The 72089-nt window shown below is 36.3% G+C and overlaps 4 protein-coding genes and 2 long non-coding RNA genes across 7 annotated transcripts in view; 3 read left to right on the forward strand and 3 right to left on the reverse strand.

The window, feature by feature from the left end:
* Positions 1-285: 285 nt before the first annotated feature.
* On the reverse strand, positions 286-12756 carry gins4 (GINS complex subunit 4 (Sld5 homolog)). Its single transcript, XM_082188819.1, has 7 exons — positions 12442-12756; positions 8831-8917; positions 7540-7653; positions 4559-4656; positions 4300-4388; positions 2064-2154; positions 286-565 (listed from the first exon to the last, which is right to left on the reverse strand). Exons 1-7 carry the CDS (start codon positions 12529-12531, stop codon positions 469-471), a joined length of 666 nt encoding a protein of 221 aa, XP_082044945.1. The 5' UTR covers positions 12532-12756; the 3' UTR covers positions 286-468.
* Positions 12757-14238: 1482 nt separating this feature from the next.
* On the forward strand, positions 14239-20002 carry cox5bb (cytochrome c oxidase subunit 5Bb). The gene is made up of 4 exons (XM_082188842.1): positions 14239-14376; positions 15193-15263; positions 15347-15446; positions 19375-20002. Exons 1-4 carry the CDS (start codon positions 14277-14279, stop codon positions 19485-19487), a joined length of 384 nt encoding a protein of 127 aa, XP_082044968.1. The 5' UTR covers positions 14239-14276; the 3' UTR covers positions 19488-20002.
* A 63-nt stretch (positions 20003-20065) lies between these two features.
* arid5a (AT-rich interactive domain 5A) lies at positions 20066-41096 on the reverse strand. Its single transcript, XM_082188739.1, has 7 exons — positions 40965-41096; positions 37085-37173; positions 28319-28484; positions 26162-26214; positions 24103-24200; positions 23584-23737; positions 20066-22584 (listed from the first exon to the last, which is right to left on the reverse strand). Exons 1-7 carry the CDS (start codon positions 40966-40968, stop codon positions 21373-21375), a joined length of 1776 nt encoding a protein of 591 aa, XP_082044865.1. The 5' UTR covers positions 40969-41096; the 3' UTR covers positions 20066-21372.
* A 7389-nt stretch (positions 41097-48485) lies between these two features.
* LOC309513112 lies at positions 48486-55277 on the forward strand. Its single transcript, XR_014211312.1, has 2 exons — positions 48486-49521; positions 50512-55277. It is a non-coding gene; the product is annotated as an uncharacterized lncRNA (long non-coding RNA).
* The window catches only part of dbnlb (drebrin-like b), a 31118-nt gene continuing 13438 nt past the window's right edge, over positions 54410-72089 (reverse strand). The window contains exons 7-15 of one of the 2 annotated variants that reach the window (XM_082188754.1): positions 71061-71212; positions 70561-70615; positions 65879-65947; positions 65144-65258; positions 63745-63837; positions 60047-60118; positions 59669-59772; positions 57684-57762; positions 54410-55614 (exon numbers count right to left, since the gene is read on the reverse strand). In XM_082188754.1, coding sequence (XP_082044880.1) covers positions 55478-55614; positions 57684-57762; positions 59669-59772; positions 60047-60118; positions 63745-63837; positions 65144-65258; positions 65879-65947; positions 70561-70615; positions 71061-71212 — 876 coding nt within the window. In that variant the 3' untranslated portion in view covers positions 54410-55477. The remainder of the gene's footprint in view (positions 55615-57683; positions 57763-59668; positions 59773-60046; positions 60119-63744; positions 63838-65143; positions 65259-65878; positions 65948-70560; positions 70616-71060; positions 71213-72089) is intronic. The other variant, XM_082188755.1, reaches the window with a different exon arrangement.
* LOC309513076 lies at positions 57769-59675 on the forward strand. Its single transcript, XR_014211276.1, has 3 exons — positions 57769-59387; positions 59423-59490; positions 59551-59675. It is a non-coding gene; the product is annotated as an uncharacterized lncRNA (long non-coding RNA).

Consider the following 72089-nt stretch of genomic DNA (forward strand, 5'->3'; position numbering starts at 1 on the left):
CAATAACCCAAGTTCATTCAGAGTGTCTTTGGCCAAGAGTATATGAAGAGTTCAGATGCAAAAGCCTCTAAGTGCCATCTGAAATTTTCTTCTAGAATGATCATTTTTATCAAGCTCGTATATTTAAGTTCAGTAATTTCACTTACATGACAATTAATAGGTAATTTTCTTTGTCATTTAAGTGAAATTACTGAATTTAAATATACGAGCTTGATAAAAATGATCATTCTATAAGAAAAATTCAGATGGCTCTTAGAGGCTTTTGCATCTGAACTCTTCATATATATACAGTACTGTGTTTTAAACAAAAAGCATTTGTCAGAATACATTGAAGAATGTTTGTTTTTATAGATACTAATAATCCATATTGCTTTTACATCCGTTTCATGATGTGAATTAGCCATTTTAAACTATAAATGCTTTTAGGTTCACCGATGATCTTCCTTCTGTTCTTTAGGCTCTCCGGGTTTAAATAAGTTGCACTGCACCGCTGGCCACTAGAGGCGCTATAATACGGTAACGCATCAGGTGCTGCGAACCTTCATCCAAGTCCACAACGTACTCCCTGAAAGAGACAATAGCAAAGAAATACTATTCACTTATATTGCTTTATGAACTCAACCAGCTCATTAAAACAAAAGAAATGCTGCCCCCTATAGGAGACTATGCAATGTTGATAAGAAAACACATCATTTTATCATGAACTAAAAGGGTTTCAATGGATGGATTCCTAAAATTTTATCTTCGCCCCAATTTTACCTTTGTCATTTGGCCAAAATCTCAAGTTAAAAGGACGAAGTGCTTCACACAGGCTATTTAAGACAGTATTGGCTTTGACTCGATGACAAATGCTAGACTAAGACGCCTTTAGTCTGTCTATTAGCCTTTATAGACATGTTGTGTCTTGAGTAGAGAAAACGCTGTACTTCTTCAAACAAACAGGTCTTTATTTACTCTTGCTCTGCAAACAAGCAGAGACAGTCTTCAAAATATGTGCAGCACTGCATTCAGATAGAGGTGGGCGGAGTTATGAGGTTTGACTGACAGTTTGAGGAGCCAATGGAGATACGAGGTTTAGTCACAAGCTCTTTGTAATGTTTTATTGGTTAAATATTTGCAACACCCACAGACAGGGGTAAAAGGTGACCAATAGTAAAGTTTTCAGTCTGATGACATTTGGGTTAAACCCTTGTTACAAACGGAAATGAAACGTCATGGACTCATTTGGCAAGATCGCGGTTAGCAGCAACCACACAAAATATACCAAACTCATGTAAAGACTTGCATGAATACAGAAGAGGTTTGATCTGTAATCTTCCTACAAATATAAACAACTTCCATTGCTGCAGAAGTCAGTATGTGCACTGCAGGAGCAATCACAGGGGGATTTAAAGAGGACCTTTTATGCCCTTTTACAAAGTCTTCGATTGTTTTCAGGCTCTACTAGAACAGGTTTTCCTGCTTGAATGTTGATTCTTTTCCTCATATTCTCCATTGTTGCGGCTCCTCTCTTCCCAGTCTGTCAGTAACGCTGTTTAGTTCCTGTCTCTATGAAGCCCCTCCTTCTGAAAAGCACACTGTGCTCTGATTGGTCGGCTGGAGCAGTGTGTTGTGATTGGTCGAGCGCTTCGAGTGTGTTTGGGAAATGTCCCACCCCTTACCATAACCACCAGTTTCAACACACTATTAACTCACTCAACCAGGCCCCGCCCCTTTATTCTGCGTATGAATTATTTAAATGAGGAATATTGTGACGTGTTCCCGGAGAAACTCAAGACTACAATGTAGGCGTTTCAGGGAGTTCAGAAACACTGACACTGATATAGAGAATAACTCCCTTTTTCATGCTCAAACAGCAACATTACACACTAAAGAAAGATGAACATGGGGAAAAGCAGAACAGGTCGTCTTTAATGCTTATTCACTGATCCTTATGAGAGAAACACTGAGGCTGCTTTTAAATTTGGCCAAAATGAAGCATCTTAAAAGCATAATTGTGTTGTCTTTTTTGGAACAGCCTTTTGCAGTAAAAGAGTGTGTAATATAAATGATGGTGTTAATACCTCTGCTCATCTGTCTCCGGCTCCACCAGGATATTCTCCTGCTTCTCTTTCACTCTCAGGAACACGAACGAGTCGAGACACGGCTCAGGAACTTCACACACAAACATACAGAAGCACCAATGAATCAATCACTGCCACTGACAAACATCTGGATATTACTCCAATACATCACACAGATCACCATCACAGCTTCCACTATTACCCAACTCCAGCAGTGGAGATTACAGCAATACATTTAGGTCTCGCTTGAATAATATACACTGCTGTTCAAAAGTTTGCGATCAGTACATTTTTTAAATATTTTTTAAAAAGACGTCTTTTCTGCTCACCAAGGCTGCATTTATTTGGTCAAACTACAGTAAAAACACTAATACTGTGAAATATTACGATTTAAAAATCACATATGCTGATTTGCTGCTCAAGAATATAGTCCTGATTATTATCAGTGTTGAAAACAGTTGAGCTGCTTCATATTTTGTGATTTTTCCAGGACTATTTGATGAATAGAAAACTCAAAAGAACAGCATTTATTTGAAATAAAAATTTTTTTTAACAACTTAAAAGTATGCACTTTCACTTTTAATCAATTCAATTTGTCCTTGCTGAAGATAAATATTAATTACTTTAAAAAAAAAAATTCTTACTGATCCCAAACATCTGAACAATATTGCTTATGCTTTTCTGATAATTTTTTTATATATAAATACTTTTTTTTTTTATATATATACATACATAAAAAAATTAAATAAAATTAAGTTAACTGCGTAAATATGTGCACACCTTCAACATACTCTGGGCTGTTAAATTGACTTATAGGCTAAATTGACTAAATTGACAGGGGTGGTAGTGGCGCAGTGGATAAGACACATGCCTTTGGTGTGAGAGACCCGGGTTCGAATCCACTGTGAGACACCAATGTGTCCCTGAGCAAGACACTTAACCCCTAGTTGCTCCAGAGGCGTGCGACCTCTGACATATATAGCAATTGTAAGTCGCTTTGTATAAAAGCGTCAGCTAAATGAATAAATGTAAATGTAAATGTTATACCATGGTCTGGGTGAATACTCGATTCTGATTGGCTGCAGGGTGTCGAGGACACCTAGTAAAGGAGTTCTGGTGAAACTGACTGTTTACCGTTCGAAATTAATAAATAAATGCGCTGGCTACATCAGCTGTGAGTAACCATAGCAACAGGCAGTCAAAGTATCTATACGGACTATAAATCGAGCGGACTATAAATATCTCCGGTTGCTAAATAAACCGTCAGGCGTAACCAGGGAAACCAACTTTAGATTTCGATTGTAAAACTAATTAAAATATAAACTAATGTTTTAAAAATGTGTTATTTGGCAAGTGACCATGGTATAAGCGGGTTAATGCCCTTCGAGGTGTCGTCCATTAATACCTGACAATGGACACCTCGTCGGGCATTAACCCTTACTCAATTTAGATCATCATCATCATCATTCAGGAGTTATAAAATTTATAAATGTTATATAACTGACTTGGTCGAGGAAACTTGATTTTTCACAGTAAAACATAATTCAAATAATTTACTCCAAATTAGCGCTGCTCGATTATGACAAAAATCATTATTGTCGATTATTCCCTTGAAATTGTAATTGCAATCATTAACTACGATTATCATAATTTACATTGAATGGTGTTTTGAATAGCTTTATGCCATTGTTTGAAGCGACTGCATGCCATTTTGTTTTATGAAAATACAAGCTGAAAACACTCTTCCTGAAAAACTCTTTTTTTCCCGCTTTTCTATCGCATGAAGCTTCAAATTTCAAATATATTTATTTATTTAAAGAAACCAAAGTTAAAAAAAACAACTTAAGATAAGCTGTAGAAAGAAAAACACACATCTTAAGCACACAGAATATTGTAAGTGAACTTGTTTTTTGTAATTGCGCCTTTAAACGATTACATAATTGTGGCATCCGTCATTTTAATCGCGATTACAAATTCGATTAATTGTGCAGCCGTACTCCAAATGAATGGCAATTACAATATCAAGTGAAATTATTTAAAAAAATATGATTTCTACCGTAATTGTCCAGTATTTTCTGGCTGCAAAATACAGTATTAAATTTACATTTTAAAACATTAACTCTTTCCCCACCAGTGTTTTTAAATCAAATAAGAAGTTTCCCAGGACACGCATGAAGTGTCCGGGTGTAAACGGCCCCTTTGATGAACCCATTTAAAACAGTGAGCGGGTTCTCACCGGCCTTCAGCATGTCAATGCTCTGCAGGTTTGGAGGCATGTGTTTCAGAGCCACGGCTTGCAGATAGACCTCGGTGTTGGCCAGATACCTACACAAACAACACACAACTTCTGTGAATTATAGGACAAACATCACACACAACATGCTGCCCAAAACAGCCATTATAATCTGTCTTCAAGACCAGTTAAACTCCATCGACAGCTTCTGTTTGTGCTAAACCACAGGTTGATATGGAAGATAGATTCAGAATGAACTCACTCTTTAGCGAAGGCAAACTCCTCAGGAGAGAGAAACGAAGGATCTCCATCCGCACGCGACTTTTCTTTCTCCAAAACATGAGGGAAAAACTTCTCTATCTGCAGACGAGACAACAACCATAGCAGAATCCAGTCATTAAAACAATACATTTACTGCATATTGTGGAATGTCACAGATTTGGGCAAATTTTGGATGAGTGGATCAAGTCTGAGAGTTTCACCATTTCTTTGAGAAACACTACGGTCATTTCATACACACACACACACACACACACACACACACACACACACTTTTACGAATGATTATAATTTTTCCATGTTTTAATTTTAACAGTAAACCTCTGTTGTGCAGAACTTTGTTTGACTAAATATAAAGGATTTGTTTTCATTTGATTACATTTTAAAAGATTAATTAAACTGTTAATGTTTCAGGCCTTCATTTGATTACCAACGTTTATGTCTAGGAAATTTTAAAACACAGAATTTCTGAAAAATATAACATTTCAAAGTTCCCTGTTATTGTAAAAGAAGTTAATAAATGTAAGTTTTATTAATTTAATAGATTCATTGTTTTTTAGTTTTTTTTATCTTATTTAACCATTAAAACGAAGTGCTGGAAAAAAAAACCCAGAAAAATTTAAATGAAAAAAAAAAATCAAACAGAATATGGGGGGGAAAAAAACATAAAACCGACTTAAAAAGGCCCTATAAACTGTGCAAATTCATGTCCACATGATGCTAAAGATCCTTCTGGAGTAGAAATGCATCCATTGCAAAGTCCCTTCAAGGCAAGTCATTTCACTCGGCGGCCATCTTTGAAACGCCAATGCAAGTGCAGCTCTCATCTCTCTGAATGGGGAAACATCATCGAATTCTCCAAAGCTGTTCAGCAAGCTTACAATTACATTTCATACTTGAATTCACCAATGAAATTTGACAACTGTCTCATAAATTTTGTTTCTAAACACCCATTCATAAATAAAAAAAATGAATTTTTCAGGCTGGACCAGCCAATGCACACATGCAGTCATAAGCGCACATCTCAACCATTGACTGTAGAAAAAGATGGACAGCTCGTATAAGCTCCTGTAGACTCATTCGCAAGCACAGCTGTCAATCAATCAAGCCGTTTTATAGCATCAAATATCTAACTTTAAACCAAACTTACAGGAGAAAACAAACACTTGAAGGTATTTTTCATACCTAAAATGCTTTGGAAAAAAATTATTTGAAGTGTAATTGAATTTTTTTAGTTTGGCTCACGTCCAATTCAAATACATGGAGAGGCGGGGTTTATGACCTATACTGCAACCATCCAGCAGGGGGCGATGGAAATGCGATGGCTTCACTTGGAAGGACTTGTGCGGCGCACTATCCCTGCATCCCAATGTCCATTCTATCCATCCCAAATAGTATGTGCGATTAGAATAAGTGTGTCCCAAATAGGGTTGGGTATCATATGAATTTTAACGATTCCGATTTCGATTCTGCTTATCGATTCCGATTCGATTCCAATAAGGTAAAAAAACAAAACAAAAACAGTTTTCATTCACATTTAGTCTTATTGCAAAACATTTAATTGTAGCTGAATATCATGAACAAAAATCAACAGGCTAAAGAACACTTACACAAGGAACTTTTTCCTGTGGTTTAAAAATACCATAGAAAAACAACTAGCCTAACTTAGCCTATATAAATTTCAAGCATTATTAAAGACTCAGTAATTAAAAAAGAACAAATCAAAAATTAGCAATCGGCAACAAATATATACAACTGAACAAAAGATACGATTAAAATAAAGTGATTTTCAGGTATTCAGGTACAGAAACTAATTAAATGTAAAATAACTGCACTTTATAAATAAAATATACATTACAAATACAGTGACAAAAGTTATTCAGTCAAGACCGAGTGAATTTTCTCTTGGTCTTTTGTTGTTTGATTCGTGTTATTATAGAGTGTGGTAATAAAAACATAACTTTAAGAGTTGCCCAATATAGTTACTCACGCCTGCAGCACATCTCGCGCTTGAATGTTTTAAAATCACGTTAAAATCACTTTTTCTGTGAGTGAGCTTTGGATGTGAGCGCAGTCCAGAAAACACGCTTTAATAGTTTAAAGTCATATTGAAATGCTCGGATAATAAGGAATCGATAAGAGGAATCGAAATTTTAATTTGATAACAAGTATCCGATTCCTGACCTGAAGTATTTTCGTGTTATATTTCATCTGCAACAACAATGTGGGCTTTTATAAAGACCCATTTGACCATTAACTTTTAAATGCATTATTATGCATGAATATGAGGAGAGTCTCCGCATGAAAGACCAGCGACAGCAGATTTCTCTACGATACAGTAGGAAATTAAATTTAATTAAAAGTGGAAGATTTTATCTTTGACAAGATGATTGACAGGTCAGTTTACTGTGACAGGACACGTGTAACTAAGCGACAGAGAGCAACCGTTCAAGACGTTATTGTAAGACTTGATAGTATGTCCCAAAGCTTGTGTACTCTTCTGCTACACTCTCAGAAGTATCTACATTACATTAAGAGTATATACATTAAGGGCGTAGTATAAGTAGGTGAATTGGGACGCAGCATCGTTCTCAACACTGACTGTTTCTAAAGCAACGAGTGCTTCTAACCGCAGCTACAGTGACACGATGACTTTATCTATCAGCGATTGGTTCTCTTTTACATAGAAGGCGGGACTTATTTCACAATATTGCGAGTTGCACTTTGTCTCATTCATAGTGATACGAGTGCACCATCTGTTTCTATCTAAAGTCTTTGTTTCTGGCCTGGTAACTGAAAGGTTCTAGGCTCAAACCCTTCAGCTCTTTTACTATCACTTCTGTGTGCTTGAGCAAGACACGTGTTCTCAGGTTACTCCTGAGATATATGTATAATATGTTTGCTGTAAGTCATTTAGAATAATTGCAACAGCTAATCGACTGACTCTGAAGTCATTTCCATTACCTTCTGGAGCCTTGAGCGCAGAAAGCTGCTCAGAACGAAGCGGATGCGATCGATCTCCATGCGATGGACACTGGCTTTCACATCACCTTTCCTCACCCTCTGGAGATTTTCCTCCTGCATACACAAATATAAAGGCTACATTTCATGCTATACTTCATCTAAAGCAATTTTAAAGGTGCAGTAAGTGATTTCTGAGAAGCACTGTTGATATGTGAAATCAACTCAAACAAACAAACATAACCCTTCTTTCATAACTCCGCCCCCAAAATGCACAAACAAACAATGCAAGAGTGAAAGAGCTTCAAGTGCAAGAGCTTCAGTCTCTCCAGCACTGGAAAGCTTTTCTAATATTAACACGGGTGCTAAAGCTCTTGCCTGATCATAACTCTTCTTTTTTCAGTGTTAACTGAAAGTCCTCTGAACTTTTCTCTTTTGTAATGTCTCTCAGCCATCTCTCTTTCTAGTCTTGCTTCAGATCTCCCTCTTGGTCACTCTCCTCCCCCATCATGAGTGAACACGCCCCCTACTGCTGATTGGCCCACTCTCCTCCCCCATCATGAGTGAACACGCCCCCTACTGCTGATCGGCCCACTCTCCTCCCCTATCATGAGTGAACACGCCCCCTACTGCTGATCGGCCCACTCTCCTCCCCTATCATGAGTGAACACGCCCCCTACTGCTGATTGGCCCACTCTCCTCCCTCATCATGAGTGAACACGCCCCCTACTGCTGATTGGCCCACTCTCCTCCCTCATCATGAGTGAACACGCCCCCTACAGCTGATTGGCCCACTCTCCTCCCCCATCATGAGTGAACACGCCCCCTACTGCTGATCGGCCCACTCTCCTCCCCTATCATGAGTGAACACGCCCCCTACTGCTGATTGGCCCACTCTCCTCCCCCATCATGAGTGAACACGCCCCCTACTGCTGATTGGCTCACTCTCCTCCCCTATCATGAGTGAACACACCTCCTACTGCTGATTGGCTCACTCTCCTCCCTCATCATGAGTGAACGCCCCCTACTGCTGATTGGCCCACTCTCCTCCCTCATCATGAGTAAACACACACCCTACTGCTGATTGGCTCACTCTCCTCCCCCATCATGAGTAAACACACCTCCTTACTGCTGATTGGCTCACTCTCACACATATTCCTTCCCCTTTAATCTAAAAGCTTAATGTTAAAAATATAATGTAAAAAAAAAATCTAATAGAAAATAAGTCAATGTTATTTGTCAACTACCTAAATATAACAGAATCTTTCACCAAACACTGAACACAGATCAGTACCATGTGTGAGAGCTGCTCCATCACACACTCCACCAACTCGGACTTGTTTTCCAACAGTTCTGGAGAAAACTTCTCATTCAGCCAAGCCTGAAACACAGGAGAATGATTGACACGCATTAGAAAACACTATTCCAGATCGCATGCGTCTAATAGAGCTGCACGGTTAATCGTTAAAAGATTGCGATCTCGATTCAAACACCTGCGTGATCTCATTCCTAAACGATTCGGGTTGAAAACTTTTAGAATTTGAAGATCAGGGTAAATTGTACTTAATTTGTCTTCCGGGAAACACGTATCTTCTGTTGCTTCCGGAGGGCAGTACTAAATGAAAATAATATTATTCAAAATATTTAAACAAAATAAGAAAAATTTGGACATCTTCATCGTGTTCAAAAGTTTTCACCCCCGACTCTTAATGCATCGTGTTTTCTTCTAGAGCATCAGTGAATGTTTGAACCTTTTTTTAATAGTTGTTTCTCATATTATTATTTTTTAATAGTACTTTTTTAATAGTTTGTTTTATAAATTCAGCAATTTTTTTGTCTTGTGGACTATCTATATGGAAACATATTTTATTTAAAATATCTTATTCAGGAGTCAGGACAGTATATAAAATAAAATAAAACATGCATTTTGTATGATCCTTCTAATTTAGTTAAAATTATTCACATTTTCACAGATTCTGCAAGGGGTGTGTAAAATATTTAGCGCACTGTATGAAACAGCTTCACAAAAATGCCTTTTCACCCACACAGTATCATTATTTCCGGTACAAATATTCATATTATCAGAGAAGAACTGGGAAAATAGCTTAAAGTTCATATATAAACACTGATGTCTACGGAAGCAATAGAGCAAATCACCTTTTGAAAGTAACGAGATGGTTCAAATGAAAATTTTATGAATTACATTGTTACACCAGTAGATGGCGACATGTGACTGTTAAAAATGTATTTGTCATTGAATCATTCAATTCATTTTTTTTTTAAATAATTAATTGTAAATAATTACATATTTTTAAAATAGACTGCAGCTATTAACATTTTGCCAGAACCTTTAGTTATTTATAACATGGCTATTCAGAAAAGTTAGTTAATCCAGAAATATACTCTGCAATAATAAATTAAAATAGCCATCATTTATTTTTCAAATTTCTGATTCCCATAATGTGCAGCACTTTTTAAACAATGTGTTTTATTTTTAAATTTAAGCACACCGAAATTAATCCATGTTTCTCGTGATATTAAAAAACTTCCGGTGTTTTTAATTCCTAAATTATTAAAATAATTTTTGTAGACAAAAAAAAATTACTTCTACTTATAAATTATTGTTTACACAAATATGTGTCAACATTAGAATTTCTTCAATTACATTCTACAGGTTTTTCCTCCACCAAGTGGCCAGCATACATGTGAACTCCTTCAATATTGCTCAAAATAATCCCAGCATGCACCTCATACAATTTTTGGTCACTAAATAGCCTAACTAATTTCCTTTTGTGTCAGTCTCAAATGTGTTTGATGTGTAATAGACGTCTCAGTATTTTTCTTTTCTTATTTTCCACTACATATATGTAAATATCTTTAGATTTTTATTATTTTATTACAAACTTATATCAATATCTAAACGTTCTTAAATCAAGACACATTTACTTACGCTTAAAGGTGAAATTTCTGAGAAACGCTGTTGAAAATCGATCAGACAGAGCACCAAAACATACTTATATCCAATCAGCAGGAAGGGGCGTGTCCACAATTGAGGGGGAGGTGCGTGTTCTGCACAAGCGGCAACATTCTGATCTGAAAAATGAAGCCTACCCGGAAGTGCGAAAAACTGCAATACATCGAAAATCCGCTAGGGGAAGGTCCCAAAATGGAGCAAATGTCCATAGCCCCCATGTTAAAATGTCCGTTTTCACAGCATAAATTGATGTTTTTACAGGTTGGTCCCATGGACTCTTATTGTATTTTTCGATAGGTTCCGAGTGCCTGACAACCATGAGGGCTGTGAATTTTTTTTCTAACTCGTTTAGTTTAGATCGTATTTAGATATAAAATGTATGACAATAAGGCCGTGGTTAACTTTGATTGACAGCTTGATTGACAGCTGACAAGGCAGCGCCACGGAGAATGACAACATAAGAAGCGCCATTTTTTAATACAGTTGACATATAATACTACTGTTTCTGTATCATGAAATGTAGTTTTAAGAGTTTTTCAGGCGAGAATGTAGTTGTTTAAAGCTCAAATCTGTGGTTTATTTATAAAGATTTATGAAAATTGTATCCAGTTGTGAGATCCAGCGATGACCGGGCGCTCGGCGTTCATGTACCCCGCCTGGTAAAGCCTTTCCTCGGCTAGTCGTTCGGACGTTTGCCGCTGACTCTGGCGTCTCTGTAGTGGTTAAACATGAGATATAATTTGTCTTGTGTAACGTTATATCTAACGGGCGATTTGTGGTCTTGTAAATCTATAATTTGTTCCCTGGCCAATCGGTTTGGCTGAGGGGAAGTTTCATAAGTTTATAAGCTATTTAACTTTACCATTGTATGGTTAGACTAGATCGAGCGCTGACTTTGTATGTTTGACAGAATTGTTTGCTTTATTTGTATAGCTTCTTGTACCTTTTACTTATACTTTTATAAATAGCTAATATTGATAAAACTGAAATTTAACAAAAAGAGACTGGGTTGAGTTTTGTCATTTTAAATTTTAATACAACGAAGATGATCTGTAATGTTGTTTAGTGCAACATCTGTTGTTTAGTACAAATGCACATATTGCCTGGACCATATTAAAATGTTTAATATTTTTATATTATATTTAAAACGAAAAGAGGCAGGTTTGTGTTTTATATTTTGTTTGTTTTTTTATAAATAGGCAAACGTTATGTGCAGTGAATATAATCAATACGCGTTGCCTGAACCACATTTGTGTGGCTATAATGTTTAAGATTTCTTTAAATGAAAACGAAAAGAGTTAGTATGGTGTTTTATAACATATTTCGTTGCCTAAATATACACAGAGATAACCGAAGTAGCAGAGCGAGCGAGTGACGTGCGCTGCGTCAGAAGGTGGGCGGGGTTAGGATTTCCCAAGATGGCGCCGCCCATACCCCCCATAAACGGCTTCAAACCCGTTCTTCAGAAAGTCTATGGGTGACGTCACAGACGCTTTGTCCATATTTTTTAGTCTATGGTTCTGCATAGCATGTTCGTGAATTTGGGGGCGGAGCTATCAAGGAGCTATTGGGTAGGGGCGTGTTTGTTTTTGTGATTTCAAATATCAACAGCGTTTCTCAGAAATCGCTCACTGCACCTTTAAATATGAAATAAATCTGCAAGTGGGGTTAGAAAAGTAAAAGTGGACTATTTTGTTTTTTTTTACTATTTATCTTATTTTAAGTATAAATTTTTCAGAGCTATACAAGACTTAATTGAATCGTTCTGCTTCTGAAGTTAATGTATCTTGATTTAAGAAAGTTTAAATATTTGTACTGGAAAACAAGACAAAAATACAGAGTAAGAACATGATTGTTTTGCCGTGTGAGCTTGCATGAAAGCACATCTCACGGTGTGTGTTATTGTTCGAGCAGGCTTAAAGCTGTCTGACCTCCTCCAGTTTGGTGATGAGCTCTGCTGGGGTCAACACGTCCTCCTCCTGGCTCTCCTCTCCTCCACTGAGATCACTGGCGTCTGACATGGTGACTGTACCACTGTAACAATCCAACAACAACACGCCTCAATCTAAAGTGCAGGAGTTTCAGCCAGAGCACGTTTAGTTCTGTCGTCAGAGAATCAGCTCGGCTACTAAACTATCCGGAAAATCAAACTTCAGTGCAAAATACATCGAAATGAAATCCCAAACTTTCAGCTGTTTACATCCTCACGCGCGATCACTCACTGCGGAAACCTTCTGATAGGGAATTTCGCGCCAAAAACCGACCAAATGACGCGGCGATGATGTCACCGCGTCCTCAAGCTGGTTGAAGTGGCGCAAGTCTGCGCATTGCGCACCAAAAATAAAGCTCAAGTGCCTGTCGTTTCGTTTTGTGTCAAATGTTTGTGTCTATATGTTTTATAGTAAACAATATATAATTATAGTTCTCAATCGAAGAGATTGAGAAAATTCAGATTTTGAGAAATCATCATTAAGGTGCATTACTACTATAAGAGACTGTTTTCCATTTCTTTGTGACAGTATAGTGTTAGTGTATATAGTGTATATTGTATATAGTGTACAGTATGTTCATATCCTGACATTTTTCTCCAGTGCCACATGCTGTTATATTATACTGGTATTTTATTAGGAAAATAATAATCAATCATATTCCACAATTCTGTAATGTGGACACTTTATTTGAGTACACTGCGCATAATTTGTATACTATGTGTATATATGATCACTGGCCCCTATATTTATGTTTAATTTTTTACATTTTATATATTGTTTAATAGGGTACTGTCTCCACATGACTGTAGCTTTCAGTTAGTTTTTAGCGCTTTTCGTCGGTTGCTTATGTTATTGTTATCTAAATAATAATAAAAAAAAATTTTTTTTAAATATGTTCTTTTTCTGAATGAACAAATTTCGAGCATTTCTGATCACATAAAATATATTTTCCTTTTCCCCAGCACGCTAGTCGTCCAGAGCGCTAGATGTCAGCATTGCGCTTTTATTTGCGTGCCCTTTAAATCAAACGCGCAGCAGCTGTGGCGCATGCGCAGTGCTTCAGTCTGTGAGCGCGCAGCCACAGGCACAGACTGAAAGATGCTGAAGCTAAAGATGAAGACCAAAAACTTCATAAATAATCTCAACTAATCCAATGCAAACACTAGGAATGTCAGGCTTTACATAAGCATTTCCTGATCTCATCAGCTTCTCTAGATAACAGCACTTTTCAGAAGCATACTGTGTACTGTAACTGTGATCATGTCAACACAGCTCAATGAAACTGTAGTCTGATCTAGGATCAGTCTTAGACTGAACTCTATTGTGAAAACTATGATTAATGCACCTTTGTTTTTTACTAATAACTTTAAAGTGTCAGTTAAAGGGCCTTTATAGACAGAGTTCTTTCTTTTTTTTATCTAGCCTATAAACGTTTTTTCTTTTTTTTTTTTTTACTAATGGTCTATTGTGCATTACATAATGTACATACTTTTCATGAATAAAATGATTATTAATTAAGTTATTAATTAATTAGTGTAATTAGCTAATGTAGCTGTTAATGCTGATGAAAATTGTGTCTAATGCAATTCTCAATGGTAAAAATAAAAATACACTTTTAGAAACTTGAAAAGACTGTCAGCGGCAGGATATCTAATAAAGTTTTGGGCTTTAAATAAAAAATAAATAAAAAAGCTGTGACGCATGCGCAGTGTTTCAGTCAGTGAGAGCGCATCAGCAGCGGCGCATGCGCATTGTGCATTGTTGTTTCTGTGAGAATGGCGGCCAGACTCTTCTTGAGATCAGCGACCCGTGCTGCTGTTTACAGCCGTCGGCCTGTCCCACCTCAAGCTGTCATCAGGGGACTGGCTTCTGGAGGTACTGGTCCATCAATGGCTTTGTTTTGTGTGAGTGTTTGGACGGTTTGCGCTGGAAAATAGAGCTTAGATCGACAGTAAATCGGCCTGTTTGAGTAGTAGTGCGTCACTGTCCCACCGCCTCAAATAAACATTCATTTTCTTTACACACACACGAGCTACAACTGTTTTTGGTTTCAAATGGTCGCAACAACTTTCGTTATTTCCTATACAGAGTTGTCAGTGAATTCCTATTAACGTCTAATCCTGTTAATCGCTTTCATCCTGTTTAGACTCAGTCGCCTTTGCAGGACATAGATTAAGTTAGTTTGTTGCATAATAACAATAATGGCAGGGGAAAATATATATATGTGTGTGTGTGTGTGTGTGTGTGTGTGTGTGTGTGTGTGTGTGTGTGTGTGTGTGTGTGTGTGTGTATGAAGAGTTCAGATGCAAAAGCCTCTAAGTGCCATCTGAAATTTTCTTCTAGAATGATCATTTTTATCAAGCTCGTATATTTAAGTTCAATAATTTCACTTAAAAGGCAATGCAAATTACCTATTAATTGTCATTTAAGTGAAATTACTGAACTTAAATATACAAGCTTTATAAAAATGATCATTCTAGAAGAAAATTGCAGATGGCACTTAGAGGCTTTTGCATCTGAACTCTCCATATATATATATATAGTCTTTGTGTGGCTGAAATGGGCTTCTAATAGTACCTTAACTAGCCAAATGAATTGCAGAAAAATACATAAATAACTGTATGAGGAGCATCGATACACCTTGCAGTCGCTGTCTGTAATAGTAATAGTATGTGATCTTGTGTTGTTCAGGCATTCCCACAGATGATGAGCAGGCCACCGGTCTGGAGAAGATCGTGTTGAAAGCTTCCAAGGAAGGAATGGCAAGTATCTTGTATTGTGTTCAGTGGTAAAGTAAAGAGGCCTGTATGAGTTCAGAAGAATCAATGCTGCTCTTCTCCACCAGGATCCATATAACATTTTAAAACCGAAGGAGTACGCAGGCTCCAAACAAGACCCTCATATCGTCCCCTCCATAACCAACAAGAGGATTGTCGGCTGTGTTTGTAAGTGATATTATAATATTGATTTCATTTTTCTAGTCAAGTTCATCCTTATCTCTCACTAATCAGTATTGAAACATTAAACATTTAGGATGCTTGCTTAAAACAGTCTTCAAGTATCATTGATGAACAATGCCAGTGCTGACTTTCAGACTCCTCCAAATATATATCATTGCTAGATAGTCTCGTCATTCATTATGTTTCCATCCAAAGTTGTGAATTTGACTTTTGCGCAAAATTGGAATATTGCATAAAACATTTGTGAATTAAAGGGCTTTTCTGTCCCATGTGTACAAGAGAACAAATATCGTCACTTCCTGGAAAATTGGCACAAAATATCAGTAATAAAAATGGAAGTTTCTGCAATACTTCTGGAGGGAATTAAACCAAATCATTCTGATGACAGACTTTGACTCCGGCGTTTCAGAAACACCAAACCAACATTTGAGATGCTGTGATGCCATTGGTCCGCTGGTTAGTCCAGTTATCCAATCACAGCCTCTGCTGAGGCAAAGTCATCTGAGTTCTTTGATGCACATTGAGGGCTTTAGTCAGTTAATGTGTTTCAGGGTTCGTACGGTCATGAAAAACCTGGAAAAGTCATGGAATTTTAAAATGGCAATTTCCAGGCCTGGAAAAGTTTTGGAAAATGAATAAACTCAGAAAGTTTTGGAAAAGTCATGGAAATTTGTTTTTCAAAATATCCGTGTACTTGAATTTGTTTAATTAATAATATTGGTGAAACAAATTGCAATACTTTTTTCGTTAGGGTGATCAGTCGAATCACGTGACTCACTTGCGGCGGATTTTGATTGTAGGCCTCCAGAAAACTAGATGGGCCAAAAGAAATGGGTTCCCCTTTCATGTCCGTTTCAGCGCTTTTCTGCGGCACTGAGGACAGCGACACATACCTGTGTGGCTCTTGTGTCGCTGTCCTCAGCTCAGTGCTTCAAATGAAAATAAGCTGCTTTGCGTTTTCATATATGCTATATAGCTACCGTCTGTATGCGCCTTTCCATTACAGATTTGAGCAAAACTTTTTTTTTTCTCCTAAATATCGCTAAATAACTATTGCAAAATGACGGCGTTTCCATTAACCGATGTTAAGCGACTAAAACTTTTTTTTTTTCTCTCGCGATCAGTCATTCCAAAAATCATGGCAATGGAGGACGTTAGTAGGTTTATATCTCAGCCACCGCCCTACAAATTATTATTATTAATAATATAATATATCAAAAAGAAAAAATATCGACGAATTTTCAGATTTTTTTTGACTTTTTGCCTCTTTGTTAAACATTTAAAATATATACAAATTAATATGGATGATTTATCCTTTTAAAAAATGTCTTTTGTCTTTTATTTTCCGTGTTCGCATTTATGAGGAAAAAACAACATTACATGACATTCAATTATGGTAATGAGTCCTCTGAAAGCGGCACTAAAAGACTTTAAAACTTACACAGAGACCTCAAACAGAAAGCACAAAGCCTTTCTAAACGAATTTCGTTTTGTATTAATTGTATCTTGATTTTAAAATATGTTTCATTAACCAATTGCTTAATAAATAAATAAAAAGTAAATAGCAGAAAATAGATAATCACGACACAGAGGCGCAGGAGTGAACTTCATCATCCATGAACCGAAACTCAGCGTAAAAGGTAGCCTACTCGCCTCACAGACCTAAACAAAACTGAAATAGGCCTATATCTATTATCTACAGAAATCTCTACTTTTAAACAGAACCATTCAAAACAAAATAAAACGATGTAGCCTAATCAGGGTCCGAAATTAACACCCGCCAAGCGCCAAATGCGGGTGGATTTTCCGTTTGGCGAGTATATCTCAAAAGGCTATCAAAAGGCTAAGGTGAATGTTCATACCAAAATAATAAAATTGTCAGCGCGCACGCGCTCTTCTGCCTCTTAAGAACGAGCAGAGAGAGAGCGAGTGAGCGAGCGAGCCCCGGCCGCGCGCGCGCACTCACTATTCAGAGCGGACAAGCATCAAGCTTCCCTGTACTTTTTGACAAGCGTTCTTGACAGGGCGGCCAGAGCTTCTTTGCAGCTCAAGTCGGCGGCGGTGTGTACGTACAGTTAACGTTCTATCTGTTGACGGCGCTAAGAAAAAAGGATATGTGAAGCTCCCGCCACTGGAAGAAGCGGTCGCCGCCCATTTGTGTCCTGCTCATCAAAGCCGTGCAGAGCGTCTTCAGCACTCGCGGATCGTGCATACTCTGCCGCTGGCCAGGCTGCTTCTGCTTTACACACCATGGCCGTTCTTTTCTCGATAAAATTAGTTTTCTCATAGCGTTTGCAACGCAATACTCGTTCCCTTATCTTTCAGGGAACCGAAGTTACGTAAGTAACTTACCGAGTACGTTCTGCCTTCCCTTCCACATGAGTCAGGAAACAAAACTGACAAAAATATATATATATATATATTTCACCCCAATGATAGTAATATTTCATATATTTCTCTCATTTTGATCAATATATATATATATATATATATATATATATATATATATATATATATATATATATATATATATATATATACATATATATATATATATATATATATATATATATATATATATATATATATTATTATATATTATTATTATTATTATTATTATTATTATTATTATTATTAGTTTTTTTATTATTATACATTTCAAATTTTGCTCTGGACAATTTTTTTTATGTTTGTATTCAACATAATATGCCTACCTTATTATCTCAATTAAAAGTACTGAAATGAATGTAGGCTATATGTGACCAAAAAAAAGGCTGTTTATTATTTTGGCCGGTAAAAAATATGCTTGTGGATTTTTTCATCTACCAGTCCCCGTGGCAGGTGAGCCAAAAAGTTAATTTCGGACCCTGAGCCTAATCCGTATGAAATGTGCATTTCTCTCCGGCGTGTTCACTACTAAGAAGATCGCGAGTCAGTCAACTTCGTCTTTGTAGTCGACACAGAACACACTTGTTTATTAATAAACAATTAAAATTGAGAGAGAGAATATAAGATTAGTTTGACTCATTTTGAGGACTTATAATGATCTGTTAAGATAGAACGTTCACCTAATTCTGATTAGTCGAGAGGCTAAAAATTTTAGGCTAAAAATAGGGTCGGCGATTTGGAAAGAAATTGCATCTTGCAGTGGCCTACATTTTAAACAAGGAAATATAGCTATTTGGCATGAAACATTGATGGAGCAGTGAATAGGGACAATCTCGTTTTTTTTGTTTTGTTTTTTTAATGGCGTTTATCGTGTTTTGGAAAAGAGCTCTTCAAGCACATTTTCCATCCGCTACTAACGTTACCCGCCCGAAAGGAGTTAATTATCCACCCGCATCTCCGCCCGTGAATTTTAGGAATTTATTTTGTATTAAAACATTGCTTGTTCATTTATTTTATTCAAGATATGGGGTGGTAAATTTGAACATGGATTTTTATTCTTATTTTACATGTATACACAGACGTTTTATTGAACATTGTCATGAATATTTACCTTTAAGTCATGGAAAAGTCATGGAAAAGTCATGGAAAAGTCATGGAAAAGTCATGGAAAAGTCATGGAAATTTAATGGTAAAAATGTGTACGAACCCTGGTGTTTCCATCATAGTTGATGCACGTCGTCTTATCGAATATAAAACATATAATATTGAGTGCATAGAGTTTTTTTAATGCACTTTTTTTTTACTTCAATGCATTTTTTATTTATTTATGTGCATCTTGGTGTTTTAATCCAGTTTTCTTTTTTACAAAATGCAATATCCCAAAATGTGCATAAAAATAGGTGGATGGAAAGTGTATAGCTATTGTCAATTATGTGTATATTATTAGCATGAGCCATAATGATGATCTTTGGACAAGCCTTAATAGGCCTGTCTGATTGATACATTTTTTTCTTTGCATTTGAAGGTGAAGAAGACAACACTGCAGTGGTTTGGTTTTGGTTGCATGAGGGTGAAGCCCAGCGCTGTCCCTCCTGTGGCGCTCACTACAAACTCGTCCCACACGAGTTACCCCACTGAAACATGCACTACACACTCCCACACTGACTCAAACACTATAGATGTGTGACTTACCGCTCTTCTTAAGAATAGAATTGCACTTTTTATAGGGACCTAGTTCTTTTTCATTGGTTGCAGATTTAACATCAAGTAAACTGGCTTTCCGCAAATCTGAAATATACAATTCTGCATTGTTTTCCTATTTGTGAATGTATGTTTCATTGTATTATGAGAAAGTTTACGTACCCTATTGTTCGCTGTGGCTCAGCTACTTCCAAATTTTCCTCAAAAGTACAATGCATAACCTGTTCTGTTACATGAATGAGCTGTTACTTAAAATCGGCGACTAAAACGCAAGTTTGCACATTTCTGCAAGGGTGATAATGTCTACATATGTCTTTGCTTTTCAATGTGTAGACAAAGAAATTACATTCCCTACTGTGTGGTACTCGAACTACATTCCATCTATTTTTATAGTCTTAAATGAATTTTCTCCGTGTTTATATATCTAAAATAAAATAAATGTGGTGTTTCAACATGTGTAATGTGTCTTCTCTTTGCTAGAATCTTTTCACTGACATCATAGGGAAGACCTGACATGATCTTGACAAATTTATTTTATACAAAAATATTTTTTACATTCAGTATACAATTGTACATTGCAGACATTTTTCACATTATTGGTGCATTTTTCAAACACATGGATCTTGTGCTTAAGTACCTTGAGACTGTGATATAAAGATAAAACAAAAGGAAGGATTTTCCCTTATATGAAAATTCTAATTTGAGCCAGACCTAGCCTTGGTAATGATTCATAAAAAATAAATATTGATTATTTACTCTGGACCCTGAATCGTACACAAGTAATTTGTATTCATTAGATGAAAGGCTTGAAAGATTGTGTACACTTATTTTACTTCAGCTAAGAAGCTATTCTCTTCAGCAGATACAGCTACGTGGATAAACTTGTCGACATATGTAACATTTACATTTTAACAGCATTTGGTCATCCAAAGCGATTTACAGTGCGTGCATTGTGCGTTGGGAATCGACTCCATGAATATGGTGCTGCAAGTGACGCTCTACCAGTCACAGGACATCATATCTTTCATTTTCATCTCTTTCATTTCAGTCTTTCAGTTGGCATTAGTCTTTAAAATCAACATGAAACAATTCACAACCCATTTTACTTCTTGTAAAATGATCCTGAAACTTGATTATGAAAATGGACTTGACCGTTCCACATCAGAGTTTGTAGTTATTTGTGAAGGAAATGAAACAGCCAGCACATGTTGGTTTAATTTAAAGTCCCCCTGTAGTCAATCATTCATCCCTTAAAACTCATCTTTGATCACCAAATGGCATATTTGAAAGTTTTTTCTTTGAAAAAAAATCATTATGCCTTAAAATTGCTTTAATGTAACTCGACACCATTGCCTCATTTAGTATACCCATATTCTATGAATATGCAAATGAGCCCCGCCTCCACTCACTCACTCACTCACAGCAGCTCAGAGATCCACTCGTTGACGATCACACGTTGATCTGATTGGTTACAAGTAAACACCAGCGATTTCAAACCGCGTTTTCGAGACTGTCTTTGGTTCACTGCAGTTTGAAGGAGAAAATACTCTGAATTTGAATGAATTAAATGAATTTACACATGTTTTGTCTTAAAGCATATTAAAAACACCACATACACATATAAACAACAATTAAAAACTTGATTTTCACCACAGGAGGACTTTCTCTGAGCATGTTTTTACATTTTAAGAGATTGTTTTCTTTGAATCACATGGCTAAAATTTGTATCAAAAAAAAAAAACAGGTTCAGTTTTGATTTCATGTTGACTCACAATAGCACAATAGAAGTCTAGACCATAAGAACCAGTAGTTTCAGAACAGTTCAGTATGGCTGCAGGCCAGTCATGTTGTACCCAGCCGGTGAATGCCAGATTGGAAACGGGTAAGGATAGGAGGGCAAAGAAGCCTCATAAGACCCAGGGAAGGGGGTGCCCACTGGTGGACAATGCATAGAGTGGGTCTGAGCATTAGGTATTGTTAGATGTGTTGGAAAAAGTACAGGTTGAAGAGGTTGAAGAGCCTTCAACTGTTCCGGTAAGTCTCCCCGGGATCTCTCTAAGGTTGGTATGTAGGGCATTGGTAAACCGGCATGGGGGTGGAAGAGGTACTGCTGGGTAGGAAGAGGCTTCGGCAACATAGTTTTTCCTTTCTCTTTTCTGTCCGTCGTCATGCGATGCTGAGAGGGCACTTGGATCTTCTTCAAATAGGCTTCATCGGCGGTAGGCCTCTTTAGGAGGTGCTGGTGATAGGACATGTGTGGCTTAAAAGTGGGTTGTAGCCTACAGGGATCACGTGGTAAGACTTTCGAGAAGCTTGAGGTGTGAGGAACCCAACAGGCTTTGGTGTAGACAGGCGAGGGAAGCCTTTGAGATGCAAGTCTGGTGGCGGATTTACCATCCGAGGTCCATAAAAGACTCCTTTGAGTCTTTTCTTGATGGGTTTGGCTAGCTTGCAGGAATTCCCGGTATTGGTAGTGGTGATAGTTGGCGAGTTCTTTGCTGTTGGGGTAACAACCAAGAGGCTTGCAAACTCCGGCGCTACTGGCCTTGGATGTGGGAAGAGTTGGCAAACGAGAAGGTGTTTTACTTTCGGTCTCTTTGACGGGAGACTTTTGGGTCGTCACGGCTATACAGTCCTCGGATGAGACCGAGTAAGGAGATGGGCTTCGGGACAAGGAGCCGGACGGAGAGGAGACGGGAAGCGGCGAGCCTTCGGAAGAGTGTCGGGTGCGTGTAGAGGAAGGGTTAGCGGGAGACTGGGAAGAGTGGGATAGCTGGATAACGGAGGGTCTCTCCAGTTCGGAACCATCTTCCACGGAGCCAGAAGCAGAGATAATGAGGCTAGCCTGAGCCATACGCTTCTTCTTCTCCAAGGGAGAGATCACCTCAGCCGGGATGGGAGTCTGAAGGAGTGGGATCTCTCTGGGACCGTGGACGGGAACCGTGGACGGCTGATCAGAGTCGGAGGATGGCATCCATGAACTGGGATGGGAACACATGCCTCTCTCACAGTGATGATCTGATCCCAGTTTCTCCTGAGAACGAAAGTGAGATGCGTCAGGACAAGGAGCAAGGATACATCGTCACACAGGACGTTTGGAGATGCACTAAAGGTCGCTGTTTTGGATTTAAATAGGCAAATGCTTAAGAGTCTGTGATTGGATCATTAGTGCAGTGATTATTATGTTTCTAGCATGTTATATGAGTGGCAACAGCTAACTGATGTAGCTTTTCATTTCTTAAACAACCATGTATGAAGACTCATCATGGCCATTTTCCAGGATGACAATGTCAAGATTCATCCGGCTCAGATTGTGAAAGAAAGGTTGTGAGGAGCTTGAACAATCATTTTCTCCTCTGAGTCCAGAGCTTAAACTCAGTGAGAGTGTTTGGGATGTGCTGGAGGAGACTCTACAGAGTGCTGGACTCTTGCTTTGGCAAGACTCTTGCTTTTGACATGTTGTGCTGTTATTTCCATCAAGAGGTGCATACATTTTTGGTTGTTATCCTAGAATATGGCCATGATGAGTCTTCCTACATGGTTGTTTAAGAAATGAAAAACTACACACTCCATCAATTAGGGTTAGAAGAACTGTTTCCATCTATCTATCTATCATCTGACTATTTCTATCTATCTATCTATCTATCTATCTATCTATCTATCTATCTATCTATCTATCTATCTATCTATCTATCTATCTATCTATCTATCAAACTTTAAACTACTTTAAACTACTTTAAACTTCAAACTACTTCAAACAAACGATCTCTCTGGTCCGGCTTTCTCAGGTCAACTTAAAGTCAGTCTCGTCAAACTTTTTTATCTAAGTTTCCTAAAGACTTGTCTTGTGATCCCTCCTTGTCTCAAGACTAGTAAAGAAGCACGAACATCCTTAGATTCATTTCCATTAACTGCTTCAGACAGTCCCCCTCAACGAATCAATTCAACAATCTGTTTGTGTCATCACATTGTTCTCACTAGTTCTCATTTGACAAAGAGTTTCTTTGATCGAAGTGCATTTCTTGCCGCTCACCTCGCACTCTTCTCTCTCCATCTTCCTCTTCTTCTTGCTCTCTGGCTTACTTCCCCTGTTCTCAGGGCTCCTCTTGTACTGTTTGCGAGGTTTGGAGGGTGGCAGTGGTTTGTCTTCCTCCCCTTTCAGTTGCCTCTCAAAGGGCAACACCAATCTGCACAAAGAAAGAGATGTATTGTTGGAGTAATGGCCTAGCGGTCAACGCACATGCTCGGAATCTTATGAGTTAGAGTCTTTCTTCTAAGAGTTTTCATTGCAACTTCTCGTTCTGCACTGTAGCCAAGTCAAGCCAAGTCAAGTCAACTTCATTTGCATAGCGCTTTTAACAATATAGATTGTTTTAAAGCAGCTTTACAGTGATAATAGGAAAGATTGTTTTGGCTTTACAACAGCTCTAGAATAAAGTTATTGACCAGCTAAAGTTAGTTTTGATTGATTCACTTCCGTTGCAAAGATCATTGGTTATGTCCTACACACCTCAAATCATGAGTGTGTTTTTAAGATTGCGAGTGTGTTTACCTTTCGTAGTGTCTGCGTGTGCATGTGGCGGCACTGGTGCTGCCCGGACTCCCACCCAGCTCGTCGTACACATTCTTCCATAGCCTCCGCGCTGTTACCTGTGAGCAAACACAACGTTATCATACACCCTCAGCAGAAAACAGACCTGAATTTAACTGCCTAATCTTGAGTGATACTTCTTTCACATTGATTCAACTACAAGACAGATGCTAACGACAAGGCCACAACACACACCACATAATAAAAGTGATTTCGACGTTCTTTCTAGGGATGCACGAAATATCGGCCACTATATCGGTATCGGCCGATATATGTTCATTTTTTAATGTTATCGTTATGTGCCCAATAAGAATATATCTTAAAGCTTATGAATAATGGATTATTTCCTTCAGCTGAGACACTTCAGATGTGCACTGTTCAACATGAAGGATTTTAATTGCTTGATTTATGATTTAAATCACTTCAATAAAGGAAAATACAGTTCAGTGCATATATCTGTCATATATGCTACATAAAATTATAATGAGAACATAATAATTGTGTATTTGGGACATTGCTTTTAATGGTGAGACTTTTGTTTTTTGTTTTTCTCAAAATTTATATAAAAATTTGGATTTAGATTTATCGGCCAATATATCGGCTATCGGCTTTCAAATATGAAGAATTATCGGTATCGGCCAAAATGTTCATATCGGTGCATCCCTGCTTCTTTCTACTGGTGCGTTCACATTTACTTTGTACAATGAAATTCTGCAGGCAAATTCTCAATGGGAAGTTGGTAAACCCGACCCGTTATCAGACAGCAGAACTAACTTTATTACGTACCTGACCCGATTAAGACCGCGACCCAAACAACACCCAAATTATATCTACTACATCCGGTAGATAAATAATTATTATCTCATGTGACACAAGCAATCAAACCAACAACATAAAGTTTGATGCATTTCAGAAAAATAGACAATGTAATAATTAACAGAACAAAAGGATGAGAATGTGCATCCGGCATGTAAACAATACAAAGCTTTCGCCTGCATCATGTGAACAATCTGCCCCATACAGGCTATTTTCAACTGTGCATAATTACAATTCAAATTACACCATACAGACGCTTAGAGGTCTCCATAAATTAAAAGAACATATAGCCAAATATGAGCCTTTACACCTTTAATTTCAGGGAAATTTCATTTTATATTTCTTGCATGTTGTTTCACAGTTTGTGTACTGCATGCATTGCATTATCAGCCCGATCACGATCAGCTCTTGTCATAGTGGAACTTCATGATTACTCACTGCTTAGTTTCAGAGGTTGCCTCATATGTGTCTAAGTACATACCCCAAATTTATTTTCACAGGCTGATAAAGGTTTCAGCTTTACACTGCGAATACCACTCTTACTGCCTGACACATTGCTAAATCAGTTAATGACCGAGGTACTTTTTATAGGCAGGTGTGAGTCCTCTGAAGTGTCTGTTTAGAGGCAGCAAACACATTCATTTTAGATGTGTTACTGGAATAAAGTTTGTCTGATGCAATAATGGCATTTTTTTCTTTTACTTTGCATGACAACTTTTGAGAGTGCAAGGTCAAACTTTCCACTCCCAGACCCCATTCACACAAAGAAAACAAGACCCCCTTTGACCAAGGCTAAAATTATATACAGACAGACATCGGTTTTACTGACCACACGCACACTTATTAAAATACAAACACTTTAGCACCTTAGAGTGAGTGGAAACTTCAGGGTGAGAACAAAGCTTTGTAGAAGCATGTTTGGACGTAAAGAGCAAGGTGGCGGATGGACCCCTATTCTCATTGTGGTCATAACGGTCACTTGCTGTACGTATGGTGTGACCTAAAGCCATCATAGTTTCCACTGTGCAAGAGCTAGAGGCGATGCATGACCTGCTTCTCAACTTCCTCGTTTGGTGCGGATACCAGTTGGCATACTTGCACAATATATCGACGAGATAATGCTATCAGTGGCATGAATGAGAGATGGGGGAGATAGACCAGCAGCAACAGGTTGTGAAAGGTTTGCTAGCTTGAGGACACCTACCGCATCATATCCTCCAAGAGTCTCCACAGCTTTGTAGATTTTCCACAGGTTGACTGGAAAAAAGAAACAATCTTTAAAAATCAAAGGTGATATGTAGATGCACTTCCCACAAAGAGGAAAAATGCAAAAATGCACACGTCATTTTAGTGTTTTCGACAAAAGTTCAGTAAAAGGAGGCGCTTTTTATTATCTATTATCTATTAATTTTATATAGGTATGAAACCCTGTTACCAATATAGAAATAAAAACAAAATTTAGAAGGATTGCAAATGTAGCCTAAATGCAGTTTCACTCAGTTCTGGGCTTGCTATTATGGAACCAAATTAATAAACAAATATTTTTACAATAAAATTGTTACATGTTTGAGCTCGACAAATGCAGTCAACAGAACCATTTTTGTACAAATTCAGAGGTTACACTTTATTTTAATTTAAGGTGACGTTGTTACTCAGTAATATTACTGTGTAATATTAATTAACCACATGTTCTTACTATAGAGTTGTGGTTAGGGTTTGGTTAAGGAATAGTTGCTTGTAATTATGCATAATTTACTGTTATTACTTTAGTAAGTACATGTGGTAACGTGTAACTATGTCACATTAAAATAAAGTGTTACTAATTCCGAAAATGGAATGAGATTTCATGCAAGATGTGGGATTTCAATGATTTCAATGATTTCAATGGCTGGATACAAGTTGAGAAGATCAAGACTAATTTAATATTTTTTAATATTTAAGAGTTTTCACAACAAAAATCATGTAGTTTGTGTCTCTAATGCTTAAAAATGTCCTGGTACACCGTATTCGTGGAAAGTGACAGTTTTTTATATTAGTGGTTCTCAGCTGGTGCTAAATGTTAATAATAAAATGCAATCTAGTTTTAAACATGGTTTATGAAGACAACAAATGTGTTTTGTGAGGTGAATTATGGCTGCTGAGAGCATCAACCCATTTAGAAACTAAATTATCAGTGATTTTGAATATCATTGGGCCAAAGCAGCTCTTCGTAATATATATATATATATATATATATATATATATATATATATATATATATATATATATATATATATACATATATACAGTACAGGCCAAAAGTTTGGAAACATTACTATTTTTAATGTTTTTGAAAGAAGTTTCTTCTGCTCATCAAGCCTGCATTTATTTGATCAAAAATACAGAAAAAAAAGTAATATTGTGATATATTATTACAATTTAAAATAATTGGTTTTCAATTTATTATACTTTAAATTATCATTTATTTCTGTGATGCAAAGCTGAATTGTCAGGATCATTACTCCAGTCTATCACATGATCCTTTAGAAATCATTCTAATATGATGATTCATTATCAAAGTTGGAAACAGTTCCACTGCTTAATATTTTTTCATAACCTGTGATACTTTTTTAGGATACTTTGATGAATAAAAAGTAAACAAAAAAAACAAAAAAACAAAAAAAAAGAAGCAAATGTTTTAAAAATAGAAATCTTTTGTAACAACAATATACAGTAATTTGGGGTCAGTAATTTTTTTTGTTTTAAAAAAAAAAAAAAATCAATACTTTTATTCAGCGAGGATGTGTTAAATTAATCAAAAGTGATAGTAAAGAAGATTTATATTATTAGAAAATATTTTTTTATTTTGAATAAATGCAGTTCTTTTTAACCTTTTATTCATCAAATATATTAGGCAGCAGAACTGTGTCCAACACTCATAATAAATCAGAATATTAGAATGATTTCTAAAGGATCATGTGATAGACTGGAGTAATGATGCTGAAAATTCAGCTTTACATCACAGAAATAAATGATAATTTGAAGTATAATAAATTGAAAACCAATTATTTTAAATTGTAATAATATATCACAATATTACTTTTTTTTTCTGTATTTTTGATCAAATAAATGCAGGCTTGATGAGCAGAAGAAACTTCTTTCAAAAACATTAAAAATAGTAATGTTTCCAAACTTTTAGCCTGTACTATATATATATAGAAAAATACATTTACATTTATTCAATTACATTTGCATGATTTTGAGAGTCGAGAGTTGAGGTTTTGGTGTAGGGTTACCACATGATGTTCAATGCCAAAAGCAAAAGCAGATGAAAAGCACTGATTTAAATAATATTATGAGATGCAACAGTTTCCAGACTCACTTTGTTTAAAGCCAAGGTGGGGAATTCTCTCTATCGGCGTTCCTCTTTCCTTCATAAAACAGTAGAGATTGGTCACAAATGTCCTCTCTTCACTCTCCGATTGGTCGGTTCTGGAAGCCTCGTCACTGCTATTGGTGGATGCCAAGTTCTCCGTCTCCATGCTGGTCTAGTGGGAAAACGGTGTATGGTTAAAAGACACAAAATCATGAAAATTGTCCAAATAAATACAACAAATATCTGGGTGCTTTTGCTTGAAGAATATTTTAGGAATGCAAGGCCTATTCTAGAACATTAATGTTTTCATCCAGAGAACTCACAAACAAAATTGGAATATTGCATAAAACATTTGCGAATAAAGCAATGTTTCCATCAAGCGAGTGGAAAAGTACAAAATCGGCCCTTCCTGATAAACTGGTGCCAAATATCACTAAGAAAAATGTAAGTTGCTTCAGTAGAAGAAGCCGATGTGCTTTTTTCCCGTGAAATATTTCATATTTTTCATATTTCACTGGTTAGGTATGCCGTCCAAACAAGCAAAATCACATTTAATTTATTATTCACACATAATTTGTTCAGTAAATGTGATCCCATCATAGTTTATGCGCATGTTTTGTCATCAGATCAAAAATGTATCCGCCTCACTTGAGCGCATTTTTTTAATTTATGCGCATTTTGCCGTTTCCATCCAGCGTTTTTTATGCGATATCCCAAAATGCGCATAAAAATAGGTGGAAGAAAACATACTGTGACAATATTTTCATGACAATTACTATACATTATTATATACTCTGTATTTTACTGTATTTTCATTTATTTATGCATTTTATTTATTACTTATATTCAAATGTAAATTATGGTAGTGTTGCTTGTTTACTGATTTAAATTACAAAACTATTAGTTTTCAAGTAATAAGAATTTAATAAGAATCACCATTAATAATAATAAAATTACAACAACAAAAAAAAGGTAAAACTTCCAGACACATCAGGAGAAAATTATTTATTTATCAATTATTATATTCATCATAAGAGAAAATTAAATGGTCAATAATGCAAAAAAAAAAAAAAGAGGCATTTTTTAAGGTGAAATGTGACATAGATGTTTCTGTGAGATTCACTGACATTGGGAATTTTTCTATTTCACATAATTGTTAATTTCTGTCTAGTTCAGTTCCCAACATACGAGTTATATAGTCAATAAATATACAGTATGCATGTGCACTGTACACGATATACTGCAGGCAAGATATGAATATATGTGGGAGAGTTTATGTCATTTACAGGAAGCGGCGTAATTGTGCTTCGAACAACCTTCAAATTTCACTTTCACACAAATAGCCTGATAAACCTTCTGACTGATTCATTTTCTCAAAGCCTCATGCAAAATTGCAGGTGATATAGGTGTTCATGCAACTCCAGTCATATTCAGAGTGCGAGACTGAAAACACAACAGCTTTGGCTTTCACCACCACTTTCAATAAGTAACCAGACATCCTGTTTGAAGGGAAACCGAACCACTGGTGGGGTTTTCACAAATGAGAGATGCACTAGTGCTGTTCTCCACGCTATGATCAAGACTCGTGTGCTTGCAAACATGAGAAACTGTGCAATTACTGCAAGAGAGAGAGAGGGCGGGAGTTAGAGATTCTGCTGGAAATCACAAGTATGAATGCATATACAGTCAAAACTAAATGTATTCAGACACCTTCAACATTTCTCACATTATCACAGTTTATTCGCTGTCGTTTCGAAAATGGTAATTAAATATGAGAAGAACTCCCAGTTGATATTTCACTGGTTTTGTCCGTCCTTCTGTTAGACTGTCTCACACATGAATCATGTTGAATATCTGTCAGCTGTTAAATTTAACTACACAATTAGATAATACCCATTTAGGTCAACCAATCACCAAGCAATGCTTCATTTTGTTCAGTCTGTGGTGTAAAAAGGTCACATTAGCAAATAAAGAAAAAACACTTCAGCAAAACATGATCAGATCAAAGTGTCTGAATCACTTTTGGTCCCACATTTTCACTGGTATGAAGAATTATTGGGTATAATATGTCTCAGTTTACTTTATTTGGCTATCCTCACTTACATAAATGAACTATAGTGTCCTGCACACACTAGTTAAAAAAAAAAAAAATTCTAAAATGATATCTGGTGTCTGAATAATTTTTGATTTGACTGTATATTATACTTAAAAAGTGAAGTGAGATTATGAGATTCCTCAGTTCGCACTTGTCTATACAATTTGATCAAAAGTCCTTATGCAAAACTGTGCGTAATAGTATACAATGAACACTTGTACTGTACTACAAATCTTCAAAATTCATATTTTTAAATGTACTAAATTGAAAAGTTTCAATAGAAATGACATTAAAGCGTATTTTAGTTCAGCTTACACATGAGCATACTGATTTAAAATTATATTATTTCCATATTAAAACTCTTTGTATAAGTATGTAAAAAAAAAGTGTACTTATTTGTTCATTTTTTTTTGTGTGCCTAAATCCAGGCCAATATCGACCAAAACACAAGTTTTCAGGAAATGTTTATGGTTTCAGGCACCACTACAAATAGCTGTCCCCTCAGATAATGCCCTATTTAAGAGTATAAGGGGTGAAAATTGGGACACAGCCCTTGAAACACAGCACGATATAGGGCAACATCCATGTCTGTAATATAAGGTGACCAGATTTCTGAAATTGAAACTTATCGTCAATGAACAAACGGACGCTAAATATTTTTGTATGTTTGTTTTTTAATAACTTTTTGTTTAACTTATCAAATGTAATTTTCTATGAGTGTGCTCTTGCTTTACTCTCCCTAATTGATAGTTTTCATATGACGTCATATCCAGTCATTTTTACCAGGTTTGTACAAAGTACTCGTGTAGAAAGACAGTGATATCAAAAACCAAATTCAATATAAACCTTATTGATGATGCGTACCATGTACAGGCGAGCAGATGAACCCATTAATGCAAGAAAACAGTTATAAATAAAAGAAAACGCCTACATTTAGCACATCACATTCATATTCTGGGCTCATCTGATCGCCTGTATATAGTGTGCATAATTAATAAGCTGTTTACCGAATTTGATCATTTAATATCACTGTTTTAAAGCAGTTTAAGTGTTTTTCGCGTTTAAGTGTTTTTGATTAAGAACATTAACTGTCAACTCATTGTTAACAGACAATCTTCTATAATGAAGATTGTTTCACTCACTCATTTTAATAATATTAAAATGGTGTAGTATTCACGAATTTGATTAAGTACTTATCTATTTTGCGGCGAGTGCTGGGAGCTTGCTGAGAGACTCCGCCCACAGGCTCTTCTGATTGGTTGTGATTTTTGATTGACTATCGCGCCTCACAGTCATGTCACCTCTGGTGTGAACAGACAAATGATTTGTCGCTGGAATCTTATCGCATCGCGTCTGGTTAGGACCAAGTGGCAACCTTCCCGTCTCTCTCTTGAATCCAACACAGAAGTGAGTTAAACTGCAGTTCATCGACTGGCCACTAGAGACCGGCTGCAGAAGAGAGTCAATCCCATAGACTTCCATGTTAAAATGCCCAACTTTATAGCTGAAAAAAACATGTTTACAGCCTGGTGCAAAAAGTGGTTTTGGTCTATATCGCTAATTTTGCCCTTCATACGACTGTGAGGGGGGTGAATATTTTTTATAACTCATCCGTTTAAATTATATCAAGCCTTAAAGTTCTGCATAATTAAGGGTGTGGCCACTTGAGTGACAGGTGGATTACCACTGATGTCACTACAAGCATTTGTCTGCTGTCTGTTAGCATCACGTCACCTCAGCTAATCCGCGTCTTTGACCATTTTCGTTTATCCGGGAGTGACGCGCGGCCAAGATGGCGACGGCCGGCTCCGCCCCCTTTGGGATCAAAAATGCTCTTCAGAAACACTACAGGTGACGTCACGGACACTACGTCCATATTTTCCATCAGTCTATGGTTAGGACACAATGTAAGAGCTGTGCATGTAAACCTCACTCCCCTGATCTCAAGAGGTGCACTAGCGATTGATGCTAGTTAGCGTCGGTTTGAATCATAGACATAGAGGTTCAATTAGAGGTTCAAGTAGGAACGATTACACATACAAACAGTATTACTTTAACATGAATAGCTAATATGTGACTATCTTGAATCCTCTTTTGCTACATGATGATAATAATGCTCTGCTCTGGTGCTGGTAAAGTTCTTCATAATTAATGAAGCGGCATGAAGTAATCAGTATTCCTCGCAGCGCCCTCTGTTGGTGAAAATAACCACTACATCATTGCACTGGTAATGTTGCTTGGGCTTTTTTCGCAGTGTATTCTGTGGCACCTCAACACCTTATAGATGTTCTTGCATAACCAGAAAGGAACAAGCCCTGATGAAACAGGGAAGTAAGTGAATGTTATCTACAGAAAAACAGCACTTTCATCCTGAGTGGCACAGTGCTATAAAGCTGATCAGGGCTAAAGTGGAAGTGCTAAAGCTAACCCGCAGAAATACAAGACAATGACCCACAGTGAGGGCAGGCCGCAAGTGAGAAACGAAAGAGTGAAGGAATGCAGAAATGAACGTGACTTAAAGCTCCCTGGTAAACTCCAGAAAATCAGTTCACGTAAGCTAATTGTTTCAGAAGTTGCATAGCTGGCATATACGTTGTGGCTTGATGCATGTCAGACCAACTGGCTGTTAATGTTAAAGAAGCAGGTTAGGATTTTACTGAGTCCATTTACATGGAGAAGTCTTAAAGATGGAGTAGTAACAGGGTGGAAAATGGTCATTATACTAAACTTTGATCCTTCAATAATCTTATAAATGTACACTTTATTTTGATCGTCCACTTTAGACGTTCTACTAACTATAAGTAACTTTGGGTTACACTTTATTAAAGGTGTCACTGTTACAGTGTAATTATATATTTAAGTACTGACATGTAACAACAACATGTACTTACTGTAGGGTTAGGGTAGGATTAGGATTTGGTTGAGGGTTATAGTTGCATGTAATTATGAATTATTTATTACTATGGTACGTACACGTAACGATATTTAACAAGGACACTGTCAAATAAAGTATTACCTAACTTTGCAACTACATGTCAATTAGTAGTTATTAAGAGTATTAGTGGACTGTTAGGTGGAATAAGTCGACATTGTAGTTGCAAAGTCACTTAGTAGAATATCTAAAGTGGACTATTGAAATTAAGTTTTACTTAAATTTTTTGTTTTGTAAATAATATAAAGCCCTTTCTCTTTCCTAAGCTTAGTTTTGGGCACAGATCATCTTAAACCAGCTCAAACTTTTGTGTTTGTGGAAACAATTTTTGGAAACAGCATTTTGATAATTCACATTCACTCACCAAAAACCATTCATAACAGCTTGAGAAGAGAAATTCCCCAGTGCATTGCGCACAGAAAGCTTTTGGATTTCCACTTGATGACTTTGGTGGTTGAACTGTGTTCGTTTGCTGCCAAAGTAATGTTCAGTCAGTAAGTTTCACACTGAATAGAGTTCCTCAGAGAGGGTAACTTCTTCCCAGAACAAGGCCTCTAACAATGACTAATATTGAGCATATAGGGCTTTATTCTAACCTCTGACTAATATAGAAGACAAGAAGGCCCCTTTTCAGTGTACCGAAATGAGTAGACATTGAGGCTTAAGTGTAAATCTCTCTCCCTTAAAGGGAATAATATCATACATGTATGTAGGCCCAGAAGCTGGGGCGATCTAAAAAGAGTCTGATTCATTCTTTCCCTCGCTTCAGCCATGAATACGACAGAGAAAACACACTGACACATGCTTTTTTGCTATCGGTACAACTGAGCTCCAGTCTGTCCTGAATTGAGTCATCTTTACTGAAATTTCATGTAGAGATTTATCTGATTGCCATCTACCCAAACACTTCCTGTTATATTGACAACACTGATAATAACCAGCTTCGAGGAATAGCGTTGAGAGACGTTCTTGGAATAAATGTTTAAATATCTTTTAATCAAGAGAAATATGTTAATGAGTTTGACCCACATTCTACTCTACACTCTTGAAAACAGCGAGTAGTCATTCAAGTTATTATTTTAAGCGTAAGTGTATTATTTTCTTATTTATCAGTGCAGTGTAGTATATTATACAACATATTCAGTGTATTTGATTGTATTTATAAATGGATGATGTTTTCTACTTGTCCCTACATCCCTAAAGCCCTCCTTTAATGACCTAATAAACCCAATAAAATACACCTAACCCTAACCCGATAAACACTTCATTCCCACTATTAAATCATCTTTAGGTACTTTATTGTCAAAATATTTTCTTAATTTTGGTTTATAATAAAGGCTGATATGCGGAGAAGAATAGGTTCATGTTATTCACTACTAGGAATAACATGTTTTTCACACTAAGGAGGAAAATGGTTCTTTCATGACAAATCACTGGATAGTTCTTAAGGGGGCCGTTCACACCAAAAACGGTAACTATAATGATAAAGATATAGTTCTAAAACTCGTTCTGAATGTTAAAGAATGGGCGGTATATCAAGTTTGTACGATATATCGATATATTTTTTATAAACGATATGGAATGAGGCAATACCGTTTATATCGATATACAGTACTTTGATACGAGCGCATCTGAAAAATAGCGTCACAGTGAACGAGTGCAGTGAATATATAGTGCTAAAATATTGGTTGTTGAGCTATAAATGTGCCATATCATACAATTTATAAACCCACATGTAAGTGTATTTTTATGATAGCAGTAACTGTAAAGTGACGGGGTAATCAAATGTAGGTTAATGTATTTTTTTGTTTTTATTTATTTTTGTTTTTTTAGTTTAGTGAGTTTATAAAAATAAAATAATTTTTGTTTTTAGATTGTAAATGTTGTAATGATGTGAAAATGTAATGTGATTTTAACCCTGTTTTGCACATGATAGTCTATATAGCATAGCCTGCATGGTTACATTCACACTATATTTGTTTTCATAGCCTTCAATATGAACATTGTTTGTAGGACAAAATTGGGCAAGATGTTGAAATGATAATAAAAAAATAAAATAAAAGATTTTTTTTAATCCAAATAGAAAAACATAGAAAATATCGAGATAAATACAGTTTATCCCCATTCAACCAAAAAATACAGAGATATTTTTTTTTTTGGCCATATCGCCCAACCCTACGATTTCAACCATAGGACAGTTATCGTTATAGTTATCGTTATAGTTATAGTTATAGTTATAGTTATCGTTATCGTTATCGTTATCGTTATCGTTATAGTTAATAGTTCTTGGTGTGAACGGACCTTTAGGGAACCAGAAATGTTTCTTCAATGGCATCGCAGAGAAATTCCCCTTTTGGAATCTTTATGTTTAAGAGTTTATAATACACAGCCAATGTATATATTATGTGTATTAAGTGCATTTTTTCTCTTTTATCTGTTACAAAGTCCTTTTTAACCACAAATTTAACAAAAGGCAATGCTTGAATGCACATCAGCATGTTTGAAACGTGCTCTCATTAAACTATTGAGGGCACTTGATATGCAACAAAAACATGAGATCACTCGTTCAATTTAATACAGTCATATCAAGACCGCAATAGGGAAGAGCTGAGCTCTTAGACGCTACCTTAAACTTTCAAACAGGAAGGTTTTTTTTTTTTTTGCGTGAGCCCCCGTCCCTCTCGATCTGTGGCTAAAAGTAGCACAGCCCCTGCTGTGAGAGACGCGCAGATCTTACATTTCCACCATTCAAATTTCGGAAAAGTGCGTGGGTAAAGTCTGCAGCGGACGTGTCAATAACACTCTCAAAATGAGAGTTTCTACATGCTGAAGGAGAAGAAGACGCAGTGGCATGGCCAGCGCTCGCCACCAAAACCACACGGCTTTCAACTTCTGACGCCACCCTGGAAATATGATGCATCTTTGCACTAGCATACAAACGCTGTTTTCAATTACCAGAAGTGTGTGAGAGAGAGAAAAAAAACATCTGCCATTGTTTATATGCCTGTCTGTGTGTGTGTGAAGCATTAAAGAAATGACTAAACACATGCCACATTTTACTCAAAACTCTCTTATTCACTTGTTATTCTGATGTACTGGAGAAATGAAGAACTGAAAACTGTTACTGAAAGAAAAAAAAGGGGAGCAAAGACTCGTTGAGTAAATACATGTCAACACACTGGGACACTGAGTTTTCCACTACACAACAGATAAAATAAGAAGTATTTTCTTGCAAAATGAAAGTCAAATGGACAATCTGTCAGATGTCATGTGACTAACTACTGTTCCTGACATCAGCATTCTCTGTAACCGAAATATTGCAATAATACCAGAAATCAATTTGGCAACAGTCATTAGATCGAAAGGGGAAGTGAGATGTTATTTTTACAAGCAAATTTGCACTTCAGCAACATCAGAAGGATCAGTTATGTGACATTTACATAAACTACCATGCAAATTCACATTCATGTTTACAGTTAAGTTTTGGGAGATAATGATTTCTCACGCCTTAAAGGGATAGAAATAATTCTGTCCAAAACCATATGCTTTTAGTCGTTCGCTGGAACAAAAGCGGAAACTTTGAGAACTGTTACGCAGCCTTTGCCACAGAACCACAATAAAAATAGTGCATTGGACTGAAGTCATATGATAGTCTCTGCTAAACCACCAAATGTTCTCACAAATGTGTCTAAAGGCTTGGGAGTGACTGGAGGAGGAGTGAATCAGGAGAGATTGCTGGTCTTACCTGGTTTGGTGAATCGAGCTCCTGCTGTGTGTTTTCACAGTCTTCAAGCTCTGCTTCTCCAGATTCGACCTCTCCTCGAGGGTCCAGCACTGAAACACAGCCCAGAAGACTAGTTACACACACACACACACACACACGTCAATGATCTGAAGAATCTACAACCTTCAGTGGGGTTTTCAGTGTTGATATCGAGAAAGCAAGCACACTGATCACCTTTATAAAGGTGAATAAATGTTTAATAAAAAAATTATGTAAAGAAATAAATAAATAAATGTTTAATGTAAAAAAAAAAAAAATGTTTTTTTTTATGAATATGATTGACTTTAAAACCAAGTATAGAGTCCTTTTTCACAGAAAAAACACATCAAAGCAAAGATGAATTTATAACATGCTTGGGGTAACTTATGATTACTCAAAAATGGATAGTTTCAACTCAAAATGATCATCGTTTACCGAAACCTGAGTGGCTTTCTTTCTTCTGCGGGACAGAAAAGAAAAAAAAATGTCCATACAATGAAAGTACATGTTGACTTTCATATAGGCAAAAACTGCTGGAACATTCTTCTAACAGTGGTATTTATTGTTTATATACTTTTATAGTATTCATGTTTTGAATGAACTTTTTATTTTTATATTTTCAGTTTTCACTGTAGTTTGAGTTTTTAGTCATTTTGGTATGTGCTTTTGTCACTTTTACAAACAAGTTTTTATTTGTATTGAATTAAAAAAAAAATGTATATAGCTTTAATTAACTTTTATTTCAGTTTTAGTTTTAGTAATTTTAGTCAACTTATTTATTTCAGTAAAAGTAGAAAAAAAAAATATATATATTCTAATATTTCTATTTGTATCTTTTTTTATATATTTATAGCTTCAAATAATTTTTATTTCAGTTTTAATTTGAGTAATAACTTATTTATTTCAGGTAGCTGCCAAGACAACATTTATAATTTTATAGATTTCTAGTTTTTTTGTTTATAATTTTCTATGTAAATTTATATATACAGTTTAAATTCATTTTATAATTTTTTTTGGTAATTTTAGTGTATTTTGTACTTCAACTTACATAGGCTATTTCAGTTAGTTGCCAATGTAACATTTATAATTTTCTAGTTTTAAGGTTATATTATATTTATATTTTGTAACATTTTTATATTTCTATATAGCTAGGGTTAGGGTTAGGTTACATTTTTATTTCAGTTTACGTTTAAGTAATTTTAGTACTTCAACTGAATGATTTCAGTTACTTTCCAATTACATTTTTTTTTCCATCTAATATTTATATTTCTTATTACAAATATATATTTGTATATATAGCTTTAATTCAGTTTTAGTTTCAGTTTTAGTAATTAAATGTATTTATTTCAATTAGCTGCCAAGGCAACATTTCTCATTTTCTTTTAAGTTTTTCATCCAATATTTATATTTTATTTCAGCTTTATTTCAATTAGAATTATTTCAATTTTAGAAATCGACAATTATTTAACAACAACAACTACACTATCTTCAAAATGCCTTCTTTTGCACACAGGTTCGAAATGACATGATTGGGAGTAAATGATGCCAGGCTTGAACACACACTTTAACAACACCTTAATCCCATCAATCCCGGGAATCCCAATGACCTCAAATATCCAAACAAGCAGCTGATTTACCTCTCTCTCTCTCTCTCTCTCTCTCTCTCTCTCTCTCTCTCTCTCTCTCTCTCTCTCTCTCTCTCTCTCTCTCTCTGTGTACGTCTGCTCTATAAAATACACTTTTGCATTAGAAGCATTGAATTAAATAGACGTGTGAGAGAGAAAGAGAGAGAACATTCTAATATGAAACCACATGATTACAACATGACTTCCTGTCTGTATGCATAAACCACAGCTGTGATACTTGCTCGAATATTAAAAAAAAAACTTTGTGTGCTGTCTAACAAAACTGACACGGATCCTCAAGATTATAATAAAATCAATATCTCGCATGCATTCACCAAGTCAGTCAAGTGTGTGTATTAACATACGGCCTTTTTTAAAATGCTTCTATGTAAACTTGTTTTTTCGAAGGTGCAGAAGCACATAATATCATCAGATTTCACGAGCGAGCATATCAAGCCATCGCTGCCCAAGCATCGCATCTTATTTACAAAACCACTGAATGATATGTTCGCTCTGGGCAGCTTCTACCTCAGAGTCTCCACTTCCCTTTCTCAGAGCCTCCTCACCACTCTTCACACTCGTATATCTGTGTGTCTGAATCATCCAGAGACGCTTCAGACGCTTCCGGTGCCAGGGCACTGAACAAGCCTTCTGTTATTCCACTTCCCCTTCTGAGCCACAGCGCTGAAACATTGTGACAAGTTCGACTGATATTATCACTGGTGCGATAGCAACTTCTGCATTGTTTTCTGGAAGGATGATGCTGATATGGACCTCGATTTCATCATTCAACAACAGGGCGATATTAGATAAAGTCTTTAAGACTTGCTTTAAGCCTGCGGCTTTTCTTCTGATCGTGAATCTGTCACATCCCGGACTGACGATTGGAATCTGTCTTGTCTCAAAATACAAAGCGATTGCAACATCATAATGTAACTCTGTGATATCGTCACAAAGGAGTTATGACGACGTCAGACGCTGAATAGTTATCATCAGTGTGTGTGATGTTTGATAAAGCGTGTATGTTGTGCGATTATCAGGCTCACTTTCATCAGTTTGCTGTCAGTGTATCGGATCAGGGGTTTTACGCTTCAACAGCGATGTGTTGCTATTTCTCTAAACCACTTCCTCAAAGAGCAAAACTTGTTATGGTTACTCATATATAGGCCTTATTACTGTCACTCAAATTACTAAAATGACAGAAATAGCTATGGCAAGACACTTACCAGTCTTAAAAAAAAAAAAAAAAAAAAAACGGTGACTAATTTACTAGGATTTTATTTCTAAATAATTCAGTAGTATCTTTTTCACTTTCACTAGCCATTCATTAGGCTAATATTCATCCTATTACTCGCTGTTTATTAATAATTGTTTGCGAACTTTACTACACTGTAAAAAAAGTTATGACAATGTATGTTTTTACGTTGCTTTACCTCCTCAGAACAAGCAATTTTCAACTTGTTTTTATAAATTATACAAGATTCGACTCATTTTAATGTAATTTAAGTTGATTCAAATCAACTAAGATAATTAATTTGGTTCAGATAACATACCAACAATATTTGTTTTTACAGTGTAGCAATTTATGGGTGAAAATTCTTTATACACTAAAATAAATAAATAAATAAATAAATAAATAATTTTCATTGTATAATCTCGCAGTTTTTCACCTAAGATTTTTAATTTAACTAGCCTATATAGCCATTAGGACTAGTCGAAACAAAACAAAACAAAAAACAATTATAAACAAATTATAACAATTATTAAAAACTAACTAGAGTACTGGTGTCTCAGAAATGGTTACTTCTGAAACTGAAACATATATTAGTCACTATTAGATTACTTATGTGCAATGTAAAAACGTGCTAGAAACAAAAATGTCCTAGGTATATATTAGTTAGTTTTAAGCCATGTCAATAGACATATCGTTATTTCAATTCCCAAATCATTTCAAATGTTAAAATGTATTGCCATGTATAAATAAGCACTGATCACTTCTGCACAGTGTGGATAATATCTTAAATCTATGAATTAGGCATTAAATCTAAAACCTGATTTGGTTTTAGATCTGATTTGTTTTAAGGAAAACTGTCAAGGTCTAAAACAAGTTCAGACATTCTCATTATTGTTAAAAACTAATTTAAAAGCATTAAAATGTACCGTAGTCATGTTAATATTACACATTAAGAAGTTATCGTGCATTGATAGCAACAGTTAATAGTAATATAATTCCTTACCCATTTTCTAAAAGTGCGTCGTCCACAGACTGTAATTTCAGGAGCGAGTATTGACGTCTATCTGTCCTTGTTTAACAGTAATTGACAGTTCAGTGTTCAGCACGCGCTTCCACATCAGTGTCACTCTCGAGCTCGCCTCTCATTGGTCACACAGTCACTTCCTCACTCGAGAGCATCAGGAACTCTGGGACTCTGAGTTTTGTTGCACGAGTTTATATTTAAATGCCACTTCTCGTGAATATTGCACTATATATTTCACTCTCTTAGTATTACCTGTGGGTTTTGTATTGAATCTCTACTCTTTACCCCAGCCTCCATGTGAAAAATATGAATTATCACTTTTTCAAAACTTTGATTATGGAAGCAAAGAGCAAAATAAACAATTTCAGTAGTTAATGTGTGGCAATAATACGCATTTTACAGTGTCCTTCAGTTATGACTTCATTTTCACCACGACCCACAATTTTGCACCTAAATAAAAGATCTATAAAAATGTGGCTTTTAAGGTGTCCGTGAAGATCAAATCAGATGGAATATGACATGTGAAACATATGACAAATAAAAGAAAATCAATAATTTTCCACAGCTTATGTTGTCTAGAGTTGTTTTTTTTTTTTGTTTTTTTTTTTTGTCAAACTGAAACTTCTTGGAAAGATATTTTCACAGTGTTTCATCAGAAGAACAATCCAAGAAAACACATAAAATAATATCACAACCCACTGAAGAGATGTGTAGACTGTAAAAAAAAAGATGGGCGACGCACCTTCACTCTCTTCCATTGTAGAAATGTATGATATGTATGGGGGGGGGGGGGGGGGGGGGGGGATTTTATATTTTTAATTTGATTTAATTTGATTTAGTTTATTACAGGCAAGTACAATGCAAAAAGTACAAGACAAATACAAGGCATTCTGGTACAGTTTGTATGTAAAACAAAGAATAACTGGCACTGACATCTTGTGCAGATTCTGCCATGGGTTTCCAGACGTACGATAATTATCGTATATGTACGATAATTTTGACCTCTGTACGATCAATAATGGAAAAAAATAACATAATGTACGATAATTTCAGAATTCTGTGATACTTCAAATGATGGTTGTTGTATTCATAGGGCTACTTCTGTACTTGGATCCTACGTCTACCGTCATGATTGTGAGGAGAACGTACACGTCTTCCATCCCATCTCATGTTACGTTTTCTCGGCCAATCATCGTGGAGAATGACTCTCTCACGAGCACAAGTTAACGTTCCTGCCGCTGCGCTTTAGGTCAGTTGTTTCCAAGCTGAGGTTGATAGCAATAAAGTAATTTGTAGGTCGTGTCATAACGTTGTTGGTCTAGATAAATAGCTGTATTCTGTACGTCTGACTTGTGTACGATAATTTTCTTCCAAATACGATAATAAGCATCTGGTACGACACTTGGACATTTCCAATCTGGCAACACTATCAAGGCCCCGCCCACACTTCTGCAGAAGCGGTTAATACAGTTTACTGAAGAACAACTCATGTCGGTGTGAAGTTGTGGAAATGTAGAAATCACCTCCCGGAAAAAACGTTAGTTGGTGGCGCCTCAGTGACTATACTTCTCTCACAGAAGCTGTCAATCATGACGTCACATTACCGTTTTTATAGCATCACATAGATAATGGCAGTTCACACTGCACGACTATCATTCAGTCGCTGCACGATGGATCGGCGACAGCGGGTTTCATATTGCATGACTTTACAATAGGAAGAATCGCCGACAACTTCTGTCTGGTCCACAAACTATGTTTCACAACCAAACACATGCAAGAACTGATAAGGAAATAACGCAAGATCAAGTTCTCGCACGAGACTGGAATTGTTATTAAAAATGATAGCCCGTAAGAAGCTTGCGATCCAAATTGTCCGTGCACTGAAAAAAAAATAAAAAAAATAAATAAAAGATAAGCGGGGAGCAAGGACTGTGTGTTCTGCAAAGAAAGTTGGAGGTAAATAAATGTAAAAAAATTTCGAACTTCCCGTTGTCTAGTATCTTGCTCTCTCATTGGCTGTAGGTCATTGTCGATGTCATTTTCAGTCAGACCACTTTCACACAGCAGGGTTGTGAATCGCAGACAGGTCCAGATATTTAGCATGCCAAATATCTCACGGGCGTCGGCGACTCGTCGGCGATTCTCTCAGATCGCGTCTTTGATAATTCACACTGTGTGATCGTCACTCGCGTAAACGGGCAAAATCTGCGAGTGAAAATCGGGCCTAAAATCGTGCAGTGTGAACTCGGCATAACTAAAAAACAAACTTTTTTTTTTAAAGAACACAAACTTACATCAGCGTGATAAAAAATACCTAAAATGATAGAAACCATTTTTGGAAAATAAATTATTTGAAGTGTAATTTAATTGTTTGCCTCACGTCACATTAGAATACATTGAGAGGGCAGGGTATACTGCGACCAGCCACCTGAGGGCGATCAAAACGCTTTGGCTTCACTTTTCAGGACGTGTGCTATTCCCTAGCTACCTACTGTATATTAGTCCACTAATACAGTTCACTTGAAGGAGTGAATGAAAACGAGTGAGCGTAATTATTACCACTCTCGTACTATTGCGGTGCAATGTGGGATAGAATGAGTGCACTCGTACACCACTACAAATGGACGTCCCCTCGAGTAATGCCCTATATTTGAAGGTATAGGGGGCGATTTTGGATTCGGTCACAGCATCATCTCACTTTCAATGATTCCCTTTAAAAATCAAAGATGGCGCTCCTGTGAGGTCTAGCTTATTATTCAGTTTTACAAAAAAATTATATTCAACTTGAAAGTAAATATACATATAGGTATTTTAATATTTTTAAAAATATTTTGGGAATTGTTATTTTGTAAATAAATGAATAAATCCAATCAAATTTCCTAAAGTCTCCGCCAATCTAATTAGCATAATACGTCGTCACGTAATGAATTTGCATTTTGGCGCTGGCGCTGCTGATAAACAGACCAAGCGATGTTTTAAAGCAGAGGGTGAGTAATTTTCCATTATTTGCTTAAGAAAAGCCTACTTTAAAATATCATGTTTATAATGCATTTTCGTGTTCAGTGCTAAATTTGAAACGGCAAAACAGACAGTCCTTATCAGTTATAATCCTCACACGTGTCATGTGACACGAAGTGTGAAAATGTAGGTTTACTATAGGAAAGCTAAAATATGATTAAAATGGTGACTAACCAAAGCGACAGTTTCGACCTCCCCCCTCCTCCTCCTCCCCCCTCTTCCTCTAATTTCAGTTGAATTGGATCGTTATTTCAGTTGAGCCATTCTTTTGGTCAAAATATAAAAAAATAAACATAAATACCAGAATGCTCTAGTGATGCATTTATAGACACTGTTGAACACTGTTAGTGGGTTACATATAACGTTTAATAAATGAGAAATCTGAAAAAGCTTGTTTTCTAAATGTCCGTGCAAGGCCAAAAGAGCTTTAAAAGCCTGACACATACTGGAAACGCTTGAGAAAGGGGTTTTCACCCTGACACTGGTGAAAGTACTGATCTCAGTTTTTCCCCTTTGTATTTATTATGAAAATGATAATCAGGACAGTATTGTGCTACCGAAACCTCAGAAACTGTTAAAGGGGACTAAACTCAATTTTAGCATAACAAGAATCCTGCAAAATGACATTACCTTTAGTTCACGATAGAGATGAACTTCATCAACTTCTATAAATTACTGTTGTAACAATTATTAAAATAATTAGACAATTCTGCAAAAAAAAAAATTGTTTTCAGCATCAAGCACTCAATTTTTGTCAGTATATTGTTAATCCCTTTTTTTGTGAGAACTATTATTACTAGATACCTAAACTATTACTAGTTAAAGTATTAGCTATATATAATATTACCCTAACATTAAATCTATTTTTAAACACATAAGATCGGATGTCTGCCCTATTACAACACAAGTTATTGTAGTAAAAGAAAAATGATCTAAATTCTGTTATCAATTAATTGGTAATATTCATTGACGTTAAGATTTTTCTCCTTTTTTGTGTGAAAGAAATTCATATTTCTATTCAGCAAAGACGCAATAAATCGATCTAAAGTGACAGTAAAGACATTTATAATGCCACAAAATGTTTCTATTTCAAATAAATGCTTAAATTTCTATTCCTCAAAGAATTCTGAAAAAGAAATCTGTCATGGTTTCCACAAAAATATGAAGCAGCACAACTGGTTTCAACATTGATAATAATGAAAATGTTTCTTGAGCACTAAATCATCACATTAGAATGATTTCTGAAGGATCATGTGACACTGAAGACTGATGCTGAAAATTCAGCTTTGATCACAGGAATAAATTATATTTTACAATATATCCACATAGAAAACAGTTATTTTAAATTGTAATAATATTTCACAATTTTACCGTTTTTACTGTATTTCTGATCAAATTCATGCAGCCTTTGTTGAGCATTAAAGGCTTCTTTCAAAATATTAACAAATCTTACCAACCACAAACTTTTGAACAGTGGTGTAAGTTTTTCGTTAACAACAAACATTAATTCTCAAACTAACTGGTCCATATTGAGTGATTAAGATTATACATTCAAACCTGTTACCCAGTGCCATAGTAGTTTTTCATTTTATTGATTCATTTAATTTAATTTTGTTTAATGTTAATACTGGAAAATTACAAAACAAGCTTTTAAACTGTATATAGACGTCCCAGATTTCTGTAAGTTACCAAATACAAAATAAAATGTATATAACTTAAATAATATTTGATAATCAACTCTTTTTTTTAAAAACATTTCATCTTTATGAGGAACAAACATGTTTTGCAAGACTTTCTGAATTTCAGATTTTCTGCACTCATAGTGACTGGAATTAATCTTATTTAATATGAAATGAAATATGCTTTATGGACATGCGACCATTGTCAAAATAATAATGAAAGATTCAGGAGGGTCATGTTTTAAGGATGACGATATAGAGAATGTGGGGAAATGCCCCGCTCAATGCAAAACATCACCATTACAGCCATCATTCTGTCATAAATTGACCATGATTATGTAGTGCATGCGTTTTTTTTTTTATATATTAAGCGTGAACTATAAAAAAGAACACCGGAAAACCCCATCGTGATTTTAGAGAGAAAAAATATGTCTTTGTTTTGAAGCTGTCAGATGTTATGTACCGGCATGATATCTTCGTGCGCTGATGAACTCGTCTTGCTGTCGAAGTTTCGGATGTCTCGTTTTATGGATGGGGCCTCTCTCACCTGCCCGCATAGTTCCTGACATTTAACCATATTTAACCTTTAAATGTCACAATAACAGTTTTCAGCCCAAAGCCAATCGCTCTGAGGGAGTTTCTCAGGTGAAATATTAGACAAAACATCCGTCCTCCCTGTTTACTGGGAGTGAAGGCGTCCGCCTCCGTCCTGAGCGCCATGAACCAGTGTGTGTATCACGACTTATTGGGGAGTATGAAATTTCTTATGTTGATATCAGGTGGAATGGAAATTAGGGAGTTTATGAGTTGTGTTTTCATATTCGATTTGAGAGGTTCTGGTTTTACTCAGTCTGAGATCACACCAGAGTTTCACTATAACTCAGGTGCTTCTCGAAGCTGCTGTTCTGGATCAGGTGGACATAGACGTTTGACTAACTCGCCATCAAATGAACTGATAAAGGACGCAATTATTTCAGTGTGTGCTGTTGATGATATTCTTATGGTATCAAAATGTTGGTTAGAGAAGACTGCTATGTCAAGCATCACTATTATTGTTGCTTCTACTCAGGGTTTGATTGCTCAGCATCCGCTGTGACTAGTGGTTTTCCAAAGTTTCTAGCCACTCAGCATTTTCACTGGCCACAATTTTGACATCGATACCATGGGGGAAAACTGCCATTTAGATATTTTTAATATTATCTCATAATTTGGCAGCCGGAATATTAGGCTGGTGTCACTTTAAGACCTGACGCACGGATCCAATATACTGTTACATGCGTTATCTTCCTCAACTGTTTATGTTCACTTAAAACTGACTGTGTTTATGTAAATACTGGCCAAGACTGGCATTTTGACATTATTTTGTGTGTTTTTGACTGTTTAAGTGCAATAAGCAGCAAAAAATAACTGAGTTTAGACCTGAAAGGCGGCTTTATGTGCCGTACTGTGGGTGTTTGTGCACAAAATCTGCAGGAATGAGTAAAATTATGCACAATGCTCTCAATCCCACGGCGAAACACAAGCCCTGTTACAACAGCAATATTCATCCGGAGCAAATGAAAGGAGTGAGTGAGGAGAGGCGGGTTTGTGTGTCACTCGCTGTCGGAGAGACGAGAGAGAGAGAGAGACGCTGGTATCGTGTGTCTATTCTGTGGAAAATGAGTATTGAAAGAGTTTCAGATATTTCAGTATCGATATTTTTGACAACACCACATTGCACTTAGTTTATTATTTCAGATGCCTTTTTAAAAGACTACAGTTGAAAAATGTATTAAATATGAAATTTAACCCGACTAAAGTGTCTAGTAGGAGTGACTGCGTTACATGCCACTGCATTTGGCGGGTGTTAATGTCAAGCTCTGCTTTTACCTAAAAAAAAAAAATCCCTAACTTCTGTCTCATGTTCCTTATTTAGGAAAATAACCAAACTTATGATTTCCATCTGGTGGGCGATCAACCGGGTGAAAAAGGAAGGATCCAAAGGCCAGTAAACAACCACTCTGAGCACCCTAGCAACTGCATAGCAATGCCTTAGCAACCACATAAATCACAAGCATCGTGGCGGCGAATGCTGCGTTGGGGAAGCACCATTCACGTTTTCTTCAGAAAATGGAAAAATCGAGTTTGGAAATATTTCTCATTCAGCAACCCAGTTTTACAGTAGTCCATTGGATTGACTAATGCATTTCCTCACGGCGGAGCTCGGCTTTGTCGAAACATCCAAGTCAGCAAACGAACAGACATCATCACATGCTGACCAGCCTGGGTGCGGAGGGTCACTGAGCGTAATACGGATGCTGACTCGAATCTGAAGCTCTGGAGGCTAAACGTGGAGTGGGCAGATGACAGAAGAACGTTTACATCGAACGTTTGCATCAGTGAGTCACTGAAGAAATACTGAAGTCAGAGCTTTGAAGGAGAGTGGAAGAACAGAGATTCAGAGACTGCAGAAATTCCCCGTTTATTCATGTCAGAGAGACAAATAGTGAGAGATACAGAGTCAAAAAGAGGGGTAACAACAAAGGGTGAGATGTGGAGGGGTACTGGAGCAGAAAACAGACGTTAAGAGTTAACAAGAAGTGTGACGGGCTGGTAGTTTTGCACTAGAGCTACAGAGTCTGATTTGACTCATTCTCCAGCAGACGCTGATATGATTTCATCATTTTACCGCATAATAAAGTTTAGTTCACCCATAGACAAATGAAAAAAAAAGATCAAATATATTGAATAAAATTGTCTTTTATATAAGGCCTATCTTATCTTATCTTTTTTTTTTCATTTGTAAAATTTAAGATTTCATAATCTCATACTTTAAGATTAGATATATAATATAGCTACTTTTTTTTTTCTTGTATTTTTTTCAGTGAACATCATAAAACTTCTCAAAAAAATTAAAATAAATTATACTTTGATTTTGATAAGTAATAAATCTGAATGAAAATCTATGAAACCCTAAAGTAAATGTATGTGGGTGTTGATCATCATTGAAGGCAATGTTATCATCTGTTAGTTTTGATTGTTAATTTAAATCTAAATCTGAGCGATTTCCAACTTCCAGCTTTAAATGCGTCTGTCAACGTCTTGTACATTGATGACTCATTGGTGTCTCATAATAATTCATGCAATGTAAGCGTTAAAAGTTATTAACCCTTTCATGCATGGAGGCCACCACAGTGGAAATATATTAAAAAGCCTTTTTCTTGCGTATGCGTGCGTGGGTTTTGATGGCATAGTTGCACATCGACCCCTACAGTGAACACTAGTGCATCCTATACACTGCCACCAAGTGGCAAGACTTTGTATGTGGACTTTTTTTCTCCAAATCAAGATAGCAAACGGCCAGTCAAAAAGGCCAAGTTGATCGGGAATATCCATTCATTCCTTCTATCCTAAGAAACTCTTGCTGGTACATTTTTTTTGTAACATCCAAGGAGTCTTATCATTGTTAAATCTTCCAAGAATTGATTTTAGATTGGGAGGAAATTCTGATTAATCATCTGTCCACTAAACTGGACATCATGCGTACACTAGCTATATTTCAGCTTCAATTCATACCATTACTGTGACTGTTGTTCTTGAAAATACTTCATCTGTAGTAACTTTTTTGGCTGTAAATAAATGTATTTGTGTTATTATAGTATGTAACATTACATCAAACAAATGAATGCGTAACTTACTTGTAATGCGTAACTTTACTCGTAACATCAGAAAAAAGTATTCTGATTACATAATGCACATTACTTGTAACACGTTACTTTACTTGTTACATCAAAAACGTAATCTGATTATGTAATGCACATTACTTGTAATGCGTAACTTTACTCGTAACATCAGAAAAAGTCATCTGATTATGTAATGCATGTTACTTGTAATGCGTTACTTTACTTGTTACATCAAAAACATAATTTAATTATGTAATGCATGTAAGGCCCGCTATATTAGTCCATTATCACGTGTTCTGTCCTCACTCATGCAAAGTATTGGTTGGTTAAATTTGTAATACATTAATCATATGTATTTACTCTTTAATTCATCTGACTCCATAAATGAAAGGTTTTAATAATATCTGTGCCTCACTAAAAGTGAGCGAATGTTTGACTATTCCTTTTAACCATTAAATAAACAATGTCAAAATCAGTTGGAATAATCACATTGTAGCAATTTAATATTTCAGATATCAGAGATCAATTCCACAATCAATTCAAATATCTAGAACATGGTTATACATTGCTTACACCAAAGAATCTTACCCAGCTTGTACCTGAGATAGAGAGAGAGAAAGGGAAAGAGAGAGAGAGAGAGAGAGAGAGAGAGAGAGAGAGAGAGAGAGAGAGAGAGAGAGAGAGAGAAAGAAAGACCACCTATTCAATTCCACGTCCAGCCAAGAAGCAGCGCCAGAGAGGGCCAGAACACCTTCCTTTATTCTCTCCTGACCAGGTGACATGGGGGATGGGGTGAGACCACCCTCAAATGGCTTCTATCCCACAGAAGGGGGGTTGCCTTATCTGGCCTTATCTCTAAACCAGTTTTCTATGAACTTCTATAAACCTTATTTCCTTTTATTTGATCTATCTGGATATGAGATATCTGTACCACTCACTTTGAGACATTTCAAATGACACCGAAAGCATAACAGTCAATGATAAACATTCACATTAAACCATGTTCTTGTGTGAGTTCTTTGTTGTTAGTTCATGTGCTTGTGTGAGTTCAAATGTTAATTAGCCAGCCGGGCCCTTTTGTCCCATAAATCAGGCCTCAACCAGTATTTTCAGTCTTACATGCACATTACTTGTAATGCGTTACTTTACTCGAAACATCAGAAAAAGTCATCTGATTATGTAATGCACATTACTTGAAATGCATTAGATTAACATCAAACCTTGCAACATCAAAAAAGTAATTGATTATTTCAGATGAGATTTGAAAACAGTCTGAAAACATCAATAGATCAGTTGATTAAAGTCTGAGGTTCTCTGGCATCTTAACCACGCCCACTTTTGTGGCATTTTTCAAAACTTTGGCGTGAACTGACTGGTGCTGAAACAGGGGGTTTCATGACCCTTTAAGTGTCATAAAGATTTTTCCATTGTGAAATACACATTTTTGTAGTGCAAAAAAAGTTGCATCCTCATAAATGCAACATGAAAATGCTTTATAAATTTAAAAGGTATTTATATATCATGATAGCATTGATGTCTTTATTTTTTGCCAATTTAAAATATAAAATATATATATGTATACTGAGAATCACCATTGAAAAATGTAAATAAAAAAAGATAAATGCTCAGATGCATTACAGTAATGCGAATTTGTTGAGAAAATGTGTTTAATTATGATTAAAATAAGTCTTTATTGTCCTAAAACGGGTTTTCCTTAAAACAAAACAAAGAACTTATTTTCATGTTTTAGGCAAAATGTGACCAAGTTTTGCCAGATTTACTTCCTAAAGATAAACAACCACATCATTCATTCATTTTCAAATGATCTGGCTTAAAAAGCAGCAAATAAGTAATGGACCTTTCTATCACAGTGCAGACAAAAACAATAAATATTCACATAACGTAGACTGATATGCTGATAGTCTACATTATTACACATAAATATTTATATTTATCATAATTGTCTGTACTGTGGTTTAAAATTCATTACACAGAAAGTTAACTTTTGCTTATGCCTATTATATTTACTATGATTCATATTCCCTTATATAGGCACACTTCACCTGTGAGAACATTGGATATTACACTCATGTATGGTTATGGTATGAAACGACTAGGCTTTGATTCTGATATTGGTGGTGTAAGATCATAACGCTTATGTTAGGAATTAAATGAGTAACGCATGAACGCACTCATGCTGTGTGTGGTTTTGTGTGACTCGATTCAGAAGTTACATTACTGCAGTGAACAGTTTTACATTGAGTAGGTATTCCAGTTCAGAGAACAAATTTGCTTGTAGTCTCATGAGACATACACAATCGTTAAAATTCTCAGAAATCTGAAATTTCCCAAATTCCTAAAACATGATCAATACAAAACATAAAAGGAACCAATACGTTCCACATCGATCGGCCTATAAAAAACATTTTCTTAAAAAACATGTGGGGGGAAATCAGTTTCAAAAACATATTAGGCTATATATTTTAAAAACTATATTTCCTCAAGAAAATTAGTTTGGAATATGTGTGTCACATGTCACACGGCCAATTTGGCCAAATCTGTGGTAATAGCCAACAATACATTGTATGGGTCAAAATTATCGATTTTTCTTTTATGCCAAAAATCATTAGGATATTAAGTAAAGATCGTGTTCCATTAAGATATTTAGTAAATTTCCTACCATAAATATATAAAACATTTATTTTTGTGAGTGAATGCAGCACAATCGTGAACATAAATGCACAACTTTAAAGGAGATTTTCTCAATGTTTCGATTTTTTTGCACCCTCAGATTCCAGATGTTCAATAGTTGTATCTCGGCCAAATATTGTCCTATCCTAACAAACCATACATCACTGGAAAGCTGAATAAATAAGCTAGGATATATTGTTAGGATAGGACAATGATGTATACATCTTAATTTAAAAAAAATGGACCCATGTGACTGGTTTTGTGGTCCAGGGTCACACTCACATACATATATAAAATAAAATAAAAGGTAGTCTAATTTTATTTATATAAAAAAAGGCTTTGCTCAGGTGGAAATATAGCTGATGATACTCTTCCAGTACTGACATTATCTCTGGGTCAGCGAAGGACTTCCGCTGCCCTTTTTGCAGAAGTGAGTCGATATTTTCCATCAACACATTTCTTACTTCCCTTTTCAAAATAAAGTTAATATTATGCTAGACTGCATCATAACTCCATGTCCCACAGTTACCTCTCTCAGCATCTATAAATACCACACCTCACAGCACAGGCTGGATATGGGATAGAAGGTAGGCTAATATGGATGGAAAAAACAAAAGTGAATAACGTAAGAGGTGAAACGTTATCTGAAGGATCGCGAAACATCAGTTAAACTTTCAGTTAAAAAACAAGACGATTGTGATCTCTAAAGAAGGGGGAAAAGTACAGTCTCTTTTCTTCTGAAAATGAAACTGGGGGTTATAGAGCAAAAGAGAGAGAAAAAAATCCCCAAACGGCCATGTTGATTTCGCTTATTCCAGGAAACCCGTTGAGTGTGACACACACAGGTCGTAGATAGATCACTACAACTGTGGCTTTGGTCATGTATGACAGGGAATTCGCGTGAGAAAAATACTCCCTGGTAACAAAGTGTGTTTGTTTACATTGGAGACCTCAATTTAAAACTCACATCATGATCACCGTCATCATCAGCTGTCGCCTTCAGTGAACTGAAGTTGCATTTTCAGTATTGAGACGCACTAAATCGCTTCGTTTCCATTCGTGAGGATTGTTGATTGTTGAACATAATGAGCTGAAACTGTTAATCAGTTCATCGTTTCTACACGGAAAAGGACACTGAATGTGTAATGACCTTCAAATATGACTTTCAACATGTTGAAGATGTATATTTGAGATAGTTAAATGAATAGATTGAGTTTCTGTAACTTCTTATAATCATTTACATCCCTTTGAAAGCTTCACTTCCCATTCACTGAATCTGCATGCAAAAACAACTATCATAATTAGTGCATTAATCAGAATTACTCCTTTTGTGTCCCACAGAACAGAGAGAGTCGTGGGACTGGAACAACATGAGGGTGAAAAAAAATAATGTTTGGGTCAAATTTCCCTTTAAAAATTAACACAATTGTTGTGCAATTGTTCAAATCTTATGCAAAATAAGGTTTTATATTATCCCCTTTCCAGTGCAAAATGGGTTATAAAAGTAGGCAGAATTGTAATGTTAACTTGTGATACAGAGCCCCGCTCATGAAAAAATATGTATATTAACAATTCGTTCCCATGACTTACTAAATTGTTTTACTAAATCCTGGCCATGTTGTAATAATCCGTTCCCTTGTTTTAGTTAAATAGAAAAGAGGAAACTAATTCTTTCAACATGGCCATGATTTACTAAAACGAGAATCAAATGTTAATTCATGGCCACAAAATATTTATTAAATTTTTAATTTTCTCAATATTTGGAATATTTATACACAATATTTATTTTAAAAAAATCTATATTTATTTTTTCTTCTCATTATTCACAATTGATCTTCAGGTCTGAAATTTGTGTATATTCAAAGGGCAAAAATGATACTTGAGAGCTGCAGTAGAGAAGATTTTTAGTAAAAATGACTTTGTTCTTCACACTACTCATTAAAATGTTTGGGTCGGTAAGATCTTTTAATGCGTTTGACAGAAGTCTCTTCTGCTCACCAAAACTGCATTTATTTGATCAAATATACAGTAAACACAGTAATATTGTGAAACGTTATTACAATGTCAAATAACTGTTTTCTATGCGAATATTTTAAAATGTAATTTATTCCTGTGATCAAAGCTGAATTTCCAGCATCATTACTCCAGTCTTCAGTGTCACATGATCCTTCAGAAATCATTCTAATATGATGAAAACATTTCTGATTATTATCAAATGTTAAAAACTTTTTTTCCAGGATTTTTAAAAAAGAAATTCAAAAGAGCAAGTGCTTTTTTAAAACATTATAAAGGTATTTACAGTCTTTGTTCAATTTAATGCGTATTTGAATAAAGCTTTACGTATGAAGAATCTCAAACACCACCAAGCAGAAACTTTCCTTCAGCCTTAAAACTCTTTATTTATTTATTTTAATCGAAGTTACAATGTTGTCCAGACTTTTTCACAATGAGCTCTCGAGAGGAACTACACCGGCGTTGCATGACTTTGAGATGACACAGTTAATTTTTTGTTAAAAATGAAACCTCACACATTTCCTCAAAAATACTTCTCTCACTCTCGTATTGGCACAGCACTGACAGTAAAGTGTGTGTGTGTGAGTGAGTGAACTTTCTCTGAGCCTTGGCAAAAACTAAACACCAACCGGGACCCAGAGGCAAGATGATGAAAATAACGATGGTTCCCTGAAACCTAAAAATCACAGTATTAATATTCTCCACATTTCTGAGCAGACAGGAAAGCTGAGGTCACAATAAATCACTCACTGCACGTCTAAAACCGTAATATTCAAGCTGCATCCATGATTTTAAACATGTGCCGTATAGAACACAGCAAATAAACTCAATTCATCTACTGATTTCAAGACCCCTGTGCGGTGATCCTCAAGAAAGCAAGGCAGTCGCGCTCGGGCTTGTGGAGAAAAGAAGGCAGAAACCAAGGCAAAAACAGGACCGATGTGTTCTGACTACCACAAACATCTCTGGAACGATACACTGACTAGCACTGAAACGCTCAGAAGGAATGTCTTCAAAAACACTGAGATAAGGTTCAATCTAAAAGGATATTCGCAAGTCACAGGAATGTCACCACAAGCACTGATTTGATTCGCAGGAATCCGGCATGAACTGCCGGTTAAAGTGGTCGCTTCTCCGGGGGCGTCTGCCAGCACACGTTGAACTCAGAGTATTGTTTTTATAAAATTATAACGGCTCGAGTTGAAATAAAATGAACAAGACACTACCAATACAGTATGAAATATCAATCTCACTTTAAATACCCGCCCCCTCCCCCTCCCCGGTCACGTGATCGTCACCCTTTTGGTCCATGATTTTAGCTTTAGTCTTTCAAATCAGATATACCGGACCCGTTTGGCTCGTCGAGGGCCACCGATCTGCAGATGTCAGTGCGGTGCGACTCCGATCAGGGGGAATACATTGAGCGGCGCTAGATAAGTTCGACGTAATTTGCTGGGAACATCCCGAAATGTCCATCCGGACTGTATCCTCGCCACCAGCCTTCATCGATCATCTCGATGCCTGTGATGATGTCATCCGGGTCAAACGAGATCTCGGTGTCATCAGCTGAGAACACACACACACACACACATTAAGATCAGATCACAGATTAGATTTCATTTGAGTCATTTAAAGCACTTCAGTTTTGACGCACAGCCTTCCAGATTTACATACGCAAATATAGTCGCTCGACATCTTTGTTCTCGTTTAAACTACAGTAGCGAGTATCTCTGACCAAGCGCTCGTCAATAAAGACGTTTGGAGTCGTTGCGTTTCCAGTAGTTTGTTGTTTTTCCACCTCATCAGATTATTATTTGACTGGCTGCAAATGAACACTCGCTGCATGCTTATAGTCAGAGCCTAAAATGAACACTCGCCAAGCGAGTCTCAAGGCGAGACACTACAGGTGAATAGGGTCAACATTTTATCTAGCAGATATCACCATGAAACTTTCCCAGTTGATTACTACATTAAGATGAGAAAAAAAAAATGTATTACAAGTGTTCTGTAATTTAATGTTTAAATATGCAAATTAGGCAATATCTAATTAAATGTGCGCTAATTAGCATATACAAAAAAAATCTGAGTATTGGATAAAGCCAGGTTAAAAATGATTTTTTCATTGTGTTCACATATTAGATGGGAAAAGAGGGATTTTGTTATCCTGTAAATCAGAATATACTGTCAATAGCCTTAAAAAAATTATTTTCGCCTTGTTTTTTTGGAATAAAATGTTATATAAATCAGGCTAGGAATAATATATTTACAAATCCCTCCATAAATGTCTTCATAATAGAACTAGGTACAAGACTGGAAGGTTTGGTGTATATCGGCGCTACTGAAGTGGAGATTTCGGACTTGGAGAATGAGAAAACGGGCTTTAAAGATTTATCATCAACCAATGAGATTGCGCATTCAGCCCTTTTACTTTCACGATTGGTTGCTGATAAAAAGGAAATGGCCATATTTGGATCCGACAGGATTGTACAGGAGAGAGAGAGCTTTCCAATGGTATATGTGATGACAGTGTGCAGACAGAGATCACGGAGCAGCGGGAGGATTAACAACGCCAACTTTTGTTGAATTTATGAGAAATCTACAGACGCAAACAGACAAAGTGTAGTAGAATAAAGACCTAAATGTGTATTTCAGACGTTTTTTCACCACCAGTCAGAAAGAAGACATGTTATTGAAGACAAATATCCAAATATCTCAAAATTGACCAGTACAAAAAATATGTTTTTGCCTGCCGTGTCTCGCCTTAAAGTCCCCCTGTGGAGAAAATCCAGCTTTTAATGTTGTTTATGTGTCTATATGGTGTTTTTAATATGCTTTCAGGCAAATCATGTGTAAATTCATAAGTCGACAGCATTGCTGAGTATTTTCTCCTTAAAACTGCAGTGAACCAAAGACAGTCTCAAACACACGGTTAGAAATCGCTGGTGTTTCTGACGTCACAAACTACCTTGTAACCAATCAGATCAACGTGTGATCATCAACCAGTGGATCTCTGAGCTGAGTGAGTGAGTGGAGGCGGGGCTCATTTGCATATTCACAGAACCGAGGCAAGAGTGTCGAGTTACAATCAAGCTATTTTAAGGCATGACGACATTTTTTTTTTTTTAAATGCATCATTTTGGTGATCAAAGACGAGTTATAAGGGATACAATTATTGATACAGGGGGACTTTGATATTTATCTATTTCGGGTCCTGATTTAGGAAACAACAAGCACATGAACCGTTGTGTTGTGCTGCTTATAATTATCAAGCAGTAAAAACACCCCTTCCTGCCCAAACCAAGGCGTCTGTGGATGAGAGTCTGAAACGAGGACTGAAAACATGTTGTCCCGCTCCACTTCCCAGACGAGTGGAGGGAGGATTTCAGGATGATTTATGACACTTCATTCAACAACAGCAGCTCGTTCTGTGCATCATACGTCATGTGCAGAACTTTACAGTTCTCTCGATCGGATTAGAGAAGGTTTAAACCAACCCTTATAATCCCAATGAAATTTTAATTGGATTTGGCCAACTCTATGGTTACATGTGACTTTTTATTCCGACTGTGATTAAAGCTAATAATTAGGGTCCATGTAAATGCAGCTGGTGTTTATCATGTAAAAGCAATACTCACCGGCTTGGTAGTCGTACAGAGCCCTGGCGCAGACCCCACGATCTACCACTGTCTCATATGCTTTGTTCGGCTCCTCAACCTGGGAAAGATTCACAAATAACACACAAGAACACACACATTCAAAATCACATCCACTTAAAGTGATAGTTCACCCAAAAATGTTAATTCTGTCATTAATTAATCATTACTCAACCTCATCACGTGCCAAACCCATAAGACTATGGCCCTATGAAATCAGTTTTATTTTTTCCCAAATTCCGTAGAAGTTTTTCCCGAATTCAGATTCTGTTGACATTTTTTAAGACTGAATTTGAATGGTTAAATTAAAATGTTGTAATCAAAGGCATGTCTAATTCATTAAAATAATGAAAAGTACAATTAAACATCAATTTATAAAAAGTTGAACCAAAATTACATAATAATAATGTGGGTTTTTTGGTCAAATTCCATTTTATTTTTTTACCAAATTCTGCGTTTTGTGTTTTAGGTTTTCTGGATTCCATTTTAATGGTTCAATTAAATTTTAATAACCAAAAAGCATGTCTTATTAATTGAATTAATAAAATATAGAGGTAAATTATGTTTTTCTTTTCCCTCAAACAAAGCACTTGTGTTGCTTAATAAAACTGAGGTTCAACCACGGGAGTCACATGGATTACTTTAACGATGTCTTCCCTATTGTTCTGGACCTTGAGTGTGTAAATTGCATTGCTCCCAGTGGAGGACCAGAGAGCTCTCAGATTTCATCAAAAAGATCTTCATTTGTGTTCTGAAGATGAACGAAAGTCTTACGGGTTTGGAACGACATGACGGTGAGTAAATAATGACAGAATTTTCCTTTTTTTAACAATCGCTTTAAAGAGAGCATGGAATTGAAAATAGATGCTTTTAACTTTGAAGATGATATCAAAAGTTTGTCTATTATTTTGAGCTCATCAGAAAACTATTGAAAAAATATTGATGACTCATCCTGCACTACACAGAATATCGTCCAATCAAAGGCTCTCTAGAATGAGCATGTCCCGCCCCCAATTATTATTATTATTTAAAAATAAATAAATAATAAATTTAGGGATAGGATTTTGTTTTTGGCCGATACCGATTTTAACAAACAACTATTAGCCAATACCAATATAACTTTCGTCATTAAAATAGATTACTGTTTTGATCAAAGTTCAAAAACATGCATTAAGTTATAATAGCTAGTTTATTGCTGCATCAGCAAATTATATTCATTGAACATGGACTGGCAGATTGGTACATAAACTGAATCAGGTAATCAAATGTAAGATAACACTGCTGTATAAATTAAATATATATCAATCCTTATTAAAGTTACAAAAGTTATTTAATCAAGAGCAGTGAGAGATTTTTTTTTGTGTGGTTTTAGTTGTTTGATTAAAGGGGAACTGAAACGAACAAAACATAATTCGATAACATGTTGGTTATTAAAATTGTAAACAAATTAAAAACTAAAACATATATGAAGTTTTTCCCAATACTGAAATTTACATTTGTTGTTATCAGAGCGCAGCCGTGTTCGATGATGTCACTGGCATGGTACCACTGTCAGGCTACTCTGACTGATTTTTACAGTATGGACAGAGAACTGTACAAGTTAACACTAAAAACAGCATTTAAGTGAGAAATTGAATCATCAAATGAAATAATAAAACTGCATATTCTTCACTGTATAAATGAAACGTATACTGATTCTTATATCACTTTAAGAACTACAGTAATGCAGGGATCTAGAATGATTTCTTACAGATGTTTACATTAACTTAAGACAAAACCGACTGTTTATGTGAACCTTGTGTTTTTGACACTTTAAATGCAATAAGATGATAAAGAGACTTTAGTTTAGTGCACGCGCTGTGGCTGTGCATTGCGTTTAGGCGTGTAACATTCACATGTAAGGCTTTGTCTCTTCTAGGTTTTACTTTTTGTTGTTGATCTAATTCAGAAGTGGTTAGTTCTGGTACCTGTGGTGGTTCCTCATAGATGGCATCTGGTTCCACTACTGCTTCATATAGTGGCTGCTTTTGTTCTACAGGCAGTTCATAATTATCACTGACCGCTTGTACATCTGAGATATAAAAGACAAGAGAGGAATTATTTGCCGTCTCCTGTAACAGCACACCTTCCCCACAAGGTGGTGCTGACATTCAGCCGAGTGAGTGACACAGATAAGGGCTGATGATGACAGAATGACAATGAAATGAGACAGCCTAACAGCCAAACAACTGATGGGAGCTGATAATGTGTGTGTGTGTGTGTGTGTGTGTGTGTGTGTGTGTGTGTGTGTGTGTGTGTGTGTGTGTGTGTGTGTGTGTGTGTGTGTGTGTGTGTGAGAATCCCACCTTCATACTCTGGCTCAGGTTCTTCCTCTGGTTCCACATACTGAGATCTGGGTTGTTCCTCAAAACTGGCCTCTACTCAAAACACACACACGCATGGAAACACCCAGAATCACACACATGCATGGTAACAAGCACACACTGGGAGCGCAGGATCTGTATTCTGACACACAGATGAGTTTGAGGGCGGTATGACCAAAATATGTCACTGTACGACTGATGTTTTTTATATCACAGTAACCATATAGATCACAATACAGTTATTTTACAAGAGATCTTCGTCTCATTTGAGTGTTTTATTTTTTGATGTGGAGCTTGACAGATGCAAAGTAAAAGATCAGATCATTAATAACAGATGTTTCAAATCACACTTGTGATTAAAAAAAAAAAGAAAAGAAGGTTAAATCACAATATAAATCCGAATTGACAAGCCATATTCAAACCCAAGTGGACTATAATTTTCTGGAACTGCAGAATAAAGATGTAGAATTTCTACATGTTGCACAGATTATAAATTACTGTTCAAAAGCTTGGGGTCAAAAATATTTTTTTTGGAAAGAAATCAATACTTTTATTCAGCAAGGATGTATTCAATCGATTGAAAGTGACAGTAAAGAAAGACTTTTTTTTTTTTGCATTAATCAAAGAATACTGGATTTTTTAAAAAAAATACCGTTTCCATAAAACTATGAAGCAGCACAACTGTTTTCAACATTGATAATAATCAGAAATGTTTCTTGAGCATCAAATCATCATATTAGAATGATTTCTGAAGGATCATGTGACACTGAAGACTGGAGTAATGATGCTGAAAATTCAGCTTTGATCACAGGAATAAATTACATTTTAAAACATATTAAAGTTGTTTAAGATGGTAATAATATTTCACAATATAAATGTGCCCTGTTGAGCTTAAGGACTGGTTTCAAAACCATTAAAAAACTCCTACTGGCCCCAAACTTTAACAGTAGTGTACCATCATAACAGCCAGCCCTAGTTTGAGTCGATTAATCAGTTTAAAGGGACAGTTCACAGAGAAATGAAAACTGTGTCATTATTTACTCACCTTCATATCATTACAAAACTCTATGAATTTCTTCCATGCAACACAAAAGGAGAATTTCTGAAGAATATTCTGGCAGTGAAAGAGGACTGAGGCTTCAAGCTCCAAAATAACACACAAAAAAGGAGCATGCACCATAAAGCATCATAACTGGGGCTGGGAATACACACAAATTTCACAATTCGATTTGATTTCGATTCACAAGTTTGCAATTCGATTCGATTCAATATTGATTATTTTGGATATCAGGATATTATTTGGATAAACAAATCTCTTAACTAATGCTGTAACTATGGGAGTCAGTTGTAGCCTATAGGCTTCATTAGCCTACTATAATATTGAAGGTAAAAATGAACTGATTTGTATACAAACACTTAAATTACACTTTTATTTATTTTTATAATAATAAAGTTATATGAAATATAAACATTTAAATGGTGGCTGTCATAAAAACTTGCCAGATTTATTCAAACGTGCATTAAATAGTAAAGAACATTAAAAATGATATGTAATATGGTGCATATATTTAGCAAAATGCTCCTCTCTAGAGTTAATTTTTCTAGCTGACTGAGAGTTTATGGTCACTGGATATGGTTTTTCTGAGGTAAATGTGGCGTCACATGACATTGTTTACAAGCTGTTTTACTGACATCTTTCCACGGATGAAACACTGAGCGATTCCATGTGACGATACGGATTTTGATAAGTTGTACTCTATCTATTAACACACTTTCAGACGCTCATTCATGTTTATTTCGCGCTGTAACTGGTGTTATTAAGGCGGAAGAGAAGATCATGTGCTTCTCTAGAGCTGAGCCAGAGCGATCTCACGCCACAGCGACAAAACACTATTTATGCTTTTGAATTTCATAAGAAAATGGACATAATTTGAGAATCGATATCGGATCGTAAAAATGAGAATCGATTAAAATCGAGAAATCAATATTTTTTACCCAGCCCTAATCATAACAATGGTCCATATGACTCGTGCACTATATTTCCAAGTCCTTCTTGGCACGCTTGTGGAAAAGTAGCGATGCCTAATTCATGAATCATGACCTAACCATTCCTTTGAGGACGATCTTTCCAATTAATCGTTTGATCGAATTCACAAAAGCAGCCAAATTAGTTCAACTCACTCAGTCAGAGCAATTAACAGCTCACTCAAGGGAAAGATAATAGACTTAGGGTACGTTTACATGACAACGATGTAGTAAAAACGTTTTTCCTTTCCGTTTTTCACGTACAAATGAAAGGTTTGTCAAAACGCTCCCCGTTCACAAGGATCCGTGAAAACGACTAAATCGCTGTATGTCACTTTATAAAGAAACACTACGCGCCTATTGAACATATAATACGCATGACGTCACAAATTCATGTTTTTGTAGTTTACATGGAGAGGATAATGGTATTGTTTTCAAAATCCTGCACTATGAAGCCTGATTTCAAAAGCTTGTGTTTTCAGGCTCCCCAAAACGCCTTTATCGTGCAAGTGAACGACCAAAACGCATCAAAAGTTCTCACGTTTTTTTTTTGCTGGAAACAATGTGGTGTAAACGACCCCTCAGGGCCAAATAAGCATGAGACCACAATCCCATAAAAGCCCCGATGGGAGTGGAAACATCTGCGAGCGAATCACTGATGATGCACAAATTAAAGAACACAGACGCAGCAGTTCATTTCAGGAACGACCCGGGCTAATTTGCACTGGGCCACAAACAAGCAGAGCTGATGATAATCAGGTGCGGGTGATCTAACAACACAGTGGATATAAAAGAAGCAAAAATAACATGGCTTGCTCTGCATCTTCCTCTGAACACGAGTGGAGAATATCCTCTCTCTCTTTATCACAATCCTTCCACTATCGCAGCACGTCAAGCGCAAAATGGGTTAAGACATGCTTTTTAAAAACATGCATTGCATAAGGGTGCAAATACCATTAGACTGACTACTGCAAACCTTATTAAATCACAATGCATGATGCATGAATTCTCTCCTCACATACATTTAGCATCTGAAAGGGAAACTCAACCACAAAAACAACCCTGTTCACACCTTTTCATCACTAATATTTCACTGCGTGTCTTTAGTAAATCCTGACAGTAGTTAACGTCAAAAGAGTTAGTAAATCTAGCCCTTTTTCTTCTTGATCTCAATACATCTTGCTTTTAAATCTGTTGCTCGCACAAAACCATCAGAATGACTCCAGGAGACTCGAAGTGAAGCGCATGAGGATCGACTACTACTACCGGTATGATCCTTTGAAGCTTGAATGTGCCTGTCCTTCACTCACTTGCATTGTAATGAAAAGAGTTGCCATGATACTCTTCAAATATTCACCTTTTGTGTGAGGTGAACTGTTCCTTTAAGTGCACAAGGCAAACACACAGCAAGCTGTTCAGACACGCTCACACACTGAAAATCAAATCCAAAGCCCTTTATATTGAGGTGTAAGGTAGAATGATACAGCAAGCATGAGGAAAGTGGTTAGATGTTAGTTGAAAGACATGAAAGCACCACACAAAGAGGCAGAGAGTGAACGTGTGTGTGTGTGTGTGAGAGAGAGAGAGAGAGAGAGCATGGAGATAGATAACACACCAAACCTTTCCCAGTGTGAGATAAGTGTGTGTTTATGTACCTCTGGCTTGTAAAGGTGAGGCCTGACGCACAGGAGAGCGAAATGGCTCTGGGTCACATGACTGCTTGGACAGAAAAGGGCTGTTCAACCGCCCTGAGACACACAGAACAAGAGAACGACAAAGAGAGAAACCCAAGCTGACAGATGGCTGACGGTGTTAGAGACCACAAACATTGTTTTAGACAGAAGATCTGCAGGGCGTTTAATGACAGTGTCGAGTTCCAGACAGACGAACATGGTTGAAATGGCCGGAGAAAAACGGGAGAATGGGAAATACCACAGAACATCCAACATTCAGGAGTTAGCCGTTGCATGCGCCGGAAAATACCTCCTATCTGACAGACGAGGGCATTCCTTAAACGTGTTTGAAAACTACATGAAACATGACCCACACAGCAATAGGGGAAGCTAAATGGGAAGCTAAATTTAACATGCAAATACTGTGGCATTTAAATAAAACACTTCCTATAGTGTAAATTGTGCTTGTAGAGATCTTATCAGGACGGCTAATGTGCACATTTCAAATCAGACAGATATACAGTATAAAGCTTAATATTTATAACCACTAATCATCTCAGTTTGTATATTCTATAGTTTTATTCTATATATTTATACAGATTCATTACCATACATATTTCTTTTTATTAAATAAACTGTTATTATATAATAATAATATACTATATATTCAGATTTTTAAAATAAAATACTACAAATATAAATGCATAACGTCTCATAATTTAGAGTTATATATTTACAGTTACATTTGCCCAGATGTACAACTATATATATTTTTAAAATATATAACAATACATTTAGTTATATAACAATTACACCCTACAAGTTTGATTAAACCATCAAAATATGTGGAAAATATTGTATATATTTTTTTCAATATTTTAAATATGAGGGAAGGACAAAACACTAAACTTGGTTAAGGTGTTCATCCGACAAAATTATTTTGTAAAAAAGGCACACTACAGCTACAGGTTTTATTTTACTATGCAAAAAATAAGTTATTTCATTGGTTCTCTCGTTTTTGATCAGATAAATCATATTTATACAAGCAGATAAATAATATACTGATATACTTTTAGATTTTTAGATGTTACATTTCTTTATTCTCTTTTTATTCTCTTTATTTATTAGTATATATGTTTAAAGTAGCAAAAATAGCATGTCAAAAGTACTTAGGTATGTGTGAACCCAATATATATATATATATATATATATATATATATATATATATATATATATAAATATAAATAAATGTATAGAATAATCAACATAAAATAAATAAATAATTTTTGTGTGTGTATGCGTGTGTGTGTGTGTGTGTGTGTGTGTGTGTGTGTGTGTGTGTGTGTGTGTTGGCTAAAGCATGTGAACAGATAAATGGTACCTGGTTTTGGACTGAGTTGAGAGTTGTCTTTGTTAGAAGTGTTGATTCCCATTTCTCTCTGTTTGAACATTTCTCTGGGATTAACGGAGCGCTGGGAAACGAGAGACGCAGCTTCCTGTTACAAATACACACACACAAACATTAAGTAGCCAGGAGTATCACGACTGATAACACTGATGACAGTAAATGGAGAAGATAAAGAGCCAGGGATCCAAAGTGGTTATATACTGAAAGTGGAAAACAGGAGAACAGCGAGAGAACTAGGCTAAATCCCAATCTACAAACCACCCATCCTAGAGTTTAAGTACGCGTGACTGGCATTATTGCATCCCGAATCTACATAATGTCAAAAATAGCATGTCAAAAGAATATATAATAGATGTTTACATTGCATCATGCACGCTTTTGTGCTTATATTGCCAAAACAAGCACACTGGTTTTCTGATACGCGTTATCAAGATGTAATTTCATGACATTTTAGTATTTTCCAATGCTTCATACTTATGAGTGCGTATTTTACCAGTGGAGAGCAAATGTTTTTACAAACACTGTATTGACAAATTAGCATTCATGACCGGAACCAACAGGTTTATAAACTGGGATTAGGCCAGAAAAGCTGTAAGTCAGACTCAGCAGCAAAGGACACTACCACAACTGTATAAAGAAAAGAGTTAGAAAGTTAGAAGTCCATCAGTCCAGGGCCAGAAGAGATGTTTGATGCTTCCTCACACTCACGTTGGCTTTTTCCACCGACTCTCCACGCTTAAAGGGTTTCTGCTGCGCCGCCTGCTTCTCCTCCTCCTCCTGATGGACAGCAGCACACTTTAACTCTTACATACTTCATTCCGTTACAAAACCTAGTTTTGAGGTTTTATATTACGTCTAATAAGATGCTTTCTTCCAAATTCTAGAGCAGAATTGCATGTATTTTTCACGGAGCTCAGATAAAAATCCACAGAAGAAGCTGGACATGAGAAAAGTTGAATATATAAATATACTTAAAGGGATAGTTCACCCCTTTTTCAAAAAAGAAAATTAAAATCATAATTTACTCACCCTGGTGTTGTTCTAATTCCGTATGCCTTTTTTTCTTGTATGGATCACAAAAGGAGAAATAAAATGTCCAGCTCGTGCTTGTCCATATAATGGCAGTGAATAGCGACCAGCATTAAGATTTAAAAACTGTTCAGAGAATGATCCCATGCAACATGTGACGTATGTTCTGGGGGTTTACGATAGGATTTAGTGAAAAACAAACCAAAATTGAATGTATTATTTAAGGAAAATCCTGAGCTTGGCCATTGATCTTCTGTGCCCGACTGCACGTTCGTGAAACTCTATTAGCGCCACAGTTCACTCCGACTCACACAAGTTGTGAGAAATCAAGATGAATCAAAATGCAACATTAAAAACAATCCATGTACTTTCTTCTCTGAGGTGAATATATCTGTTGTGTTCGTCGTAACAAAGTTATTGCTTTCACATCTCGACTGTCATCATCAGACAAACAGAGATCCGGTCCGGAGATATTCAACTCAGTGAAGAAACTACACGGCTACTTTGACGGATGCATTGTATTACTTGTTAAGTATTTATTAATCTTGATTTCTCATAACTTGTGTGCTTTTCCTGGGCGAGCTGGAGCGACTGCGGTGCTAATAGAGTCTTATTAACGCACAGAGGATTTTCGTTTATTAATACATTAATTTTCATGTTTTTTTTTACCAAATCATATCGTGAACCCCCAGAACACTTGGAATATGCACGTCACATGTCGGATGGGATCATTCTGAGAAACTTTTACATCTTTTTAAAAGAATTGATGCTATTCACTGCAATTATATGGACGAGCGCGAGCGTGACAGTAAAAAAAAAAAGAAAGGACAAACACCAGTGTGAAATGAATGACGACTTCATTTCCATTTAAAAAGGTAAAGATAAAAACAACGAACTAACTAAATTTAACTATTTCACCAGCCATTTGACAGCGGTGAGAAAGCAGGAGTGCAGAAAGCATCTGATCATAGTGTTGTGGATGTGTTTGCACAAGCTCTGCAATTCAGCAGTCCAGTCACCTCACGTTTATTTATATAGCACTTTCCACAGTAGATTGCTTTAAAGCAGCAGCTTTGCAGTATTGAACATGAAAAACAGCATCAGTGTTGCTAGAGTAGTTGCTAGTTAGAATTACAACTTTAGTTTCTTTTATAAAGCGGCTCTTCAGTGTTTTATTCGCATCGGACCTCGACGGACTGAACAAAAGAAATGAACCGGAGAGGTTTCCATGTCAAAGAAGGAGGAGCCTCAGAGACACACCTACCCATTACATCATCACCACAGACCAATGGCAGTTCGAAGGAGTTTACCTTTGGCAAGCTGCTTCAAACCCCAAACGTACTTCATTTTGGCCTGATTTTGTCCGAAATGACGTCACATTCTTCGATTTCGCTCAAAGTATATGTAGTAATTAGTGTATTTTACTGTTAGCTTAGCAACATGCTAACACCAAACTATACTAAAATCAATTGTGAGTCGAGTCTCCTGAGTGCTTCTCGCTGAGTAGTGTTATTTGTACGACGCACAGAGCTGCGACCCCATGTCGACCATTCAAAATTGATCACAAATTTCCATTTCAAGCATAGCGAATAGCGATGTATGAAGCACAGCTCACACAGAAGTCCCTTTCAAACCAAGCAGCTTTCTGCTGGCCAGAGCAGCGAGTTCAAACTGCGTGGGGAAATCTCTCGCTCTCACAGGAAATCACTGGTCATGCTGATTCCTGTTGAAATGACTGGAATTCGCCCACAAAAACTTGCCAATATATTGTAAATGTGACCACGCCTTTTAAATGCAGCTGCGTACGTACTCAGCAAGGCAGCTCACAAGGCTTATTTACCTCATAAATGAGGGCTTTGCATCAAAACCTGCTGCGATGCTAACACAGAGAGTATGCTATCGAGGTAGGTAGGTAATATCAGTCGTGATTTCTGATGTAATCAGCTTGCAGATCGGGCCCTCGGACCTGTGTGAACTGTGCATGTGTGTCAGTCTCCTGTGCTTATGGCCTAAACACAAAACCACAGATGCTGCAGGTCACATATTTCTGTCACAGCGAGTATATTTTGGAAATGTGGTTTGAAGATTATCAGTGTGGACATAGAAGTGTTAAGATGATAACTGAAGAACAGTGGGTTCAGACAACCACACTATGCTGAAAAAAGAGAAGTTGTTGTTGTTGTGGTCATTGAATTATAGACATTAGACAGGATGACATGCACTGGTAGAATTGTGACTATGATAATGATTGGCTATGGTGTTTATATCAGGGTTGATATATTTACGTGGCTATTAGTGGGACGGACTGCTTTGTTTTCTCTACATGTGAGATTGACAAATAAACACTTTTGGGTAAGTTGCTCTAAAAAGGTTATTATTGCAAGCTACTAATTATTACATCACTGTACTAATTACTCTCTCTGAAAAGCATTGCGTTACTAATTACTTTCTAAATCCCTTATCAACCTCGACCAGCTCAACAACACAAGGATAGACATGAAACTGCTCTTTTGATTCTTTCAAATGAATAGTAAAAAAATAGCATAAATTATTCTTGATCTGGCCAAAGTATTTAAAGGGAGGTTACATTTTAACACGTTAAATGTTACATTTTGATGTTAAATCCACTCTTGTTTTATATTAAAGACAGTTATTAAAGTCCCCCTGTGAAAATCCAGCTTTTAAATGTTGTTTATATGTCTATATGGTGTTTTTAATGTGCTTTAAGACAAACCATGTGTAAATTCATAAGTCGACACCATTGCTGAGTATTTTCTCCTTAAAACTGCAGTGAATCAAAGACAGTCTCAAAAACACGCTTTGAAATCGCTGGTGTTTCTGACGTCACAAACTACCTTGTAACCAATCAGATCAACGTGTGATCGTCAACCAGTGGATCTCTGAGCTGAGTGAGTGAGTGGAGGCGGGGCTCATTTGCATATTCATAGAACCGCGAATACTAAATGAGGCAAGGGTGTCGAGTTACAGTCAAGATATTTTAAGGCATGAAGAAATTTTTCAAGGGAAAATCTTTTAAATATGTAATTTTGGTGATCAAAGAAGATTTTAAGGGGGAAAATAATTTTCTACAGGGGGACTTTAAATACTTAGTAATGCATTACACCCAACACTGCATATAAACATGGAGTAATGCGAAAATATAAAGCGTGACATGTTCCAAATAAGTCGAGGTGAGAAAGAAACCTGTACATTTTGCATTTTTCTCAGAATCATGACTTCAGATCATCGATCTGCTCATGAACATATAGAGAAACTTCCTGCTTTACGACTGATCAGACAATCTCTTCTCGTCTAAGTGGGTGGATTGTAGCCAGAATAAATTGCTAATCAGATTTGAATGCCTAAAAGTGTTTTCAGAAACAAGAGATTAGTAAATTCTTCTAAACTCCTCCTCAAATCCTGTTCTTGCTAAAGAGTGGCGCAGGTGTGACGTCACTTTGTAGGCCAACCGGTTGTTCGCATCACACTGGTTCCTTCCACAAAAACCCAATATGGCTTCTCCCATAGGCTTTTGGATTATCGTTAAAAACAAGCTCTGTGTTCAACAACAAAAGTTGGATACTTGCACATTTTGTCCATCAAGATAATTAGCACATATGAACACAACTTATGAGCCTAAATGCAGTCGCCAGAAGTAAAAAGCTAAACGAACTACACCAAGGTAGTCAACGTCACCATCACTAAACTTCCAACTCTTTCCATTTTTATCTAAAAACATTTACCCAGAACATTTGAGTTAGAATAGTTTATAAAAGCACAATTATTAGCGTAACGAGGCTGTAACAGGACTGAGATTAGCTGTTCGGCATGACGACGTCTAATCTACTCGACAGCCTCTGTAGTCCCATTTAGCCGCTTGTTAGCAACCGCATTTTTCCAAGACACGTAACAGCTTAAAAAAAATCATAAGTGGGGGAATAATGATGTATTTTATGTCGTGGAATAAAACGTGAAAGTGTCTTGAGCTTGTGTTCACCACAGACCTTACTTCAGCCATTTAACCCATTCAAAAAACCCATTGACTTCGCGACGATGAAACCGGAAGTGCTAAAATGCTAACTAAAATACTGCGTTTTGGCCAACAAAGTGATGTCATACCTGCACCACTCTATATTAGTTTGATTTGAAAGTTAATCAACAGTCTCCTGATATTGATATATGCAAAGAGTGACAAAAGTAGTCCAGTGTGTTTGTGTGCTAGCATGAAGGCTTCAAACATACTGTGGCTTCTCCACAGGAACCGTGTCAGAACATGTTCAGAGTGGAGATATGTGGATTTAAATAACCCAACAGGTGTGTGTGTGTGTGTGTGTGTGTGTGTGTGTGTGTGTGCCGCTTACCCACTGCTGTTTCTGCTGGCCTTGATTATCCACGTCCTGCTTCTGTTGGTACTTTCTATTACACAAACACATTTACACTTAGCAGGCGCTATTCAGTCGGCTCGTAACTTTATATCAAAGCGCAACATGGTTTATAAAATTGTACGATTTTGTAAAAAGGAATAGTAAAAATGACCCTTGCTGATCTCATTGATAGTCCACCAAAAAATTCAACTAAACCTGTGTTGTTCAAAACCTGTATCACTTTCTTTCTTCTGTGTAACACAAAAGAATGTTTTGAAGAATATTGGCAACCAAACAGTTTCGGGTCCCATTGACTTCCATTGTATTTTTTTGTACATATAGTGGAAGTAAATGGGAACCAAAAATGTTTGGTTGCCAACAGTTCCACAGAACAAAGAGAGTCATACAGGTTTGGAACGAGTGAGTAAATGATTTTTGGTTGACCCATCCCTTTAAAGACCCTGAAACACACGAGACGTTTATCTGAGCACACTGACCTCTGTTCATCGATCTCTGACGCTCTCTCTTTGGCTTTCTTGTCCCGTAACTCGGCCTCCTTCACCTCTCGGTCCTTCCTCTCTCTTTCCAGCCGCTGCCTCTCCTCCGATGCCCTTCTCCTCTCCTCCTGGATACGCTTCTCCTCGTCTTTCTGAGAAAGAGACAAAAGCATTGAGCTAAACAGAAATAGTTTAAATATAAAAGGCAGAATGACAATATGGTTGTATGATCATGAAAAAACGAATTATGTAATATGTAAACAAATCTTGATTCTCTTAGCAATATCACACAAGTGCTGTTTTTGTCCCAAATAGCATGAGTGCAAATGTGATATTGATTTTATACAACAGTTCAATAAATAAGAAGATAATATTGTTATATGTTTTGTTATGGTCTCAGTTTTGCCAATGAAAATATTACTTATAAAGCCAGAGCAGAACTGTTGTAACACACAACGGTGTTTCATTTCTGAATGAATCCGCCTTTTGAGCGAATCAATCGTGTGAACTAATGATTCAATGACTCATTTATGAAGAGAGCCATTTACTTCATTCCTGAATGAATCAGCCGTTTGAACGAATCAAATAAATGACTCACTCATTTACCGCCACCTACTGGCAGTTTTAGTATCTTATTTAGAGAATAACTTCATATGTTTTTTGTTTTTTTTCAAAAAATATTTATTTAATTTACATTTAGTCGTCTTCATGTCATTTTAAACCTCTATGACTTTCTTTTGCAGAACATAAAAGAAGATCTTTTGAAGAATGTTGGTAACTGTTTTGGTCTGTAAATATATTTAATTCGGATGCAGCTTCTGAAAAAACAAATGTATGGCCATTATAGGCCAAACATTTATGTGTAATAAATCAAATCAAATATTTCTTCCTAAAGCTACTTTTTGTAATGTCTATTTGATGCTTTTCTTGTTTCACACAATAATAATAACAACTTTAAATGATCTTTTAGGAGTAATTTCTCAGGCAAATTTGATGTGCGATTAATTTGTGATTAAATTTAAATTTGTG

This window comes from Leuciscus leuciscus, assembly GCF_965113295.1.
Source record: "Leuciscus leuciscus genome assembly, chromosome: 13".
Taxonomy (NCBI): domain Eukaryota; kingdom Metazoa; phylum Chordata; class Actinopteri; order Cypriniformes; family Leuciscidae; genus Leuciscus; species Leuciscus leuciscus.

Bases quoted from the DNA above. Each gene is read 5' to 3' on its own strand.
- arid5a (XM_082188739.1), bottom strand. The intron at 28,485-37,084 runs GTAAGACCAGCA...TTTTCCCACTAG, and splicing joins AGCTCGATTCACCAAACCAG to ACCAGCATGGAGACGGAGAA. The intron at 23,738-24,102 runs GTAAACACACTC...TTCTTTGTGCAG, and splicing joins ACACGCAGACACTACGAAAG to ATTGGTGTTGCCCTTTGAGA.
- gins4 (XM_082188819.1), bottom strand. From the start codon at position 12,531: ATGTCAGACGCCAGTGATCTCAGTGGAGGAGAGGAGAGCCAGGAGGAG. The intron at 8,918-12,441 runs GTCAGACAGCTT...CCTGTGTTTCAG, and splicing joins TCATCACCAAACTGGAGGAG to GCTTGGCTGAATGAGAAGTT. The intron at 7,654-8,830 runs GTACTGATCTGT...TTGTGTATGCAG, and splicing joins TGGAGCAGCTCTCACACATG to GAGGAAAATCTCCAGAGGGT.
- cox5bb (XM_082188842.1), top strand. From the start codon at position 14,277: ATGGCGGCCAGACTCTTCTTGAGATCAGCGACCCGTGCTGCTGTTTAC. The intron at 14,377-15,192 runs GTACTGGTCCAT...TGTGTTGTTCAG, and splicing joins CAGGGGACTGGCTTCTGGAG to GCATTCCCACAGATGATGAG. The intron at 15,447-19,374 runs GTAAGTGATATT...TTGCATTTGAAG, and splicing joins GAGGATTGTCGGCTGTGTTT to GTGAAGAAGACAACACTGCA.